Below are 72,089 nucleotides of genomic sequence, written 5' to 3'. Positions count from 1 at the left end.
ATGCAGCCTCACTGACACAGCCTTGGGAGAGAAGGGAGCAGAGACCCTTCTACAGCACCATCCAATCAGATACAAGGGTTGGCCTTGGCTGTGTGCCACCTGGGCTTTGAAAATTAAGCACCTGTGGCTGCTCTAGAAGGAAAGAGAGGTGATTGTGAGCCATCCTCTAATGCCCTACAACTTTCTCTCTGACTCTGGAATAAATAATGAAGGAGGCACCACAGACACCCCTGCATCCAGGCTGAGGAGCCTTTCAGGAGTGGGGTCTTCAGGGCAGTTTCCCCTACCCACTCCAGGACCTCTCTGTGAGATGGCCACTGGACTGGGTTTTGAGGAAGGTGATGTGTTTATCTTCTCAACTGTGTCACCTGCCTTCCTAGGAGAAGGGAGTATGTCTTGTTGACATTTACGTCCCCAACACCCAGCACAGTACCTGACATTTAAAATGGGCTCAGCACATACAGGTTCAATGAACTTAAGTAACACTGTGTTAGTAGTATGAGTAATAACTAACATTTAGGAATCAACTGATTATTTGCTTCTTCCCTGTATAAATTCCCTCTTGGAGACCAGGATCCTATAAAAATGCACTGGAAAGTGTGCTCGCTTCGGCAGCATATATATTAAAACATGCATTTGAAGGTGGCTTAAAGCATTTACAGAGCTTTTATCTCCTGGCTACTCAAAATCAACCTTGCCCCCTACCAGTATCACACAATCAGGGCCAAGGACTTGAGTGCCTGTGCTTGAGTGGCTCTTCAAAGAAGCCCCATGAAAAAAGAGCTCTTGCCCCATGTGCTGAGTGATTTTCACGGCTTACAATTTCTCAGTACTTCAGACACATAGTTAAGAAAAACTCTAATTTATTATCCTAGAAAATACTGCTTTCTCTCTATAATTCATGGGGTACATGCAGAATGATTTTTTCCGGTTCACTCACACAGCTTGCCTTTGCTCTGAAACAATAGGATAAGGGGTGGCCTGGCCTGGATCCTGGACCTTTCAAGAAGCCTTCACCTAGCCCCTGTAGCTGTCACCTGACGCTCTCCTGGGCTCCCCACCAGGTAAGAAGTCTGTCCAGAATCCTGAAGCTAGTCAGTGATGGAGCAGACATGCAAATTCTAGACAATTCCACATCTCATCTCTTATCCATTATTTCCGGTGCAAATTTTTATTAACAGAATCGGAAGAGCAAAGCATACGAGACATAAGTATCCTTCCACCCAGCCTCTCAAAATTCTCCTGTGGTGTTCCAAAGACTCCACTTGAAATTATTTGCCTCTTGCCTCGGAGCCCTGATTACAGACACTTAGTCTTTGCTTATGCAGTGGCTTAACACAAACCCCTAAGAACCCAAGGCTTTATCAACTGATTTCTTCCCAACTCTGTTTCCTTCCACGATGCCCGGCAAGAACCCTGGATCGCGGATTTCCTAGTTCAGCCGATGGCTTCATCAAACTGCCATCCCACGCCTTGATAATCTGAGTGGTCGTTTGGCGCTCTCGCTCCGCTCACAAGTCGGCTCCCCTGACTCGGGGTCAAATGACGGCTGCCTGAGCGCCCAGCACGCGCTGAAACCCGCGGAGCCCGAGCTGCCGGTCGCGTCGTCGAACTACGTTTCCCACAGTGCTCGGGGAAGCCGGGGCTGCCGACGCCCGGGGTTCGGGCTCGCGCGGAGCCTCCTGGGAGTTGTAGTCCGGTCCGCTCGCGCCGGCGTTGCTGCGGGCTCGGCGCCGGCCTTTGTCTATCTGCGGGCGCGCGCCGCTGCGGTGAGTGAGGCCGCCGGCCGGGTCAGTGCGCCCCGGCGAGGCGCGGCCCCGCTGGCGGGTCGCCGCCCCCCAACCCCCCGCGGCCCTGAGCAGGCCTGGCCAGCCTGGACCCCCAGAGCGGCCAGCCGCAAGGGCAGAGGTCTGCGGCCCGCAGAACCGGAGAGTGGGGTACTCAGGCCCAGCACGCAGGGCGGGCTCGGGGAGGGGAGTGGGGGGCGGGGTGGGTACCTGAGGCGGGAGGCGAGGCCTGTTGGGAGGAGCAGGGGCCCCTCCGCCGCAGCACAGGGCAGAGTGTGGGGGAAGGCGCCACACCTGGAGACGCGAGTTGGGGAGGCCATAGGCAGGTGTGCCCAGGGCCTGCGGTGAGGATGTCAGAAGATGGACAGGGGACAGTGCAGTCTCTCTTGGGAGAGAGAAAGGGAGAATGGACAAACGCCTCTGGGTGGAGGATGGGAGAGGGCAAAGTGGATTCAGGTGTGTGGAGAAAATAATCACCCCCTACCCAGAATCTCCTGATCCTGAAAGCATCCCCCAGGAGGTTACCGAGACAGCAAAGTTCCCCCTGTTCTAGCCCTTTCCTTCTCACGACTCTCAACTCGAGGCCTTAAATCTGTAGGTCATGTCGGAGACCCTTCACGTTTGGTTCTTTTATCCTCCCAAGACTACTTGCTATTACCGTGTTATCAACCTTGTCAGTAAGTGAGGAAACAGAGTCCAGGTTGTCTGGTTACTTGCCCAATGTCATTTGTGAAAAGGGAGGGGGTCATGAAGTTTCTCATGGCCTAAGTTGAGCTCTTCCCACCGGATACAATGGCCTTTTGTATAGGAATGGCGATATTCTCTACTCTACTATAAAGTGGCTTTCTCCAAAATCTTCAGGAAATTGATTCCTCAGACTTGTGGAATCTAGGGAGAAAAATATGACAGTTTCCATTTATCAGGAAGTTTTCCTGAGACACAGCTGAGCTGTTACTTGTTGAGTGTCTCACAGCATATGGAGAGGCACAGCTGTAAATTCTACCCACACATTCTGACCAAACTCTATTTGCTGGACTCCCCAGGAACAGAGTCCAGCCTCAGGAAGCAGGTACCATATGCTTTCCGCTGACTCTTGGTGGATGAGCCATTGTTGAGCAGTAACACCTCGTACTTACAAGGGAACATTCTGTAGTGTCCCAACCCTCGCTGACAGGGCATTGCTCTGTGGTTTGTACTCTAAACTGGAGCTGAGTCCTCCAAATAAGACTTTGAATGCCTCTCCAGTTGCCACAACATGAAGCAGGAAGTGCAGCTGCCAAGAAAACCAGGTACTTGGGTCAAAGAATTGTAGCATCACACTACTATTTCATTCAATCAGAAGCCAGCATTTTGATGGAACATAATAGAGGGAAACAAATAAACATTGAACTACTGCATAAATAAAGTATAAGAATTCAGTAATTAGGGTCCTGAAATAAGACTATTGCCCAAAAGATACAAAAATATAATATGGAGCAAGAGGATTCCTAGGATCTGACAGAGTGGTAAAGTCTGGTCTCAATCCCTGTTCCATTCTTTATCATCATATAAGAATCTTACTACGTCTTTAGTGATGAGAAAGTAGACAACTGTCTGGATATGGGCTTTGGATCCAGAAAGTTTTGGATTTGAACCTTGCTACACCTTGACTCCTTCTTGGCTCTGGGACTTGGGGCAAGGTCCCGGTTGGGGCACTTACTCACCCTAGTTGGAGTCCTCGGGCTTGGTTTTAGAGTCTGAAGTAGGTCTTCTTCCAAGAATTGACAAGTATTTATACTTCCTCAGAACTGGTATTCTCATATCTTGAAGAGTAGGAAAGGGGTGAGTCTTGAGTCTGGAGCTTCCTAAGTGCTGAAAGGTAATATGAAATCTCTTGTTCTGTCCTAATAACCTAGAGGGGGCTGGAGAGGAGATCTGGGGCCATTTCCATCAAAGAACCAATCATAAAAGCTGAAATGTTGGTTTTTTTAGATTCTGAATTTCTTTGGAGGATAAAATAGGTGGTTAGGTGGGGGAAGGAAGTGGAAGATTCCAATCATGCCAAGGCTAAGGTGCAAATAGGAATGACCATTATCATGGCACTAGCAGAAAGAGATACATGTTTGCTTTATGTCTTTTCTGCTTTCCCGCCTCCTGCCTCCTCCTGAACACGTTTGTATGTGGAAATGTTACCTTTATGCCCATTTCGCAATTAAATTATAGGTAACTGACATTACATCAAGCAATCCAAATTTCCTCCATTCACTCACACCCCAAACTGGAGCTCCTGTTGATTTTATTCTCAGTTATCAATTCTCCTGTCCTTTCCTGTTTGTTTTTGTCATCCTATATTGTTTTTGTTTGTTTTTTCCTCCCCAGGTTCTCAAGAACAGCCCATGGAAGAATCATATGAAGAAGTGGTGATTAAGGTCATTCAGCAGGAGTGGACATGTTTGGATTTCCAACAGCTACCCTGCTGGACTGTCATGGAAGATATGCTCAGAATGTAGCATTTTTCAGTGAGTCGGTTGATTGCTGGGATGCGCCCAGTTCACAATAATCGGTGTCCCTGTCCCCAGCACTGGTCAACAGGCTGAGGATATAGAGAAGACATTCCTTTGGTGGAGCTCACCCTTTTGGGGGTGTCACAGGGAAAGCCTGCAAGCTGGAGTTAGAAATAACAATAGAAACAGAGCAAGAGAACAGTCTTGGTATGGAGGTAGTCTCTGAGAGAATGAATGAGAAATTTTAAATCTCAGCACAATCACTGAATAAGAAAGGCTAAGGCAAAGCAAGGGACAAGGGGAAAGTCTCCCTAGGATAACTGCAAGAAAACTATTATTAGTGATGAATGGACCCACGTTTAAAGTGCAGTAGGAGGCTCATATGCAGGACAATATTGGAAAATATTGTCAATATCTGCATAGAAAGTGTTGAGAATAACTTCTCAAAACCAAAATTGATTTCAGTTCCACCCTAGCATAGTAGATTGAAATAATATGGCTTTTAAAGGGAAAAATTCCTTGGATCAGATTCTGTGATCGCGCTGACTCGAGCTGTGGTATCAAGACAAGTTATTTATGTTGCCTGAGCGCCAGGCTCTTTCATCTGTAGTCTGGGACAATAAGCTCTACCATGCAGGGCTGCAGGGGTTAGAATTAAGAGATGTAAAGTATAAGGACTCTGCTCCATAATTTATGACCTCATGGAGCTTACTCCACTGTTAGGAGGGCAGCCTGAAGCACAGGTAGATTTCTTATGAAGCTAATGAAACTTAAATTTCAGGATCTTTCCCCTCCACTGGTCTCTTTAAGGCCCTGGACCTACTTTGATACTTTTTCTTAATGGAAGCCCTCCAAAATTTTAAAGCTTTGGGCCCTACACACCCTGGATCCGCACCTGTTTTGGAGTCAGACAAAACTTGGGTGTGGGACTAAAGGGGATCTTGGACAGTTTTCTTAATTTTTCTCAGCCTGTTTTCTTATCTGTAAGATGGAGATAATCATGTCTGTCACACAAGACTATTTGGGAGGCTCAATTAAACTGAGTTTAGAGGCAGTACACTGCTATGGAGTGTGCCTGGGTCTGAATCCCAGCTCTACGCTTACCTAGCTGTGTCATCTTTGACAACCTCCCTATACTTTGATTTCCTTATCTGTAGCACTCTCCTAAATTGTTTTCAGGATTAAATTATTTATGCAAAGTTTATACTATAATGTCTGGCACACAATAAGCACTCAAAGCATTGTTTCTTTTTCCCCTGTTCTTCTCACTCAGCATATTGGTGCATCTTACATGACTTCCCTCTCATTTTACCAGATGTGATGACAGAAACCCACCACAAATATGATCACTCTGAGGCCACAGGATCCTCAAGCTGGGATTTCCAGAACTCTTTCAGAAGAGAGAAGCGGGAACAAAAATCCCCAGATTCTAAGACGCTACAGGAAGATACACCTGGAGTGAGACAGAGGGTCTATGAGTGCCAGGAATGTGGAAAATCCTTCAGGCAAAAGGGTAGTCTAACATTACATGAGAGAATCCACACTGGGCAAAAGCCCTTTGAGTGTACCCATTGCGGAAAAAGCTTTAGGGCCAAAGGCAATCTCGTTACACATCAGCGGATACACACAGGAGAGAAGCCTTATCAGTGCAAGGAGTGTGGGAAAAGCTTCAGTCAGCGAGGTAGTCTGGCGGTTCACGAAAGACTCCACACAGGACAGAAACCCTACGAGTGTGCTATTTGTCAGAGAAGCTTCAGGAATCAAAGTAACCTTGCTGTTCATAGAAGAGTTCACAGTGGCGAGAAGCCTTATAGATGTGATCAGTGTGGAAAAGCCTTCAGTCAGAAAGGAAGCCTAATTGTTCACATCAGAGTCCACACGGGCCTGAAACCCTATGCCTGCACACAATGCAGGAAGAGTTTCCACACCAGGGGGAATTGTATCCTGCATGGCAAAATCCACACGGGAGAGACACCCTACCTGTGTGGCCAGTGTGGGAAGAGCTTCACTCAGAGAGGGAGTCTGGCTGTGCACCAGCGAAGCTGCTCACAAAGGCTCACCCTGTAGCCACGCTCTTCAGAGGAAGTTCTTTTTATGAGTTAAGAGTATCAAATCCCCTGAGATCCAACAGCCTATCCAGCTTTATGGAATGAAAGGAGACTCTTCCAGAAAGACCATCACTGGGTAGAGCAAACTGACTTTTCTCCCTTCCCCCAAATGAGTATGAAAAATAAATGTCTTGTTTATTATCGTTACCATGTTCGGTTCATAATTTCTGTCAGTTTCTTTTGACATCGTTTCCCAAGGTACCTCCATTAATCTAGTACACAGTTGGAGTTTTATGTAGGAGATGCAGATTTTAAATTTGCAGTTGACACCACCAGTCTTTTTAAACAAATCAACCCGTGGAAGAAGAGGTTGTGTGTGGGGCGGGGTCAGCCCCTTACCAACCCTGAGATTCCTTTCTTCTCTGTGTGTTCAAATTAATCTTGTTTTGCATTCAAGACCACTAGGCAAAATTCATGGGGCAAGTCTAACTAATAATGCTCGTATTGAAGACTATTATCTGGATGATAGCCTCCAATAGCCTGTTGTAACAAATTACCTGTGTTCATAACAAAGGCCCCAGAGTTTCCTCACCAAAGTACGTTCCTTTCCAAGCCTGCATTGTGGCTTACTTCAGTCTTCCACTCCTAGCTGGGATAGAGATAACTTGCCAATAGCCAAGCAGCAGACAACTATCTACAATTTGGGGAGAGACACAATGACTTTCACTCCCTTTGGCAACAGTAGCAATATTTCAGGATTAGAGTCACCTAATAAGGGCATAAGTGTTCCCATTACCAGGCTCAGATTTGTAGTCAGTAATGAAGTCCCAGTCTTCCAACACCACCATCCTCTTCCTCCTATACACATGCATGCACACAGGAAGAAACTTGTAAGGATAATCCACTCTTAATAAGTTTTTATCTCTAGTGGATGAGATTTGAAGAACATTGGAGAAAAGTTGGTTTTAAGGCAAAATTTCCATTTTTTTAGCCTTAGTTATCTCTCTAAATTTTCATTCTGAGCATTTATGTAATTAAAATGATGAATGCTGGAGACAGAGTGGCTTTCTTGATAAGATGCCATTCCATTCTTTCTCTATCCTATAAGTTGTAGGTTTCTACAACTATAGGCTCCTTCTAATAGACCTATAAGCTGTAGGCTCCTCAATCCTATGAAGCTTGAGAGTAAATCTTTATATCAAATTTTATCAAAGAACTTTAGGCACAGAAACACTTTAGAAACATTATGGATTTGAACAGTAATACAATATTGCTCCCAAAGGTACTGTGATGATCCTTAAAGATGCCTATAAGAATGTTCATATCATCCTCATTCATAGTAGTCATAAACTGGAAATAACCCAAGTGTCCAATGACAGGCAAGGTAATCAACTGTCATATAGTCATATAATAAAATTCAACTCAGCAATAAAAAAAGAACAAACAACATGCAATAATACTGATGAATCTCAAAGGCTTGTGTTGAGTGAAAGAACCCAAACACACACACACAAATAGTATTAATTCCATTTATATGACCACAGAACAGGAAAAACTAATCTGCAGTAATAGATATCAAATAGTAGTTGCCTCTGTGGAAGTGAGGGGAGGGGACTGACTTGCAAGAGGCACAAGGCAAACTTACAGAGCAAAAAAATGTCCTATCCCTTTCTTCAGGTAGTGGGTACATGGGTCTATACAGGTGTCAAAAGTGAGTGAACTCAACACTTATAATCTAAGCATGTTATCATATGTAAAGTATACTTTATATATATTAAGTATATTATATGTAAAGTTTAAATAACAATGAGGTAGTTTTAAAATATTGCCCACAAGTTCTTTAGCACTCATCCCATGATGGGGTCTATGTCTCCTCCCCTTGAATCTAGGCAGGCTTGTGACTGCTTCAAACAATGAAACATGGTAGGAGTGATGCAACATGACTTCCAGGAATAGGTCTAAAAAGTCCTTTCAAAGTCTGCAAGGTTTCTGCCTGATTCTCAGGATACTTGATCTGGAGAAAATTAGCTACCAAGCAAAAATCCGACTATCTTAAGGCCACTCTGCTGGACAAACAGCATGTAAGTGCTCCAGTTGACAGATTCACCTGGGCTCCCAACAGACCTTCAGCATCGACTCCCAGCCATGTGAGTGAGCCATTGTAGGTGCCCAGCCCAGTGGAACCTTCAGGTGACTACAGCCCCATGTGACGTGTGATGAAAACTTTATGAGAAGCCCCCAAGTTAGAACTGCCTTCCCAAATTCCCAACACACACAAGATCACAAGAAAAATTAAAGGTTTTGTTCTATACCACTAAATTTTCAAGTTATTTGCTATACAGCAATAATACTTAGAATATATCATAAAATATATATTTTTTTAAGGATGAGCTATTTTGAAAAGGAAAGGAAAAATCAGCAGGAGCAATTTGATTATCACTGTTTAAATAAAAACAGGGAATTATAATTTATGGTTCACAAGAAAGCTTAAGGTTTAAAGATAAACATTCCCTTTGACAAAACAGGTGGCAGAGTCTAGATTAGCTACCCGAGATGCAATGCAAGTTACAAAATAAAGAAGCTGCTGGTCTCCAGCAGCCCTGGACTACAAGAAATGTATACATATGTGTTTGTCTGTGTGTGTGTGTGTGTGTCTTAGAATCCTAGTTCTGCAGAAAAACATGAGTAAACAGTACATCGGTCAGAAATATAAAGTATCTTTAAAAATATTATTCCTATTTTCTATATGTATATTATTAATTTTCTTTACAGAAAGCTCACAGCTTATATTAATATAATAACAAGAGAGAGTTCTGGTTCCAGATGGCAAAGTAGGAAGACCCTGAACTTCCTCCCATGAACAAACAGAATCTCCATCTACATATAGAACAATTTCCTCTGGTGGGGATGAGGGTACTAAAAACTAGCTGAGCAACTCCAACACATCAGGCAAATGAGAAAAAAAAAAACTTACTCTGAAGCAGGTAGGAGAGGCTAAGAAACAATCCATAAACCCACCATCAGCACTGTAACCCACTATTGGAAATAAACACAAAACCCAGAGCTTCTCTCTGAGGAGTAAAGCATCTGAACCCCACATCAGGTGCCCCAAACTTAAGACCTGCACCTGAGAGATGATCTTTCCCCAAAACACCTAGCTTTGAAAATCAACAGAGTTTGTGTCCATGAGACCAACAAGGCTATAAAGAAATGAGAAATGGCTCTTAACGGGCTGAAATACTTAGATTCACACCACAGACCAGCTCAGAAGCAGCCAATTGAGAGGCGCCCAGATTTTATGTGAAAGGGGCAAATTTGCTTATGGTAAAGCGTTGACCTGAGGAGCAGGCATCTAATTTAATACACACAGAGTGCACTGCAAAGCTGTTCCTCATCTTTCTGATTAAGACGTGGCAAAGCACAAGACATCTGTTAACTGATTTACATTTTACATAAAGAGAAACCATATTGTTAATGGGGCATGAAGACTTCCCACCCTGGAAGTCTAAAACAGTTCCGTTTTTGCACTCTGTATGGATAATGAAGGGTACAGCCTTCTAATAGCCTCCCTAAAAGACATGCAGCCTCATTGTAGAGCAGTTCTTCAATCAAAACAAAGGACTCCAGAGCTAAGGGAGAGCACGGTGATTAGAGGTCGTCAGAGAATCGAAATATTGTGGTCCAGTATTATAAGGTGCCTAGTACAGTAACTACTAGCATATGTGACTATTTAGTTTAAAACAGTTAAAATGTAGATCATGAGTCACATATCAACATTTTAAGTGCTTAGTTGCCACATGTGATTAGTAGCTACCAAATCGGACAGTGCTGCTCTGGACCATTTTCTGCTGATTCTGCTTGACTCAGGGATAATATGTGGAGTGTCTGTACGAAGTAATTGAGTGTATTTCCATTACTGAGTATTTCAATAAATGATTTTTCCACATTAGGCTGTATTTGTCGAGTGGCATAGACAGCTCAGTTATACTCTTTGCACTTATGTCCATAATTCTGTCTTACATTTCACGCCGTTCTTGCTTCTTCCTTTCCACTTGCCTTAATACCCTTTGGTAAAGGACACAGTGAACTAATTATAATCAAACAATGACTGTCTTCTGTGCTGCTTTCTCACGGTCACTGTTGACCATTCTCTCAGATCTCGTCTGCTCTGTGCTTGTAGCTGGGGAGCACCTGTGGAACCCCAGAGTCTGTCCGTCCTGTGCACCTCACTGCTGGTCCCCTGTGTGTAACCTGTCCAAAAATATATCAACACAACAGATCCAAAATGGGAGTACTCGTGTTCCTTTCTTCTCTATCAAATGTGAACACTGCTTAGCCAGTCATCCAGCTGATAACCAGCAGGTCCAAACCACTCCTTGTCTTAGTCTCCTGTCCATCCAGTTAGTCATCCCATTCTTGTTTCTTTTAAACTCTTAATATTTCTTGAATCTGTCTTTTCTGGTTCATCCTTGATGTCCGCTATAGCTTAATTTTCTCTTTTTTGTTCCAGTGTGTATGGTCCTGTTTTCTAGAATCTCAACATTATTTTCAATAATGTCTAAAGTGTTCAGCTAATGTTTCCTCCAATTCATTGACTTCCATCTGAGGACAGGGTAGAGTCCAAGATCCTGTGACACTCAGGGCTGCTGCTGATGCAGTGATGTCCTGTTTCCCATCCTTAAATACCTACCATGGATGGTCTGCTATTTACCAGTGTATTACTGAGCAGTTGTGATATGTTTTTCCTGTGGATTGCCTTGTTTATATTTTTCCCCTTTTTCCCCATTTTTTATGACCTTATAAGAATCTATCATGTAATTTAGATAGAATCTGTTATCTCTTCTTTATGTTGTAAATACATTTGCCACCATGACCCTTGTTTTTAAAAAAGGATATTCTTTCTCTAATAATAAAATTTTAAATTGTGATGTACTGAGTGGATTTTTAAAACTTCTTTATAAGAAGCCGTTTGCCTTGACAAGAGTAAGATGATGAGTCCTTGACATATTAATCACAGTTATTTAAAATGCCAACGTCTGTGTCATAGCAGAGTCTGCTTCTGATTCCTTTTTCCTTCTGGGTGTATTTTTCCTTGCTCATTGGCATATCTTGTAGTTTTTTGTTGAAAGCTGGAAAGATACCTGGTAATAGAGGTCAACAGCCTTCAATGCGAGGATTTACATTATTCTGACGTAGGAGCTGGGCTTTGCTTACTGTTCGTTGCAGCTGTAGGCTCCAGAAACTTCAGTTTCTTCTGGTGTTTAATTTTGTCTCCCCTCTTGCCTTAAGAACCCGCCTCAGTGAGAGCCTGCCTTGCAGCTCCTTCAGCTGAGATGCACTGTCACTACGCAGGGTCCTGTGGGTGTGGGCATGAAGTGTGGAGGAGGGAAAGCATTCTAGAACCGCATGATTAAGCCTCAGTTTTCTAGTGGGCTGAGATCCGTGGGGCTACAATTGTCACAAGCGTTTCTTCAGTGGTATAGCTTTTCCCCCGCCTCCTACTCCCTTCCCTGGCTGAGAGTTCCCACTCTCTTTCATTGAACTCTAAGTCTTCTGAACTTATTTCATGATTGATTCTCTTCTGTCTGTCCCTTTGGTTTACCGGAACCCTTACTACGTACATGTTACGGCTTCTGGACCCGTCAGCCAGGACCTTTGTCTTTGAGTACTAAGTACTTGGCTTGGGCTTCTTGCCTCAGGACTCTGGTGCCTCCTAAAGGGAGGCAGTCGTTGTGCTTTTCATGGTCTAGGCTGTGCGTTTCCTGAGCGCTCTGACAGACAGACTGGTAGGGTCCCTTGGCAGGTGTCTCCCAAGCAGATAGTGGAGGCCAAGTGAGTTTCCACCTTCGTGGCGGCTAATAAGCTGGAAGCCTGCTACTTTTTTATGTGCTCAGGAAGGAAGGCTGGACTTCCACGTGCACGTGGGTGTCTAATTTTATGTTCTAGGAGATTTGCAAAGTACTTCACTTGTGTTCATTCTATTTCCTATTTCAAGTCTTCAGTAAATAGTCTTGAATTTGGTTTTTACAATTCACTAGTCAAGTTTTTGTTTGTTAATATGTTTAATTAAATTAAATGTTGCTAGCAGTACGACTATTTTAGGTTTATATTGATATGCTTATTCATTTTCCAGTTGGGTTAAATTTCAGAAGGGTTGCTATTCTTTTTTCTCCTTAGTTTTATTGAGAAAAATTCACATGCATCATTGTATAATTTTAAGGTGTACAGCATGGTGGTTTGATTTACATATATTGTGAAATAATTATCAGAATAGGTTCAGGTAACATCCATCATCTCATATAGCTACAAGGATACGGAAAGAAAGAAGAAAAGAAAAAAAGAAAACAAAATATTCTCCTTTGATGAGAACTCTTAGGATTTACTTCCTTAACAACTTCTTTGTATATCACACAGCAGTGTTAACTATAGTCATCATGCTGTGCATTACATCCCCAGTACTGATGTACCTTTTGACAACCTTCCCCCAGTTCCCTCTCCCTCCACCCCCTGTCTCAGGTAATCACAAATCTGATCTCTTTTCCGTGAGTTTCATCTTTTTTTTCCTTAGATTCCACATGTAAGTGAGATCATACAGTATCCTTCTCTGTCTGACTTATTTCGCTTTGCATAATGCCTTCAAAATCCATTCATGTTGTTGCTGCAAATGGTAGGATTTCCCCATCTTCTGTTGTTGAATATTCCACGGTATATATGTGCCACAACTTCTTTATCCATTCATCCATTGATGGACATGTAGGTTGTTTCCATGTCTCTCTTATTGTTAATAATGCTGCTATAAACATGAGGTGCAGATATCTTTTCGAGTTAGTATCTTCCTTTCCCTTAGATATATTCTCAGAAGTAAAATTGCTGGATCATATGGTAGTTCTATTTTTAATTTTTTCAGGATCCTTTATACTATTTTCCATAGTGGCTGTACAAATGTACATTCCTACCAACAGTACACAGGGTTCCCCTTTCTCCACATCCATGCCAGCATTTATCATCTCTTGTCTTTTTGATGATGGCCATTCTAACAGACATGAGGTGATATCTCATTGTGGTTTTAATTTGCATTTCCCTAATGACCAGTGATGTAGAGCATCTTTTCATTTACCCGTTGGTCTTTCATACATCTTCTTTGGAGAAATGTCTGGTCAAGTCCTTTGCCCATTTCAGAGTTGAACTTTTGGGTTTTTTGGTTGTTACTGTTTTGTTTTGTTTTGTTTTGTTTTGTTTTGTTTTGTTTTGTTTTGCTATTGAATTCTTTGAGTACTTTATATATTTTGGATATTAACCCCTTATCTGATATGGTTTGCAAATGGTTTTCCCATTCCATAGGTTATCTTTTCATTTTATTGATGTTTCTCTTTTTGTACAGAAACTTTTTAGTTTGAGGGAGTCCCACTTGTTTATTTTTTATTTTGTTCCTTGTGCTTTACGTGTCATATTCAAAAAATCAATACCAAGACCCATGTCAAGGAGCTTTATTTCTGTGTTTTCTTCTAGGGCTTTCGCAGTTTTATGAACAGTCAAGTTTTTGTAATTTTGAGAATTATTTCTTGTTCTCTGATGGCCCCTGTGATTGATATCACTTCTTAGGCAGTTTTCTTTCAACTATGTTAAGAGTTATATGTTACATGTTAATTTGGAATTAAAACCAGATTTCCTTCAACTTCTTGCTGTGATTTTGTTTTATCCATGTTCAGTTGTTTTGATTATTCTGGTTCTTACATTGTACCCTTGGTTTTTCTAAAAAATATCTCTGCTTCTTCATTTTCTATTCATTTTCCATAGGTGAAGAGCTATATATTTAATGTAGATTCCTAATTTTATTTTTCCTTTTGGATAATATTTTCCTCATTTTTCAAGGCCTATTCTTCTGGGCTCCAGTGTGGGGTACCCTTACATCCTGTACTTGTAGTTTGACCTCCTCAGTCTCTTTCCTTGTGAGCCATCTGATTCATTGCTTGTTTCACTTCTCACCAAAATGCCAATGACTCCTCAGTCCTCATCTTCATTCTGGCCTTCCCTTCTTAGATTCAGAGCCACACATCCTGTTGCCTCCCAGAGATCTCCATCTGCCTGTTCCACAGATACTTCAAGCAGAACATACCCAGGACCTCTTTAGGTCTTATTTCTGTCCAAGGTCTTTCTCTCTGCTTCCTAGTATTTGCACATAGCACGAGGATTTACTTCAATGCTCATAAAGATAACTTGGGTGGCAATTTTCCCATTTTCTTTTTGCACCTTGAATGTGGGACCAAACTATCTCAATGTCTTATTATGTAGGGTCACTTATTTCAGGAGTTGGCAAAACTATAAGAAGCTACATAGCAAATATTTTAGGCTTTGTGGCGAAGAGATAAAATCTAGAATGCTACATAGATACTTATCGAACAAGAGGGAAAACAAATTTCCACCAATTTTCTGTTGATAAAATTTGAAATATTAAAATGTTGAGTGTAGTGTTTCATAATACAGGTCCAGTAATAAGAAGAATGAAGTTCTTTGTGGGTGGATAATACTTTGCTTAATTGTGATTCTTTGTTATTGTTTCATATCATAAAAATCTATTACAGGAGCGGTTGCACCAGGATGGTGGAATACGGAGACTCACAGCTCACCCTCTCCCACAAATACAGCAAGAATTACATATACAAATCCATTGAATCACACAGAATTCCTACTGAACTCTGGCAGAGTGTCTCTCCCTTCAAAATACAGGAGGATACTCACAAAATCTGGTAAAAAAAAAAAAAAGAAACAAGAAAAAAATTGGTGAAGGACCAGTCCTGCAGGGAGGGAGCGGCATAGAAAGAAAGGTACCCTCACACTGGGATATCCCCTCTCCAGCTGGAAGTTCAGCGGGAGCTGAAGTGGAGTTTCTGAGGCTGCAATGAGAAAGTGGCAACCCACTGTCAGACAGAACTAAGGGAAACTGACGCAGAGGGTCTCTGTGATCTCTGGCCCTGGATACGAGCTGGCAGGGATGAGCCAGGACTGACTGCTGGAGATCAGTGAGGAGCCCAGGCAGAGGGCTGGGGCCCACGGCATAGAGGCAGACTCAGGGGACTAGAGAGAGGAGTGAGCTCTGGCTGGCAGTGTGTGCAGAACAGAACAGCCTGGGACCCCCTATAAAAAAAGCACCATTGGTGGTGTGGGTGGGGTGGGGCACAACACAGCCACACCATAGCTGCTTTCTCCACTTGGCTCCATTGTTAGTGTTTTCTCACAAGAAGAGAAATAAGGCTTGGTCATCACCATTACTGCTGAACAGAGGTGGGGCTGAAAGCTGAATCCATACCCAGCAGCCCTGCAACTTCACAGATGGGACTGAGATTTGTTTACAGCCACAGGCAGAGAGGGTGAATTTGCTGTCTCTGGACCCTTTGTGGACCCACGCCTCTGGGATGAACAGGCAGTGAGCTAAGTTCTGACTCACAGTGGGGGTGCTTATGGGTATTTACAAGAGGCCTACTTACTGTAACTGTATGCAGAGGCAGGTCTGGGGTCTGCACTGACAATGCGGCATATCACAGATTCATGTGTGATGGCAAACTTGCTATGGCAGGTCCTAACACCTGACATTGGCAGATCTGCACTGGTGGTTCCTGGGGCTCAGAGGCTGGGGGACACCAGAGTAGGTCGCCAACATTCCTGCAGCTAAGGCAGGGACAAAGGCAGTGTCAACATAGAATACTCTGCAAGCCTACATAACAAATGAAAACACCACAGAGGGCATTTCCCAGCGGACATCTCCTGCCTACTCTTCTTCCCAGCTGAAGCGTTCCAACCCAGCCTACTACGTACCACAGCTCAGAAACAGGTCTAGAAGCCTCTATTCCAGAAACAGTGGAGCAGACCAGGCCCCTGTCAAGGCTGTGACAACTACAGAACAAAAAAGGAGGCCCAGCACAACAACAAAAACCAGGGCAGGCTCTGAGCACCACAACACCAACCACACTCCTAATTAAAAGGATACCAGACAATACTTACAGAAGAAAGACATGGCAACCATCCATACTAAGGACAGCCATAGCAACTAAAGTATCAGATGCGCACAGTCTACACAGGAATGTTCCCACTTTAAATAAGAGCAAACAAACAAAAAATAAAATAGCACTTCAAGACCACAGTAGATAACTGATACTCCAAATTACATAGTCCCAGAGCTATATAAGTAAAATGAAGAAGCAGAGGAGCCACCCCCAATTAAAAGAACAAGAGAAATCCCCTGATAGAATGATCAATGTAATAAATCTCGATAGTCTACTACATCATGACTTCAAAATGGGAATGATAAAAGCAGTGAAGGAACTAAAAGAGACTATCAAAAGAAACAGAGAATACTTTAAAAAGGAAATTGAAACTATAAAGAAGAGCCAATTAAAAACTGAAAACTCAATTGCTGAGATAAGAGCTGAGTGAAAGGTAGTCAAAAGCAGACTAGATAACAAAGAGGAATGAATAAATGACTTAGAAGACAGGAGTCTAAGACTAACAGAAGACTAACCCAATCAGAACAGCAGACAGAAAATCAAGTAAAAACCAATGTAAGCAATATAAGGGGCCTATGGGATAACATAAAGCATGCCAACCTATGCATAATAGGGGTCCCAGAAAGAGAAGAAAGAGAAAAGGGGATTGAAAAGGTATTTGAAGAAATCGTGACAGAAAACTTTCCAAACATCAAGAAGGAATCAGATATCTAAGTACAGGAGGCACAGAGAGGCCCAAACAAGAAGAATCCACAGACCTATACCAAGACATATTATAATTAAGATGGCCAAAGTTAAAGGTAAAAAAAATGACTCTAAATGCAGCAAGAGAAAGCCAGTTACTTACAAAGGAACCCCCATAAGGCTTTCAGCTGATTTCTGTACAGAAACACTGCTAGCCAGAAGGGAGTGGCAAGGTATATTCAAAGTCCTAAATGAGAAAAAGCTACAAACTAGAATACTCTAACCAGCAAGATTATTCTTTAGAGTAGAAGGAGAGATAAAGAATTTCAGAGACAAGAAAAAATTAAGAATTCAGCTATACTAAACCTATGCTAAAAAAATATTGAAAGGTATACTCTAAATAGGAAAGAGACACGAGGCTATACAAATGAGAAAACCATAACTGCAAATATGATAACTACAATGAGTTGCAAGAGAATAAACATGAAGATGTAAAAAAATTAATAAATAAAAATAAATATCAAAATCATAAAAGGTGGGAGAGGGAGTAAGAAAATACAGATTTTTTTCTCTCTCTCTCCTTTTTTTTTGTTCTTTTTAGGATGTGTTTGAGTCTACCTTATGATCAGTCTAAAGCAAACAGATATAGTAAAGGGTTAACATACCTGGAAAGCAGGGTAACCACAAATCAAAAGCATACAGTAGAGTCACAAAAACCAAAAAGAAATCAAGCAAAAACAAAAGAAAATAATCAAACCGCAAAAAGAAAAAGAAAAGGGAAATAAAGGAACAAAGAAGGAATATCAAATCAAAAGGAAAACAAAGTTCAAAATGGCTATAAACACACATCTATCAATAATTATTGACATATAAATGTCAATGGATTCAATGCTCCAATCAAAGACATAAAGTGGCAGACTGGATAATAAAACAAAAGCCTGCCTATAAGACACCAACTTTAGAGTGAGGGAAACACATAGATTGAAAGTGAGAGGATGGAAAAAGATATTTCATGCTAATGGAAATGACAAGAAAGCGGGAGTAGCAATACTCATATCAGACAAAACAGATTTTAAAACAAAGGCCACAAAGAGAGACAAAGAAGGACACTATATAATGATTAAAGGAGCAATAAAGATGAAGATATTACATTCATTAACATATATGCACCCAAAACAGGAGCATCTAAATATATAAAACAAATGCTAACAGACATAAACAGAGAAGTTGATGGGAATACAATAATAGTAGGAAATTTTAACACCCCACAAACATCATTGGACTGCTCTTCCTGACAGAAAATCAAAATGGCAATGGACAGACTAAATGACATAATAGAACACTTGGACTTGGTTGATATTTTTAGGATATTACATCCCTCAAAAAACAGAATATACATTCTTTTCAAGTGCGCATGGAACATTCTCTAGAAGGGACAACATATTCAGGCACAAAAGAAGCCTCAAAAACTTAAGAGGATAGAAATTATTCCAAGTGTCTTCTCTACCCACGATGGCATGAAACTAGAAGTCAATCACAGAAAAACAAATTTAAAAATGACAACATGGAGACTAAATGGCATGCTACTGAAAAGTGAATGGTTCAACAATGAAATCAAAAAAGAAATCAAAAAATACCTTGAGAAAAACAACAATGAAAATACAACTACACAAAATCTATGGGATGCAGCAAAAGCAGTCCTAAGAGGGAAGTACATAGCAATACAAGTCTTCCTCAAAAAAAGAACAACCTCAAATAACCAACCTAGCCTACCACCTAACAGAGTTATAAAAAGAAGAACAAACAAAACCTAAAGTCAGCAGAAGGAAAGAAATAATAAAGATCAGAGAGGAAATAAATAAAATTTAGATTAAAAAAATAGAAAAAAATCAATCAAACCAAGAGCTGGTTTTTTTGAAAGAGGAAACAAAATCAACAAACTTCTGGCCAGGCTCACCAAGAAGTAAAGAGAGAACAGACAAATAAACAAAACAAGAAATGAAAATGGAAAAATTACAATCAACACCACAGAAATACAAAAAATCGTAAGAGAATACTATGAACAACTACATGGCAATAAATTGGACAAGTTAGAATAAATGGACAAGTTTCTAGAAACATACAGTCCATCAAGACTGAGTCAAGAAGAAACAGGCTTGAACAGACCAATCACTAGAAGTGAAATAAAATCAGCAATAAAAAACCTCCCTGAAAACAAAAGTCCAGGACCAGATGGCTTCACTGGAGAATTCTATCAAACATTCAAAGAAGAGCTCATACTAATCCTTCTCAAATTCTTCCAAATGATTGAAGAGAAGGGAATATTCCCAAACTCATTCTATGAGGCCACCATCACCCTGATATCAAAGCCAGACAAAGACACTACCAAAAAAGAAAGCTACAGGCTAATATCACTGATGAAAATAGATGCAAAAAATTCTCAACAAAATATTAGCAAACAGAATTCAACAACACATAAAAAAGATCATACATCATCATCAAGTTGGCTTCATCCTAGTGACACAAGGATGGTTCAACATTTGCAATCTATCAATGTGATACACCACATCAACAAGAGAAAGGGCAAAAATCACATGATCATCTCAATAGATTCAGAAAAAGCATTTGATAAAATTCAACACGTGCTTATGATAAAAACTCTTACCAAATGGGAATAGAGGGAACATATCTTAAAATAATAAAAGCTATGTATGACAAACCTACAGCCAGCATAATACTCAATGGTGAAAAGCTGCAAGCCTTTCCACTAAAATCTGAAACAAGACAAGGATGCCCACTCTCAGCACTTCTATTCAATATAGTATTGGAAGTCCCAGCCATATCAATTAGACAAGAATAAGAAATAAAGGGGATCCAAATTGGAAGAGAAGATGTAAAATTGTCAATATATGTGGATAACATTGTATTGTATATAGAAAACCCTTAAGGCTCCACACAAAAAGTACTAGAGCTGATAAAAGAATTCAGCAAGGCAGCAGGATACTAGATCAGCATACAAAAATCAGTGGCATTTCTTAACATTAACAATGAAATATCAGAAAAGGAAAGTAAAGAAATAATCCCTTTAAAATTGCATCCAAAAAAACTAAAATACTTAGAAATAAATCTGAACAAGGAAATCAAAGACTTATGTGTGGAGAATTAAAAAATGCTGACTAAGGAAATTAAAGATGACTTAAAGAAATGGAAAGATAGCCCATGTTCTTGGACAGTAAGAATTAACATTGTTAAAATGGCCATACTACCCAAAGCTATCTACAGATTTAATGCAATCTCTATCAAATTACCCAGGACTTTTTTTTACAGAACTAGAACAAATCATACTAAAATTTATATGGAATCACAAAAGACCCAGAATTGCCAAAGCATTACTGAAGAAAAAAAATGAGGCTGTAGGAATAACCCTTCCAGACTTCAGACACTGCTACAGAGCTACAATCATTGAAACAGCATGGTATTGGTACAAAAACAGACATATGGATCAATGGAACAGATTAGAGAGCCCAGAAATGAATCCACAAATTTTTGGTCAATTAATCTTTGACAAAGGAGGCAGAGAACATACGATGGAATAAAGACAATCTCTTCAGCAAATGGTGTTTGGGAAACTGAACAGCTGCATGTAAATCAATAAAGTAGAGTATTCCCTCACATTATACACAAAAATAAACTTAAAATGACTTAAATGTTTAAACATAAGACAAGACACAATAAACCTCCTAGAAGAAAACATAGGCAAAACATTATCTGACATACATCTCAGCAATGTTTTCCTAGGGGAGTCTACCCAAGCAATAGAAATAAAAGCAAAAATGAACAAATGGGACCTAATTAAACTTACAAGCTTTTGCACAGCAAAGGAAACCATAAGCAAAACAAAATGACAACCTGCAGAATGGGAGAAAATAATTGCAAAAGATGAGCCTGACAAGGGCTTAATTTCCAGAATATATAAACAGATTATACAATTTAATTAAAAAAAAACAATCCAAAAATGGGCAGAAGACCTAAATAAGCAATTCTTCAATGAAGACAAACAGCCAATAGGCACATTAAAAAATGCACAATATCGCTAATTATCAGAGAAATGCAAATCAAAACAACAATGAGGTATATCACCTCACACCAGTAAGAATGGCCATCATTCAAAAGTCCACAAAGGATAAATGTTGAAGAGGGTGTGGAGAAAAGGGAACTCTCCTACACTGTTGGAGCAAATGTAGTTTGGTGCAGCCACTGTGGAAAACAGTATGGAGATTCCTCAAAAAACTAAAAATAAACTCACCATATGATCCAGGAATCCCACTCCTGGGCATATATCCAGAGGGAACTTTAATTTTAAAATATACATGCACCCCAGTGTTCGTAGCAGCACTATTTACAATAGCCAAGACATGGAAACAACCTAAATGTCCATCAACAGATGACTAGATAAAGCAGCTGTGGTATATTTACACAATGAAATACTAATCAGCCATAAAAAAGAATAAAATAATGCCATTTGCAGCAATATGGATGGAGCTGGAGAATGTCATTCTAAGTGAAGTACGCTGGAAAGAGAGAAAAATTCCGTATGATATCACTTATATGTGGAATCTTAAAAAAAAAGACAAATTAACTTATGTACAAAGCAGAAACAGACTCACAGACATAGAAAACAAGCTTATGGTTACCAGGGAAAGAGGGTGGGAAGGGATAAATTGAGAGTTCAAAATTTGTAGATATTAACTAATGTATATAAAATAGATTAAAAAAACAAGTTTATACTGTTCAATTCTTATAGTAACTTACAGTGAAAAATATGAAAGCAAATATATGTAATAAATAAATAAATATATAACTGAAGCATTGTGCTGTACACCAGAAATTGACAAAACATTGTAAACTGACTATACTTCAATAAAAATATATTTTAAAAATCTATTGCAGATCTTCATCTGTTAATGGTGTCTTTCACAGATAGGTACTGTCAATTACTGATATTTGTCCACAATATATTATTTTAATTTATCAGCAAATTCATCAATTGTAATCCAGATGAAGAATCCTTCTGGATTCTTCTCTTGGTATCTCCCTTTTAGCTTGTCACTGCATTGCCGATTAGTCACTTCCAACTGAGGGTTAGTTGGAATCTCCAGTTAAATTTTGAAATATGGAAGTGTCATATTACTTGCACTGAGGTCCAAAAAATGTCACTGAAAGTTCAGTTTGAGCTAGAAAATATATTCATTGCAGATCTGGAAATGGAGATCTCAATTTTTGCTTTAACTTTTGACAGCACAGAATGTGCTGCATGACATTACTAGTGATTCTAATAATGTTGAAATGCCTACTGCAGTATAAGATTTGCATAAGTATTACTTTACTTTGTAATTTTAGGTAGAATTCAGTAGGAGACATTATCATGCCTTCAGGAAGAGCTAATTTCCAAAGCTATTTAGTGTCTGATATAATGGATGTTGAGAAAGGTCTCCTTACTGAAAAGCATTTCAATTTCAGTTTTGAGCTAATATATATATTTTATATATGTCTTTATATATTTTATTTTATATAGACATAGATATATTTACCATGACTAAGCCATTAGAATACTGTGTGGAAAGGCAATCAAGATATTAATCTATTTCTTTTTTTATTGAACTATAGTTGATTTACACTATTGTATTAGTTTCAGGTACACAGCAAAGTGATTCAGTAATGTGTATATGCATATACTTTTACAGATTCTTTTCCATTTATAGGCTGTTACAAGATATTGAATGTAGTTCCCTGTGCTAAACAGTAAATCCTTGTTATTCATCTATTTTATATACAGTGGTGTTTATCTGTTAATACCATACTCCTAATTTATCTCTCCCCCCCCCCCAATTTCCCCTTTGGTAACCATAAGTTTGTTTCCTGTGTCTGTGAGTCTGTTTCTGACTATAGTTCATGGAAATGATGATGGCTAAATCTGAGAGTGAGTGAAGTTCACCATTGCTATTGGTAGTTCAATTACATATGATAGGTTCAAACTTTTATAGAAAATTTTTTTCTGTAAAATTCTAATGACGATAATGCAATGAATAACCCACAGGCTTTAGAAATCTTACATCTTCATAGACGTTATAAATTTGCCCCACTAAGCCTTTTTCTGCTCCACATTTATTTTAATTATCACCAGTTGTAACCCATTCTAGTAGCGTTTTCCACTTCAGGCTGTACTGAATTAGTGTCTTCTTAACTAGTTTGAAAATATTCTCTCCTACTTTTCTACTCAGGTTATTTTTAGGAACTAATTCTCTAATCACTTTAAAATTAATATTGACATTCTAAATAATTAAGAACAACTGAGCAGTATTGGTAATATGTTTGGATTCATCAAGAGAAAGGAAAATCACTTGATCATTTGCCTTGTTTTTTAATTGACTATTAATGTTGCTTCCAGTGTCCTCAATTCTGTGAACATCTCTTCTCACCAGAGACTAATAGTCATAAAAAAAGTTTATTTTCTCTGGATACATTTCTTTAGCTAGTTTTATCAAATACAGTTTAATTAACTCATCAATGGCTTCCTTGCTTAGCTAAGAAATGAGCCACTCAGAAATTTTTTTTGGTTGCACTCATTTTCTTTATAACTTTTGTGAAGAAATTCTGCTGTTATGAGATATTGTTTTAAATTATCAATCTTTTTTTTTACTGAAGTATAGTTGATTTACAATGTTGTGTTAGTTTCAGGTGTACAGCAAAGTGATTCAATTATATATATTCTTTTTCAGATTCTTTTCCATAATAGAAGGGATTGGATTGTTTGTTTTTTACATTAAGTTGTATGAGTTGTTTGTGTATTTTGGAAATTACTCCTTTGTTGGTCTCATCGTTTGTAAATATTCCTCTCTTTCTGTAGGTATCTTTTTGTTTTGTTGATGGTTTCCTTTGCTGTGCAAAAGTTTTTAAGTGTAATTGGGCCCCATTTGCTTATATTTGTGTTTATTTCCATTACTGTAGGAGATGGATCCAAAAAAATATTGCTGAAATTATGTCAAAAAGTGTCCTGCCTATGTTTTCCTCTAGGACTTTTATAGCATCTGGTTTTACATTTAGGTCTTTAATCCATTTTGAGTTTATTTTTGTATATAATGTTATAGAATATTCTAATTTCAGTCTTTTACAGATAAGTGTCCAGTTTTCCCAGCACTACTTATTGAAGAGACTGTCTTTTTTCCATTGTATATTCTTACCTCCTTGGTCATAGATTAGTTGACCAAAGTGAGTGGGTTTATTTCTGAACATTCTATCCTGTTCCATTGATCTATGTGTCCTTTTTTGTGCCAGTACCATACCGTTTTGATTACTCTAGCTTTGAAGTATAGTCTGAAGTCAGAGACTGTGATCTCTCCTGCTCCATTCTTCCTCAAGATTGTTTTGGCTATTTAGGGTCTTCTGTCTTTCCATACAAATTTAAACATTTTTTGTTCCAGTTCTGTGAAAAAAAAAGTCATTGGTAATTTGATAGGGATTGCCTTGAATCTATATATTGCCTTGGGTAGTATGGCCATTTTAACCATATTGATTCTTCCAATCCAATAACATGGTATATCTTTCCATCTGTGTCATCTTCAGTTTCTTTCATCAATGTCATTGTTTTTAATAGAGTACACGACTTTTGCCTCCTTGAGTAGGTTTATTCCTAGGTATTATATTCTTTTTGATGCAATGGTAAATGGGATTTTTTCCTTAGTTTTTCTTTCTGATATTTCTTTGTTAGTGTATAGAAATGCAACATATTTCTACATATTTTTGTATCCTGCAAATTTACCTAATTCATTGATGAGATATGATAGTTTTCTAGTGGTGTCTTTAGGATTTTCTATGTATAGTATCATGTTATCTGAAAACAGTGACAGTTTTATTTCTTTTTTAATTTGGATTTTTTTATTTCTTTTTCTTCTGATTGCTGTGGCTAGCACTTCCAAAACTATGTTGAAAAAAGTGGTGAGGGTGGACATCCTTGTCTTGTTCCTGATCTTAGAGGAAACGCTTTCAGCTTTTTTCATTGAGAATAATGCTAGCTGTGGGTTTGTCATATATGTCCTTTATTATGTTAAGGTATGTTCCATCTATGCCCACTTTCTGGAGAGTTTTTAATCATAAATCATTGTTGAATTTTATCAAAAGCTTTTTCTGCATCTGTTGAGATGATCGTATGGTTTCTATTCTTCAATTTGTTAATGTGGTGTCTCACATTGATTGATTTGTTGGTATGGAAAAATCCTTTCAACCCTGGAAGAAATCTCACTTGATCATGGTGCATGATCCTTTTAACGCATTGTTGGAGCCCATTTGCTAATATTATGTTGAGGATTTCTGCATTTATGTTCATAAATGATACTAGCCTGTCATTTTGTCTCTGATATCTTCTTCTGGCTTTGGTATCAAGGTGATGATGGCCTCATAGGATGAGTTTGGAAGTGTTCCTTCCTCTGCAATTTTCTGGAATGGTTTCAGAAAGATATGCATTAACTCTTCTCTAAATGTTTGGTAGAGTTCCCCTGTGAAGCCTGGACTTTTTTGTTGTTGTTGGCAGTTTTTTTAATTAATGATTCATTTTCAGTATTGGTAACAAGATTTCATATTTTGTATTTCTTTCTGGTTCAGTGTTAGGAGATTGTACCTTTGTAAGAAATTGTCCATTTGTTCTAGGTTGTCCATTTTACTGGCCTAAAGTTACTTATAGTAGCCTCTTATGATCCTTTGTATTTCTGTAGTATTGGTTGTAACTTCCCTTTTTCATTTCTGATTTTATTGATTTGGGCCCTCTCCCTTTTTTTCTTGATGAGTCTGACCAAAGGTTTATCAATTATGTTTATCAATTAGGGTTATCTTTTCAAAGAATCTGCTTTTAGTTTCATTTATCTGTTTTTTAGTCTCTATTTCATTTATTTCTTCTTGGAATTTTATGATTTCTTTCCTTCTACTAACTTTGGGTTTTGTTTGTTCTTCTTTTCTAGTTGCTTTAGGTGTAAGGTTAGGTTGTTTATTTGAGATTTTTTGTTTCCTGAGGTAAGCTTGTATAAATACAAACTCCCCTCTTACAACTGCTTTTGCTGCATCCCATAGATTTTGAATCATCATATTTTCATTTTGGTTTATCTCTAGGATTTTTTCTTCTTCTTTGATTTCTTCAATGATCCATTGGTTGTTGAGTAGCATACTGTTTTGCCTCCACGTGTTTGTGGTTTTTGCAGTTTTTCTCTTATAGTTGATGTCTAATCTTACAGTGTTGTGATCAGAAAATGTGCTTGCTATGATTTCAGTTTTCTTAAATTTATCAAGGCTTGTTTTGTGGTCCAGCATGTGATCTAGCCTGAAAAATGTTCCATGTATACTTGAAAAGAATGTGTATTCTACTGCTTTTGTATGGAATGTTCTATAAATATCAATTAAATCCATCTGATCTAATGCATCACTTAAGATGCATTAAGGCATCTTAATGTTTCCTTATTATAGATCGTGGGTTTTTTAACTCCAGTCGATCAATTTCTTTTTGATTGGAGTAATTAACCCATTCTTACCTAATGCTATTATTGATATGGTTGGAATTACACTTCTTGTGTTGCTATTTGTTTCCTAATTGTCTTGCCTCTTTTTTGATCTTCTGCTTTTCATTTATCATCTTCTTTTATATTAAGTAGATATTTCCCAAGGCACCATTTAAAGTCTTTTAATTTTTTATAATACCAACAAGCTGTTTTCTTTCTTTTTTTGAAATACAGTTGATTTACAATATTATATTAGCTTCAGGTATACAGCAGGGATTCAGTGTTTTTACAGATTACACTCCATTTAAAGTTATTATAAAATATTGGCTATATCCTTATAGGTTTTTTATTTTATACATAGTGGTTTATGCCTCTTAATCCTCTAACCCTATCTTGCCCCTCCCTCTTCCCTTCCCCCTCTGGTAACCACTAATTTGATCTCTACGTCTGTGAGTTTGTTTTTGTATTGTTTACAATCAACCTTTTCCAAAGACAACTCTATTTCTCTCATTCTGTTGATCCCACTTCGATTAAAATTTTGTCTCTACTACTACATCAAAACTGCTCTTCTCAAGGTCATTTGTGTTTTCCCTGTGGCAAAAGCCACTTGTCACTGCTCAACTGTCATCTTACTTGATCTATCAGCAGCATTTGATTATTCCTTTCCCCTTTATATACTTTCTTCCCTTGGGCTCAAGGACAATAAACTCTCCTGGCTTTTCTCCTACCTCAATGACTGCTCCTTGTCAGTCTCCTTTGCTGATTCCTCATTTTTCAACATTCTCTTAACATAAGAGCGTCCATGGCTATATCCTAGAACTTCAGTTCTAAACTCTGGTCTCTTCTGTTTGCCTTTAACTCTCTTGGCAATCTAATCTTATGGCTTTAAAATATCAACATATAATGAAGTCTCTCAAGATTACATTTCTAATCAGGACATTTCCACTGAATTCTCATTACATTCACCTCCTCTCTCCACCAATAATCTCTGGAAACTGCTCATCTGTTCTTCACTCCTATAGTATGCCTTTTTGAGAATGTCATAAATGGAATCATGCAGTATATAACCTTTCAGAAGTGGCTTCTTTCATGCAATATAATGCCTTTGAGAATCTTCTAAGTTGATGTGTATCTCAATAGTTCACTCTTTTTTAGTGTAGTATTATAAAGCATGGATTAACTAGTTTATAATTCACCTGTTGTAGGACATTTGGAGTGTTCCCAGGGTTGTTGTTTTTTTAACTACTATAAATAAGGCTGTTATTAACATTGTTGTATAGGTTTTTATGTAAATATAAATTTTATTTTTTTTAAGGTAGATACATAGGACTGGGATTGCTGAGTCATACATAAATGTGTTTAACTTTATAAGAAACTGATGAACCATTTTCCAGAGTCACCATATAATTCTGCATTCCCACTAGTACTGTAAGAGAGTATCAGTTGCTATGTATTCTCATCAGCGCTTGGTATTGTTAGTATACTTTTTTATTTTAGTTATTCTCATAGATGTATAGTGTTTTCTCATTAATTTTCATTTCCCTGATGGCTAATAACATTGAACAACTTTTCATATACATGTTTACCATCTTCCTATCCTCTTCGGTGAAAATCCTCTTGTATGAAGGTATTTTACCCATTTTTTAAATAGGGTTGCTTGGGTTTGATTTTGCTCAGTTTTAAGATTCATTTTATATTCTGCATATAAGCCCCTTGCCAGATGAGACTTTTCTCCCATCTATAGCTTGTCTTCACATTTTCTTAACAATGTCTTGTACAGAGTAAAAGTTAATTTGAAGTCCATTTTATAAAGCTTTTTTCTTACATGGTGTCATGGTGCTTTTGGTGTCATGTCTGAGAACTCTTTACCTAACCCAAAGTCATGAAGATTTTCTCCTACATTTACTTCTAAAAGCTTTGTACTTTTGTGCTGTACATTCAGATCTATAATCCTTTTTGAATTAATTTATGTTTAAGGTGTGAGGTTTAGGCCAAGGATTTTTTTTAATGAAATGTCCAACTGCTCTGTTATCAGCTGTTGAAATGGCTATGCTTTCTCTATTGAATTGCTTTTGCACCTTTGTAAAAAGAAATTAGTTGGCCATATTTGTGTGAATCTATTTCTAGATTCTCTACTCTGTTCCACTGATCTGTTTCTGTACCTTCAACAGTCTTGATTACTGCATGTTTAGAGTAACATTGTGTAATATGAGTACTCGAAGTTTCTTGTTTTTGAAAACTGTTTTAGCTATTCTTAGTTCCTTTGTCCTTTCATGCAAATTTTAGAACTAGCTTATTTACATCTATGAAACAAGTCAGCTAGGATTTTTATTGTATTTTGTTAAATCTACAGATCAATTTGTGAAGAACTGACATCTTGACTATGTTGACTCTTGCCATCCATGAACATGATATGTCTCTCCATTTATTTAGGTTTTCTTTCTCTTTCATCAGCATTTTGTACTTCTCAGAATACAGGTCTGGAAATCTTTGTTAAGTTTATACTTAAGAATTTTTTTGAGATATTGTAAATTGTATTTCAAGTTCAGCCTTCAATTGTATATTGCTACTGTATAGAAAAAGTTGATCTTTGTGTGTTGACTTTGTATCCTATAACCTTGCTAAATTCACTTATTAGTTCTAGCATTTGTTTGGGGTTTTTTTCTTTTGTTTTTATATATTTCTTAACATTTTCTACAGTCAATCATACCATCTACAAATAGGGGCAGTTACATTCCTTCCTGTCAAAACTGTATGCCTTTTACTTCCTTTTCTTTCCTTGTTGCACTAAAATTGCCAGTACTATGTTGAATAAGAGTGGTAAGAGCAGACATCCTTTCCTTATTTTGATCTTAGAAGCAAAGAATTCTTTCACCATTAAGTATGATGCCAGTTCTAGGGGTTTTGTAGTTGTCCTTTATTAGGTTGAGGGAGTTCCCTTCTCTGCCTAGTTTGCTGAAAACTTTTATTATGAATGAATGCTGTATTTTGTCAAGTGTCTTTTTTTTTTCTTTTTTGGTATCAATTGGTATGATCATGTGGTTTTTCTTCTGTAACATTTAATCTTCTTTGATGTAGATTACACAGATTGACATTCAAATATTGAACCAGCCTTAAATTCTTCAGATAAACCCCATTTGTTCATGGTGTATTCCTCTTTCTATCTATTTCTGGATTTGACTTACTAATATTCTGTTGGGAACATTTTGCTTCTATACTCACAAGTAATTTTTTTTCTATAATTGATTTTTAATCATCCAATTTTATGGACATCTAAACACTGAACAGACACAGAAGACCAATTTGTAAAACTAGGCCATTTTAATGTTTGTTTATTTTATAACAATAAAATAGTTTTCTTGATGACTACAGACACATAAGGCTGATTGGTAGTACTCAGAAACATCACAGTAATAGTTTCCTGATTGAGGTGTAATTTTCAATAATCATAAGGAGTCAGCTATTTGTGTGTAACTGCTATCAAACCAGTAAGACCGCATTTATGCACCCATCATTTTCAGGACTGTTGGTAACCTGGGCATATTTCCCCCAAATGACCTTGCCTCCTTGTGTCACAAGGCCCAACTTGCTCACGTTCACTTCAGTGACAGCACCTTTGGTGATAGCACCCAAATTTGTATATAGTGGGGATGAGGGATTCTTCTTGACACCAAGCACTGGCAGGCAGAAGGTAGCTTTCAGTTCAGGGCGTGTTACGTGGGCCTTCTTGAAATGTAAGCCCATTGGCCTAATGAATCTTTCATATTTAGGTGCTTTTCAAGTAAAGCCATCTCCAACAAAGCAGACTTTAGTAACCATCCTCTTCCAGGTTCTTCTTCCTCTTTCCTGTTCAGATAACTTTTAATACTTCTGTTTCTCCCTGGGCACGAACTTTGGGCAGTGGGACTTCCCATTTTCCCGCTTTCTCTTTTCATTTCTGTTTAATCATACTGGAAAGTACTTTAGCTCGGGACTGTCCCTCTCTGTCCAGTAGATATGCAGGTACTGCTCCTTGTGGAGTCTTTTCATCATTCTTCTTTTTGGTGTTTCTCTTTTCGTGCATCTTGATAGTCTTTTTCATTTGTATTTTCTCAGCATGGTGCTTTTTATGGTAGAGCTTAGCTTTCAGACCAATCATCTTTTTTGCCTTCTTTGAACGTTCATGAGACTCTCGGCCTTCCTTCTTTCTCTTTTTCTTGTAGTAATCCAAATTGTATCCATAGCGCTTACAGTGTAACTCAATATATTCCTTTTTGTGGCATGGTGACGGCCACCGAGCCGCCAAGTACAGCAGCCGGGGCACAAAGAACCTCTCAATTTTCGGGTCTCAGAGACCCACGAGTCGACTACATGCCACCAGCAACAGGAAAGGTACTCACAAGTTATAGTGATCCACTTTACTTTATTGTCCTGTCTTGTCTCATTTTGGATAAATAGCACACTCTTTTAAAATGGAGAATCTTTCTTTTTGGAAAAATACATTATTATTTTAAAATATAATGATTACTATTACCATTTTGTAAGATTTTATTATTTTTCACATGCTAAATTAGGTTACCTCAAGAAGATAAGCCAATATGCAGGCTATGTTCATGGTGCTTGACCACTTGCTTCTCTTGAATTCTGTACATAATGTAGCTAATGGTGGACCATGTTCTTTTGAGACATTTAATTAATTCAGTAGGAGACTTCATATATTTACACACACACACACACGTTATATACATATACCAAAAAAAAAAAAGAACGATTATGCTTAACATGGCACCAGATAACATTTACCTTATGTTTACTATCCACCTGGCATTCAGCTAAGCATTTTAAGTTTCTCCTTTAAACTAAGCCAAGAAAAGGTGTTTTTTAATCTGCACAGGTAGATGCTTTGACAGACTACATAACCTGAAGTGGTCTTAACGAAGTAAACAGAGTTGAGCCACATCTTGCACCCTGACTTCAAAGCTTATGTTCCTGATTGCTGTCATACACCTTTAAATACCATTCTGTAATCTACTTTTTTGACTCAACATGTCTACTCCATGCTTTTTGTTGGCTGAATCATATTCCAGTGGTAAACTGTACTCTCCAAAGTGGTCAGAACAATGTCTCTCTTCTAACATGCTCTTCCTGCTATGTGATTCTGCAACTCTTGCCATGACAAAGTAGTTTGTGTTCCCTCCCCCTTTGAATTTGGGTCAGTTTGACTACAAAGGAAGTAACACTGTTCTTTCTGAGGTTACATCACACAGGTAATATTGGTTTTCTGCCTGATTCCCTTGGAACACTCACTCTTGGAATCTTGGTCATCATACTGTGAAGAAGCTCAAGCAGCCGCATGAAAAGACCACATGCATGAATTCCCATCAACAGTCCTAGCTGAGATCCCAGGCAACAGCATCAACAACCAAATTTTTGAAAGAGCCTTCATATCAGTACCAATCAATAAAAATAATATGTGAACTTCAAATGTGGGTCACATATGTAACTCGAAAATTTCCAGCAGCTACATTAGAGTCAATTTAAATATATTTAATTTAACCCAACATATCCAAAATACCATTTTCACATGTAATCAATCATTTAAAAATTGAGATATTTTAGTTTCTCTTTGTCATACTAAGTCTTCGAAATCCAATATATGTTTCACACTTTACAGCACATCTCAATTCAGATTAGCCTCTTTTCAACTGCTCAATAACCACTGAGGCTACTGTACTGTGGCAACTTCAGATTATTCCACCATCCAAATGTCAAGTCAATTCCAGCCTTGAGTTTTCCCAGCAGAGACAGACATACAGTTATAAAATTCCTGCTATACAGTTTCTGAATTCTTTACCTACAAAATCTGTGGGCTTAACAAAATGGTAACTAAGTTTGGGATTATTTATTATGCATCAATTGTAACTGGGATACCAGCCTATGAAAATTCTATAATTTAAACATTTCCCTACTTGGATGTTTTTCTCATCTCTTTCCAGGATTTTATTATAAACAATGCAGCAATACGATCTCTTTAAGCTAGTCTAATTATTCCCTTAAACAGTTTGAGAGTGGTTTTTTTGGGTCAATGGGAACATATAATTAGTAGATTTACATTCATATTGTCAAACTGCTATTCAAAAAGCTTAACCAGTTTTCACTAACAATAATGTGTACCCAACTATGATTCTTATTAATTCTGGCCCATTTCTAGGTCCCTGAGTTGAATGCTTAGTTCCTTTCTTTTCTATTCTATAACATTCCTCTATAATGTTGCTTTATTATATATATATTTAAAACTAGCTATGATGTATTTTCATTATAAAACATTCAAGTACTGCATAAACTATATAAAATATGTACCATTATTGTACAATTTGGCTTTTTTACCCCCATTTAGGGTCCTAAGACATCTTTCCCTGTCAATTCATGAAAGTTTAACTCATTAAATGTTAACTGATTAATTAAATGACTGCTTTCTAATTGTTAAATGTTAAATGATTGCATGGTAGCACAAATAATGCATGTATCTTAATTTAAACATTGCTCTGGTGAAAGATACTATTGTGACTCCAATTTTTCATTACTATAATGATCTTGAGACCATTTTTACTCATTATTCTATTTTAATAGAAATGTTAGGTCAAAGAGTAGAAGCTTTTTAAAAGTTGGTAAATATAGTCAAATTATGCTTCTCACCATCACACTGTTAACTCAGAATTCCTTCAACACCACATTAAGTGTGCCTATTTTTCTTGTACCCTTAAAAGCACCAAACAGCTTATTAATCTTTGCCAAATTGGCCAAAAGAATTTGATCATTTTAATTCACACTTCTCTTAAACCTGTCATCTTTTTTTAAGTTTGACCATTTGGGGTTTTTTTGGCTTTTGTTTGTTTTTAACAACTGTACATTCATATCCCAGACCACTTCTCCACTGAACTTTTTATATTTTTCTTATGTATTTTTAAGAACTCTTTAGATAGTCTAAGTATTATCTGCTATATACAATGGTAGTAATATTCTCTCCAAGTCTGATTCTTTATATTTTAATATTGTGCAGTCACTTGTACAAAATTTTTTTATTTTTGTGTTTTTATAGCTTCTGAGTTTTCTAATTCAAAAAGACAACTATATTAAATGATAGAAGATACATGAATGTATGCTCGATTAAATATTTAAAAAAAAAACACAGCCGAAGTCAAAATTTCACTTCATCATATCAATAGCACATTCTTCTCAAAGATATTCAACAGCTCTGTCCTTTATTTTTCCAGATCTCTTTGAATATATACATATATATTCAAATACATATACACACAAAAAAAGCTTCATTTTTTAAATATAAATAAGACCATTGTATATAGGTTTTCTGCAACCTACTTTTTTATTGAAATATAGTTGATTTACAATGTTGTGTTAGTTTCAGGAGTATAATGAAGTAATATATACACTTATTCAAATTTTTTCCATTATTCCATCCCATAATATATCCTATTATAGGTTATTACAAGATATTGAATGGTACCCTGTGCTATCAATTTTATATGTAGTAGTGTGTATCTGTTAATCCCAAATTCCTCATTTATCCCTCCCATCTCCTTTTCCCTTCAGTCACCATGAGTTTGTTTTCTATGTCTGTGAGTCTGTTTTTGTCTTGTACATAAGTTCATTTGCATCATTTTTTTTAGATTCCATATATAAGGTATACCATACAACATTTGTCTCTCTCTGACTTACTTCGCTTAGTATGATCATCTCTAGGTCCATCCATGTTAATGCAAATGTCATTATTCCATTCTCTTTTATGGCTAAGTAATAGTCCATTGTATTTATGTGTGTGTATGGATATGTGTATATACATATATATATATACACACACATACACGCACACCCCTTATCTTTATTCATTCTTCTGTTGATGACATTGGGGTTGCTTCCATGCCTTGGAAAGCCCCACTATGAACACTGAGGTGCATGTGTCTTTTTGAATTAGTTTTTGTCTCTTCTGGATATATGCCCAAGTGTGGGATGGCTGGATCATATGACAACTCTATATTTAGTTTTATAAGAAACCTCCGTATAGTTCTCCATAGCGGCTGCACCAATACACATTCCCACCAACAGTGCAGGAGTGTTCCCTTTTCTCCACACTCTCTCCAGCATTTACTATTTGCAGCCTATTTGATGAATGCCATTCTGAATGGTGTGAGGTGATACCTCATTGTAGATTTGGCAATTAAGCCCTTGTTATTGTAGTTTCAGCAATTAAGCCCTTGTCAGTCGCATCATTTGCAATATTTTCTCCCATTCCATAGGTTGAATTTACATTTGTTTATGGTTTCCTTTCCTGTGCAAAAGCTTGTAAGTTTGATTAGGTCCCATTTATTTATTTTTGCTTTTATTTCTACTGCATTGAGAGACTGACCTAAGAAAACATTGTTACAATTTATGTCAGAGAATGTTTTGCCTAATTCTCTTCTAGCAGTTTTATGGTGTCATGTCCTATATTTATCTTTAAGCCATTTTTAGTTAATTTTTGTATAGGGTGTGAGGGAGTGTTCCAACTTCATGGATTTACATGAGGCTGCCCAGCTTTCTCAATGCCACTTGTTGAAGAGACTGTCTTCATTGTATATTCTTACTTCTTTTGTCAAAGGTAATTGACTGCAGGTGTGTGGGTTTAGTTCTGGGCTCTCTGATTCAGTTCCGTTGATCCATATGTCTGTTTTTGTGCCAATAGCATTCTGTTTTGATTGCTGTCGCTTTGCAGTACTGTCTGAAGTCTGAAAAGTTATGCCTCCAGTTTCGTTCTTTTTCCTCAGAATTACTCTGGCAATTCTAGGTCTTCTGTGGTTCCATATAAATTTTGGGATTATTTGTTCTAGTTCTGTGCAAAATGTCCTGGGTAATTTAATAGGAATCGCATTAAATATGTAAACAGCTTTGGGAAGGATAGGCATTTTAACAATATTAATTCTTTGCAATTTGCTTTTTTGACGTAACACAGTATCATGGAGATATTTCTATGGTTGTATATAGATCTCTACCTTATTCTTTTCATTTGCTACATACTATTCTATACCAACAATTTTCATACAGACATTTAGGGTCTTCAAATATTTCACTAGTACAAACCATACTACAGTGAACATCCTCACAAGTGAGAAGTTCTTTAAGATAGAGGTTCACAGAATATTTTTGTTAGGTGAGTAATTTATTGACCTCTTCAATGTTCAAAAGGAATAAACTATTTCTGCATGACTTACCAAACTAACTACACTTGATGGCTCTTTCTTTGTTACGAGTTTTCTTATGTTGTTTGAGGTCTGAACTCTGAGGAAGAGCCTTCCCACATTCATCACATTCATCAGGTTTTTCTCCAGTATGGATTCTCCGATGTAAAACAAGGCCAGAGCTATGCCTAAAGGACTTCCCACATCTCTTACAATGATGAGGCTTTTCCCCAGTATGACTTCTCTGGTATAAAACAAGCCCAAAGCTACGCCTGCAGCATTTCCCACATTCCTTACAGTGACAGGGCTTATCGCCAGTATGAATTCTCTGATGTTCAATAAGGTGTGAGTGCTTCATAAAGGCTTTTCCATAGTCATTACATAGATAGGGTTTATTTCCACTATGAGTTTTCTGGTGTCCAGCAAAGGACAAGCTATACCTGAAAGATTTTCCACATTTACTACAGTGATAAGGTTTCTCTCCTGTATGCATTCTTTAATGACTAATAAAGAGTTGAGCTTCTAGTAAAGGTTTTTCCACATCCATTACACCGATATGGTTTCTCACCAGTATGCATTCTCTGATGTTCCAACATAGCTGAATTATCCCTGAAAGGTTTCCCACATTGATTACATTTAAAAGGCTTCTCTCCACTATGTATCTTCACAAGACGAGCAAGGCCTAACTTCCTAGCAAAGGCTTTCCCACAGTAATTACATTTGTAGGATTTCTGACCAGCATGATTCTCTGGTGACTTAAAAGGGTAGAATTCTTTCTGAAAGCTTTTCCACATTCATCGCATTTATGGGGTTTCTCTTCAAATGAATTTTCTGATGCTTAACAAATGTTGAGTACTTTTTGAGGAATTTCCCACATTTAAAACATCTATAAAGTGTCTTACCCATGTGAATTTTATGATTTAAAAGGGATGAGCTGCTTACAAAGGCTATCCCACATTCTTTACTTTATGGGATTTCTCACCAGTATGATTTCTCTGATGGCTAATAAAGAAGGAATTATATTTAAAGACTTTCCTGCATTCCTCACATTTATACTGTGTCTTCTCTGTGCAACTTCTGCCTTCCAAGCACAGGCCACTTTCCATCATGACAATTTTTGTTTGCTCTCCCAAATCAGATCTCTTGGAAGTATTTTGCTTTAGGGCTGACATCTTTGTTTCAAATGTGTACTCCTGTACTGAAAGAAAATTTTTAAAATTCAAATGTTCTCTATACTGAAATACTGAAAATGAGAGCTGCACACAGATAAGAATAATGTTCTGTTCTATATCACTAAAGGTTATGTAAAATTAATTCATCCCACTTGTGATTCTTGCTAAGAAAAGATGGCAAGACTAAAGACAGGAGAAATAAGTAAGATCTAAGGAAATGGAAGGAAGTTATATTATAAATATTGTATTTAAAGAATGCAAGGAACATCTAAAAAGTTGGCAAGTTAGGAAGGTAACACAGGAAACTCCAAGAAATTAAAAAAAAAAAGATGGGAATGTGACTAAAGACAATTTTGGAGAGAAAATCAAGTATCACAAAGCAAGCCAGGATTACTAGCACAGATTCCTATAGGGTGATGCATTTCAGAACACTGTAATGTAACACTGCACTATATCCAAGAACTTGAGAATAACATTTCTCTGTGAGAATTTAGCAGAGAACCAACATTTAATAGCTCTGAGGGAAAAAAATAGACAAAATGTTTAACGAATCAAAACAGATCTCAGGCCAACAAGACTGTACTGTAATCTAAGGTTTTAACATATCTGAAAAAGAATATACAGATGAAAAAGGTGAATTGTGTAATTTTTCTCTAGCCATTTACAAAAGTTATACAAGGAGATTCTGAAAAACTAATGGAGTTAAATTTGTGATAACTCAGCAATCACTGATCAATTCTTTTACTGAATGACTTTTTTCTTTTAAAAAGAAGTTATATCTACAGATATAGATATATACACATGTATACTTATATTTTTATTTTTAAATGTTTATATTTATTAACATGAGGAGATATTCCATACATCAGATACTAGAACTAAGTTTTTTTTAAGGAAATGTAAGTTGGAGGTGAAGTCTGGTAATAAACAGCCCAGATAGTTCAAATGGCTTTTGATGGGATATATATTTTATGTAATGATTAAGCTAGAGAAAATTTCAAGATACTGATTGTATAGGTAGGTGGAGGCAAATTAGTCGTATGAAGAAAGGCAGTCTTCTGGACACATGTTCTATGACAAAGGTAGCCTAGCAGAGCAGTGATGAAAAGGAGATTATATTGGCATATTCGGGGGCTGAGGGGTGGGGAAAACATGAACTCTACCTCATACCATGCACAAAAATCAATTCTAAGAGGATGGTAAATCTAAATGTAAAAGACAAGCAATAAAGCTTCTAAAAGTTTACACAGAAGACTATCTTCATGAACTTGGGGGAAGGAGGGATTTACTGAACAGTACACAAAAAACAATGACAAGAAAGGAAAAGATTAATAAAATAGAGCTCATTAAAGTTAAAAACTTCTATTCATCAAAAGACCACTATTAGTGAAAAGCAAATTACAGAGGGAAGGGCAGTACAACATACATAATCAACAAAGGGTCTTTTGAGTAGATACTTCAAAAAAGATGACACATAATGGCCAATAAACTTGTGAAATACCCTCAACCTCATTAGATATCAGGGATATGGGTATTAAGACCACAATGAGATACAAGATACAGCCAAAGAATGACGAACTTCAAAAGACTGACTATATCAAGTGTTGGCAAGGATATGGAGCAATGAGTACTCTCACACACTGATGGTGGAAATATAAGTTGGTACAAACATTGAAAAACTATTTGGCATTATATACTAAAGTTAAATATGTGTATATCCTATAAAATAGAAATTCCACTCCTAGGTATATGCCCAACAGAAATGTATCCACATCTGAACCAAGCAACAACATATAATAATGTTCATAGCATTTGTAATTCTCAAAAGCTGGAAATATCCCCAATATCCATCCAAATACATGGGATAATGAAATACTCTATAGCAACAGATTTAAAAGCATGGTCCCCAGATCAACGGCATCAGTATCACCGAAGAACTTGTAAAAACTTTCAGTACACACTTGAAGCCTTAGGGTGGGGCCAAGCAGTTATGCTTAAACATGCATTCTAATACATGCTAGAGTTTTAAGAACCACTGACCCACTGCAAGGACAATACACGAAAATGGAAAAGTCTCACAAAATGTTATGCATAAAAGACTATGCCAAAAATATATACTATATAGTTCCATTCATATAAAGGTTAAAAAAAGGCCAAAATAAATTATAGTGTTACTTGACGGGGAGCAGGAGAGTGTGGCTGATGACTGGGAGGGATCAAGATGTGATTTAGTGAAGTACTGCCAGTGTTCCGTTTCTTGACCTGAGTGCTGGTTATATGAATATTCACTTAAAAAATACTAATTTAGATCATATATTAAAAAATCAACTCTTCCATATATGTGTTAAATTTTTTAAAAGGTTTTAAGAAAAAAGGAAGGCTAGGTTATGACTCTCTTAATACTCTGATCAGAGAAATCAAAATGCCAATTGCAAAATATCTAAAAACTAATGATAATAAAAACTACATATCAGAACCCATTGAATACAACCAAAACCCTGTACAAACAAAAGTTTAAGGCTTTAAATGTTTATATTACATAAAGAAGAAGGAAAATCAATGAATTAATTGATTAATGAATCAACTAAAGCAAAGTTAGAGAAAGTAAATAAACCTAAGGAAAGAAAAAATAAAAAGGAATTAAAAGATTAAAAAAAAAGAAAAACACAGAAAATAGTAACACTAGTAAATACATCTAAGAGCACTCTAAGAAATAACGTAAAGCTAACAAAGGGGAAAAATGGGAAAAAAACAAATAATGTAAGAAATCATAAGAAAGTAACCATGAATATACAGGCTAAAAGTAATTATAAACATTAAGGATAAACGTTGAATCATAAAAGGCTATTTTGTTCAATACTGTGAAGATAAATTTGAGAACTTTAATTACTGAATATTTTTAGGAAACTGTAAATTACCAAAACTGTTTTGAGAGAGCAAAAATCTGGTTGGCCAAGTTACTATATAAGACAGAATACTGTTAAATACCTACCCCCCAAATTTCTCTCCCCTGTTCCCTACCACAAAAAAATAAACTTAAAAAAAGAAAAAGCACCCAAACCTTCAGGAAACCAGCTATCATGTGAATTAACAAAGAATGAAAATAGGAAGGGTCCAAAATTTATACAAAAATTATTACAAAACTTAAATCAAAACTCAATGAAAACAGCCCAATGAGAAAGAAAAATGTAAATAAATTTCTTGTAAGTATCAATGCAAAAACTTAACACAAGATTAGCAAATAAAATCATCTACTGACATGTCAAAAGAATAATATAATATGCCATGACCAAGTGGGGTTGTACAAAGAATGCAAAGTCATTACAATAATTAAGAATAAATTTTACCATATTAACAGATCAAAAAGGAAAAGACAAGATATCATCTCCACATGTGCTGAGAAGTCATTAGATACAATTCAATATCCATGTTTAATTTAAAAGAACAAAACTTTCTTAATAAAAGAGGCGGATTAAATATTTTCTTTGTATAATAACATACATTTATCCCAACCAATACCAAAATTAAAACAGAAAGAATAGAGAAGAAAAAGACTGAGTCATCACTATACTCTATAAAGAATCTGCATAAGCATTTGGTGGAGAAATGTTCAAAATAGTAAGAATAAAGGGAATTACTAAAAAGCATTAAAAAACACACACACCCTCCCCCAAAATTTCAGTTATAAAATAAGCCATGCAGATATTACATACAGTATGGTGACTCTAGTTAATGTTACTATATTGCATATCTGTAAATTGCTAAGAGAGTAAATCTTAAAACTTCTTATAAGAAAAAATAAATTTTGTAACTATGTATGGTGACAGCATTATGTTGTACACCTGAAACTAATATAAGGTTATATGTCCATTATACTTCAATTTAAAAAAAAAGAATAAAGTTTAGAGGTCTAAGGGGAAAAAAAACCCAGCTTAAGCAGGATTATGTATCGCTGGTATTTTCCATGAAATACAGTTATAAAAGTTTCCCTGATGATGACAAACGTAAAATGACAGTTCACGTTTTACAAGAAGGAACACTGGTAGGATAAATATTTTAGAGGAGACAAATAAATATCCATGTTTACAAAGATTTAGAAATGATTTCTCCAGTTAACAACACGGAGAAAGTGGCAGACATAAATTCATGCAAAGTATACACAGAAAAAAATGAGAGCCAAGAGCAAATGATGGCAGGTGAGGGTACAGCTCAGGGGTAGAGTGCATGCTTAGCATGCACGAGGTTCTAGGTTCAATCTCCAGTTCTCCATTAAAATAAATAAGTAAATAAATAAACCTAATCCCTCCCAAAACAAAAACAAAAAATAAACAAAAGATAATTAAAATATTTTTTTAAAGAGCAAATGATATCAGAGTAAAGAAATAAAAGACTCAGGAGAAAAGGGAAGAAAATGCTTCCCCATCAGTTTCTTTGCCAAAAATAGTAATTACGTGATAGTCAGGAGTCCTATGCTTATAACTGGAATCTGCCACTGACCTACTATATGGTCAATGATATGGGTATTAAAACAGAAAGAGTTAAACAGCCATCCATCAAGCTAACCTTGAGAGAATTTGGAAGGCACTGAGAATGGACAGAAGGTAGAAACACAGTGCAGTCCATCAAGTGTCTGCAAATGGGGAAGGATAAAAACACATAAAGAGACTGATTGCAGGACAAGAAGCCCTCGTGAAGGGAGCAGGAGTAGAAAGAATGAGAAAAACACCAAGTCATTTGACATGAGGATGACATGAAAAAGAGGAAATTTGTGTCACGTGCCACAGCCCTTCTGCACAGACAGGGGCTCTGCAAGGTGAGCTTCACCAAGAACCCCCTCCGCACTGTTCTGTGTGCTGAGCTCCTGCTTGAAATGGCTCCTGTCTCGCTCACCTGCAGGCATACCTGATGGAACTTCTTGTACTTCCATCCACGGCTCTGCCTCTTGCTCCAACTGGGTGATTAGCTTGGGTTTGGAAGAGAGAAGCCCTGTTCACAGAGAAGGAAAAGAAATGTGACTGTGGCTATAAGCAGAAGGAGTTATCCCAAACCTCCATCTCAACTTCAGGGTCTGCAAGGAGCATGGTTGTCAGGAAGGCCTAGAGGGTGGTATCAAAAACGTTCAAACCACAGTTTTAGAAATGTAGGGTGGAAAGTCAGTTAGAAAACCAGGCCTCCTTGAGGACAGGAAACTCCTATTGTTGGCAGCAGACGAATCCTGACATGCAAAATTCAGAGAACTGGGCTAGACTGCACACAAAGCTGACCATCTCTGACTCTGTATGGTTCTGATCTTTCTGAGGGGTGGGAGGAACATAAGTTTCAGTCTCTAAGCCCATGCTGAAAACAAACAAACAAAAACCTCCCATTTAAGAGTGTAAACACCCCATGGATGGGCCTGGAGATCATTATTCTAAGTGAAGTAAGCCAGAAAGAGAAAGAAAAATACCATATGAAATCACTTATATGTGGAATCTTAAAAAAAAAAAAGACACAAATGAACTCATTTACAAAGCAGAAACAGACTCACAGACAGAGAAAACAAGCTTATAGTTAAAGGAGGGTCAAGTGAGAGGTGGAGGGATAAATTGGGAGTTTGAGATTTGCAGATACTAACTACTATATATAAAATAGGTAAACAGCAAGGTCCTACTGTTATAACACAGGAACTATATTCAATACTTTGTAGTAACCTATGCTGAAAAGGAATATATGTATGTATATGTATGACTGAAACATTATGCTGTACACCAGAAATTGACACAACATTGTAAGCCGGTGATACTTCAATTAAAAAAACAAAGAGTTAGCGGGGAGGATATAGCTCATTGGTAGACTGTGTGCTTAGCATGCAAGAGGTCCTGGGTTCAATCCCCAGTACCTCCAGTGAAAAATAAATAAAACCTAATTAAACCAACTTAAAAAAAAAAGAGCTTAAATACCCAAAATCATTTACCTTGTGAAAATGCACAGTTGCCCAGCAGATCAATTTTGAGTCAAAGAGAAAGAAATCCTTACCCACAGACACCAGATTCCCATAGTTTTCCAGCATCACATCCCTGTACAAGTCCCGCTGAGTGGCATCCAGGTGTCTCCTTTCAATCTGGGTAAAGGCCACAGCCACATCCCCAAATGTCAGTGATCCCTGCAAAATCAAAACCAATTCCGCTCATCCAGGAACCATTTACTCCCTTGGCCCCCTCCTGAAGTAGGGAGCGAGAAAGGCCTCAGTGGAGGATGAGGGCCTCAGTGGTGAAGGAAGGCAAAACATTCAAAGTCAGCTTCTGATAGTTCAAATCATTCACGAGGAGGTAAGTGGAATACAGTTAATGAAAGGACCAATGCGGAAAACACATGACATGCTCAGAGAGCTGACTTGCTTCACAGGTATGAAAAATTAAGATGAGAAGTTAGAGAGTGGAGGTGTGACCCCTCACTTTCACAACACTGCCCTCCTCCTGTTAGTCCAACTTGCCTGTCATGCTCCCTCCTCTGGGCCTGGTGTTTGCTCACCCCTCACTTAGCAAGTCTTTGCATAAATGTCACCTCATCAGAAAGATCATCTTTTCTCTTCTCCCATCCTCTAGTACTTCCTCTCCCATGACCCACTTCATTTTTTTCCACAGGATTTCTCACTACCTGATAGGCGAGGTTGAGATCTGCGAATAAGTGTCCTCTATAATGTGAGCTCCAGAAGGGCAGGGACCACTTGGGTCACTGCTATCTCCCTAGTCTGAAACTCTGCCTGACACATGGGCATGTTCAAGGATTCAACAAATGAATAAACTCTGAAAGACATGCAAAATAATAGTGGCTTTATCCTAGAACTTACAGAGATAAATATATATTTGTTAATTACCATTCATAGCAGTAACAACTTACAATGTGCCAGGTAAAGTGCTGAGCCCTAAGATACACATTATCTCTCTGAATTTCCACCACAATTCTATAAAGTAAATCTATTTTACAGCTAAGTATACTAAGGCTCAGAGAGCTGAAAGAACTTGCTCAAGGTCGCAGGATGGCTGAGTGCACAATACAAAAAGGAGCTCCAAAAAGGGTCAGTGAGACTACTGAGCAAACTGGAAGAAATGCCTATGACATATTAAAAAGAAAAAATGGGAAAGCCTAAAAAATACATATGCAAATATGTTTCAAGTAAAATAATTTGAAAATAAAATAATTAAAATAAATTGATAGGAATATGGGTAATTAATTTTTTTAAATTTCTGTTACTCTTAGTTTGTGTAATACTCAAATATTGATTACTTTCTTTCAAAATGCTGATTACTTCCGGTCAACTTCTCAAAGTCCTCCAAAACCCAGTTTTCTCCAGGGTAAAGGCAAATTCCAACCTGGTAATCTAGACTCTGAACATTTCCAACTTAGGGTCCAGCTGGTTCATGGTTCAAATGTAATGGCTTCACTCATGTTGCAGTGCCTTCCCCAAGTCACCCCAAGCTCTGCAGTTATGCAAATTTCACTTATTCTTCAGTAAGAACTGGAGTGACCACCACCACTACCACCATCCCCTACTAGAGGCTCCTCTCACCCCTGAAGGTCCACAGAGCACTACCACGGCTGCGTTATGCGTATCAATCACAGTTACTGTAGCCTGTTATGTCTCTATAAGCTGTGTGTCTGTTTTTCATCTTCTCTGAGTTGGCAAGGTCTTTGAGCCAACAGCTATATCTTAGGTACAAAGTATGTTTTAGCTTCTAGCACTCTAGAAAGCATAGGTGGCAATCATCTATTTGGTCAATGATCCTGTAATGGGTAGAGAGAAGGACATGGAGGGATGACAGTGGGGAGAGGGAGCCCGTCCCTGTAGAGCTACACCACTCCAGGACTGGCTCAGGCAGCTTGGTCCATACACTGGGCAGAGCATCTTTCAGGCAAGAAGCATAAACCCAACTTCACTTTGAAACGACGGCAATTTCTCAGGAAATGTGCCGCGCTGGATTCAAACGGAGGAGGGCGAAGCCGGAAGCGGAAGTGGCCGCTGAGGCCTCTGGGAAATGTAGTCTGTGCTACAGATCGGTGTCTTAGGGTCTACAAACGCACGTTAGCATCATTCGGACAGCTTGGAAAAGTAATTGTGCTTTGGTCCCAGCCCCAGAGATTTTGATATTCTGGGTGTGGACCTAGCATCGAGATTTTTTAAAGCTCCCAAATGATACGAATATTCCGCCAAGATTAGCACCAATTGCTAGAAACTGATTTGGATCTGCAAAATATGTTTTATGTTACTTTGGAGGAGCTTTTTATGGTCTGTCCATTTGTTTGTTTCCAAGTAATCTTGTTTTGACTTCAAACAAAGAAAAAGCACGTTAGCAAAGTATACCAGAACACTAAATATTATTTTTTCACCATTAACTCACGTAGAAGATGGAATAAGGCTGAATCAGTTTTAAGAAATGTATAATTTTCTAGGGGAAAAAAATCTATCTATAAAATCCAGCAATTTGACATCTTAGGGGGGAAAATATATCTTTTTCATTCAATTCGGACTTTTTATGTAAAAAAAAATTTCTCGGAATGGGGCATTCATCCACCAATCTAACTATGACTAACCAATGTCTCACTATGTGCCACTCACTGTTCTACATGCTAAGGATAAAGCACTTATCAAGGACCCCCTCCTTGACCAAACTTTAGTCAAGATCCTGTGAGTCTTCTCATCTAGGCCTTGCCTTTGGCCTACTGAGCCCAATTTTGCCAAAGAATAATGCTAAGCCAATTCATTAAGAATTCCCCCACCCTTGGGGGAAGGGTATAGCTCAAGTGATAGAGCACATGCTCAGAATGCCAGGAGGTCCTAGGTTCAATCCCCAGTACCCCCTCCAAGCAGAAATAAATGGATAAACCTAATTACCTCCCCCTCATAAAAACAAACAAGAATTCTCCCACCCTTGATAACTAATCAAGTTCCTCTCCATGCACTCCACCCTACACTTGGTATCTAACCAATTTCTTCTTGGTAATTTTCCATTTATGCTTTCACCCTGTCAGTCAGCCATAAATCCCCACTTGTATTGGGAGTTAAGTTCAAGTTCTCTCCCTATTGCAATTGTCTTGAATAAAGTCTTCTCTGCAGGTTTCAACAAGTGTCAGAATAATTTCTCTTTAACACAGTGAACAAAATAAATAGTGGTCCTCCCCGCAAAGATCTTACATTCAAATAGAGGGGTAGGAAGAGTAAGATTAAACAAAAGCAAGGTAAAGAGGTAGAAGGAGGATTCTTATTCAATATAGAGCTGTAAGAACTGCCCTCTTTGATAAGAGATCATATGAGCAGAGTCTGAAGGAAGTGGGATTAACAAGAGGGAGTATATCTGTGGGAAGTCTGTTCCAAGCAGATGAAACAGCAGATGTAAAGCCACTACAGAGAGTGTGCTTGGTTTATTTGAGGAACAGCAAAAGGTCAGTGAGGTGGAATACTAAAGACACAAGAAAAGGTCAGCTCACGTTTGTGAAGACTAATTTTATGTGTCACCTTGACTGAGACAAGGGATGACCAGACAGCTTATAAAATATTATTTCTGGGCCCATCCGTGAGAGTGTTTCCAGAAGAGATTAACATTTAAATTGGTGAACTAAGTATAACAGATTGCCTTCCCCAATGTGGGTGGGCAACATCCAGCCTATTGAGGGTCTGAACAGAATTTTAAAAGTGGAGGAAGGGAGAATTTGCTCTCTCCACTTGAGTTAAGACTTCCATCTTCTCATGCCTTCTGACATCAGAGCTTCTAGTTCTTAAACCTTTGGATGCTGGGACTTACAGCAGCACCCCAATCCTCCCTTCTCAGGCCTTTGGCTTGCAACTGGAGATTACATCATTGGCTCCCCTAGTTCTCACACCTTCAGATACAGACTGAATTACACCACTGGCATTCCTGTTTCTCCAGCTAGCAGATGACAAGTAATTGGACTTCTCAGCCTCCAGAACCACATGAGCCAATTAATTAATTAAATACACACACTATTGATTCTGTTTCTCTGGAAAACTCTGACTAACACAATTTTGGTCCTTTGAGTCCACTGTAAAGACACTGGTTCTCATTTCAACTGAGATAAGAAGCCATCAGAATGTGGAGAAATCAGAATCGTCATTTGTTATTGGTAGGATCATAAAATAGTGTAAGGAAGGAGGGTATAGCTCAGTGGTAGAGTGCATGCTTAGCAATGCATGAGGTCTGGGGTTCAATCACCAGTACCGCCATTTAATTAATAAATAAATAAATGACCCCCCTCCAAAAAAACAAAACAAAACAGAACAAACAAAAAAGACAAAATAGTGCAGCCACTTTGGAGAAAGTCTAGCAGTTCCTCAAAATGATAAATATAGAGTCACCATATCATTCTGTGATTCCATTTCTAGACACCTAGCAAAGAGCAATAAAAATATACATCCACACAAAAATTTGTATACGAGTGTTCATAGCAGTGTTATTCATAAGAGCCAAAAGTGGAAACAACACAAATGTCCATCAGCTGGTGAATGCAGAAACAAAACATACTATATTCAAACAATAGACTAATATTTGACGGTAAAATGAATGAAGTACTGATACATGTTGCATCATCAATGAACTTTGAAAACATAAGAGTAAATGAAAGAAGACAGTCACAAAATACAATATGTTTTATGACTCCATTTATATGAAGTCTAAAATGTCAAATTCCATGGAGACAAAAATAGATAAATGGTTGCCAGGGGATGGAGGGCAGGAGGAATGCAGAGAGACTATTGATAGGTTTGGAGTTTCTTTTGTGGGTAATGAAATGTTGTAAAATTAGACAGTAATTTTATTTGTTTCCTTGGGCTGCCCTAATAAAGTACCACAAACTTTAGAAATTAATTCTCCCACAGTCCTGGAGGCTGTAACTGTAAAACCAAGGTGTCAGCAGGGTTGGTTCCTCCTGAAACTTTGGATAGAATCCTTCCTTGACTCTTCCTAGGTTCTGGCGGTTGCCATGAATCCTTGGCTTGCACTCTCCCTGTGTGTCTCTGTCTTCGTGTGGTATTTCCTCTTATAACGACAGCTCGTTGTACTGAGTGAGAACCCAATCTAACAACCTCATCTTAGCTTGACTACATCTGCAACAACCTTGTTTCCAAATAAGGTCACCTTTGGAGTCCTGGGGGTTAAGACTTCAGCATGTGAAGAGGATGGGGACACAATTCATCTCATAACATTTAGCTTTGTGTTTTATGTCTTGTTCCTTAATATTTTGCCTTTTAATACTCTGTAATTTATTTTTCACAGTTCACATCTTGTCAGAGACAAGTTCTAAGTTTGTATCAAATGCATAGATAAGTTTCCAGCACCATTCACTGAAAAGTCTAGTCTTTCCACCATTAAATTGAAATGTCATCATTATTTTATGCCACATTATAGTGTCTCCCAAACAAAAGTTGGGGGGATTTCTTAACCTGTGCTGTTTTCTAGAAGCACAGGGCTCAGGAAAAGCTCAACACCCTCACTATTAATAAAGAATGGTTAAACAAATTATAGTAAATCCATATGACAGAAAACTGGGCAACCATTAAAAATATCAACATAGATATAGGCAGATATTGCCTAAATGTGCTGACAAAATATTGCTGAGTGAAAAAAAATCCATTTCCAAAACAGTCTGTAGTTTAATCCCACATATCTCACATCATAGTGAGAAATGCCAGAAAAGGACCTCAGCAAAGGCCTCCTGCAGGTATGACTCAACTTATGAAAAGTTCTATGTTAAACCTCCCGCTTGAATTATCTTTTAATCTTCAAAGCAACCCTATGAGGCAGGTCCTATTACCATCCTCAGTAGCAAAAACTTTCGTTATAAGAATTTCAAAATACACACAACATCGAACAATACAATAAGCCTCCAAGTATCCATAACCCAGATTCAACAAACATCAAGATGGGTCCTATTTTCTTGTATCTATCAATCTCCTGTTCACTTCAGCTTTTCTAGACAGTTAGTTAGTTAGTTAGTTAGTTAAATTGTGTTTGTTTGGGGTAAGATAATTGTTCATTTGTTTGTTTATTCATTTATTTTTCAGTGGAGGTACTGGGGACTGAACCCAGGACCTCATGCATGCTAAGCACACAGTCTACCACTGAGCTATACCCTCCCCTGGGATTATTTAGTAATCAGGTATATACATGACTCAGGGCATTTTATTTTATTTTTTACATTGTACCACTGTCACACTTAAAAAATTAATAATAATTTGAGAGACTGAATATGCAAATGGACAATGGCAAAACCGCAAACAACCTGCAATAACCAGCCCAGCAAACTGACCTATTACCTACATTAATCAGCCTGGGAAACCAACTCACAATTTACAGTAACTAGCCCAGGGTGCCAGCCTGCTACCAATCAGACTTGTAAGAAGTCAGACCACTGTCTTTGCAATCAGCCTGGGAAGCCAAACTATCAATCACCCCCAAAATTTCTGGCCTTGATTAAAAACTAGCAGTATCCTTAATTTTTGTCCCCACTTCCAACTTAAGACCAACCAGAGGACACCACATATACTCTCCCAACCAATCACAGAAGATGCCCTCTTCCAGTCAGCCACCTCTGGTTTCCCTTTAACGACCTGCAAACAGGGTGTGCCTGGGGCCATTTCCTCGTTTTCCACTCTGAAGCTTCCCCCCTTGGCTGCCAGCCTTTGCGTCTCTTGCAAAAGGCCAGTGATGGTAGCTGACTCCCTTGCAATTAGGAAGCTCTGAATAAATAGCCTTTGTTTATTCTCCTTTGGTGGGTCTTCATTTTTCCCATAAATTCTTTAATATCTAACTTCCAGTCCATATTCAAATCTCCCTAAGTGCCTCACAGATCTCTTTTATACCTAGTTTGTTTGAATCAGATAGGGGAGCTCTTCGGGTTGGCCCTGAGTCCCTATGACATGATGGCAGTCGTCTTTGGCACGGCCTTGCTTTCTGGTAGACAATTTGTCCCAGCCTAGCACTGTGCTTTGTCATGAACCAGTTGTTTCTTCAGGGAACCCTGACTTCTTCAGTTTCCTGCAGTCTTGTGGACTCATCTGCAAACTGGAGCCCGTGGAGGAGTCTGAGGAACGTTAGCCCAGTCTCAACGGTGCTCTCAGCTTCTTGCTGATGATTTCACGTAGAGTGGCGGCTACACTATTTGTTGGAAGTTTCAAGGTTCTGGGTTCCATGACCCTCACTACTTGGCACAGCTGCAGAAGCCTGGTGGCGGTCTGACCCAACCACCAGGGTCAAACCACCCTGCATAAGATAATGATGGCATCTCCATTTAGTGGCGGAAAGAGTAGACTTTTCTGATATTTGAGGGGAGAACCTGACTCTGTTTTTCTGGATGATATTGTCCAGTGGGATGTTTGTCTGCTAGCCTAGTGATTCATTTTCATTTGTTTGCTTTGTTTTGTTCTGTTTTGCATCCCTGGGGAGATGTGAAGACAGCCCATTTTTAGGAGTGATTTGAGGAGATTCAAAAACTCTGCTGCCATAAGGATTTTTCCCTACTCCCTGTTTTTTGTTGTTTTGTTTGGTTGGTTGTTTGTTTTAGCAGATGAGAAAGGTTTAGAGAGACTAAATAACATAGCCTCAGTTTGTTCATGTGCAAAACAATTAATAATCTCTGCTTGCCTACTTTCCACGAATGTTGTGAGAATTAACTGAGATAAAAGAAATGATAAGTCAGAGATTCAAGGAGAGGCACAGCACAGAGCAGGCGCAAGGGCAGATACACCAGGAGCAGGTGCAAAGCCTCCTCCGTGGTGGCCCCATCTCCAAGAGCGTGTCCCTAGTGACTGCTGCCGCTTGAAGGTTAATAGTGAGGATGGTACCGCTGTTACTGCCCAGCATGGTGATCACTACCTTCCACACATTGTTTCATGCCGTCCTCACGACAGCCCAAAATGGGCAAGTATTGTGAGCCTCATTTACAGAGGAGGACGTTAGGGCTAGTGACACTGATAAACTTGCTCATGATGGTGCAGCTTTCTGTTGACAGAGCCTGTATTTGAACCCAGGCCAAATCACTCCACAGCCTCTGTTTTCATCTGCTCTGCTTTGGCTCCTGAAATGGAGAAGGTGTGGGTTTTCACTGAAGATGCGGAAAAGACAGAAGACGGAGGCCGGGGTGAGCCAGGAGGGGCTGGTTAGGACTCCCCCTGTTGAGGGGGTTTGGGCAGCCAGTCTCAGATCCTCTTTCTCTGAGCTAGTGACTAAATGGAAAGCAGGGCTTAGCACATCTTTCGGGTTAGCCTACAAGGCAGCAATTACCCACTTAGAGTCTTTCAAGGAGTTCTTGGAAGCATACCTGTCCTCTAGGGTGGGCAGATAAAAATACAGAATGCCCAGTAACATTTGAATTTCAGACAAACATTGCAGGGGACACACATTTTCTTTAGAAATTATTCATTGTTTATCTGAAATTCAAATGAAGCTGGGCATACTGTATTTTCAGTTGCTAAACCTGGCAACCCAACCTTCCTTATTCCATATAGATCTTTTTTTTCCCCCAAATATCTCTATTATCCTAATACAACATCTATTTTTTTAAACATTTTTTATTAAGTTATAGTCATTTTACAATGTTGTGTCAAATTCCAGTGTAGAGCACAATTTTTCAGTTACACATGAACATACATACATTCATTGTCAATTTTTTTTTTTGCTATGAGCTATCACAAGATCTTGTATATATTTCCCTGTGCTACACAATATAATCTTATTTATCTATTCTACATATGCCTGTCAGTATCTACAAAATTTGAACTCCCAGTCTAACCCTTCCCATCCCCCTCCCCCTTGGCAACCACAAGTTTGTATTCTATGTCTATGAGTCTATTTCTGTTTTGCCTAATACAACATCTAAAAGCCACAAATGTTTGGTTTAAAGAGTTCTAGATCTTAAGGGATAGCCTGTGATACATTTAACCTTGGATTGAGGGGCTCCCTGGAAGTTGTTATCTACTCGTTAGTGTCCTTAGTGGGCTGTGCCCAACATCTTTGAGGAAGTCGACATGCGGAGTGTGAATAAAGTGAGAAATGCAACAACAACCAAGAAGAAAAGGCTGATGTGGGAGGAGAGACAATTGTGCTGAAAATTCTTGAAACTCTCCTTGTCCCAGTGCTGGTGGAGCCCTGTGGAGAAACAGCATTTTGTGTGACAAGGTACACAGAATATACTCACTGCGTGCTTGGGAATGAATAAGGGCAGGAATGAAGCCGAGTTGCATCCAGCAGCACGTGCACTAGGATGATGAGTTTCTATAGCCCTGAGGCCATCTTCTCTGGACCCCCTTGTGGGACAACACCAAGAGCCCTTCATTAATGTGGAGGACTAACTTCTCTCCTCCCTCCCCTCCTGCTTGCCTGGGTGCACTTGAATAATTCTCTCCCTTTCTCTGGGCCTCAATTCTCAGTCTGAAAAGTAAAGAGGTCTGGATGAGACCCTCCTTATCATGCTCTCCATTTCCATGGCTTTTGAGGACACCCTGGCAACCGTTTGGGTAATAGAGCTGGAAACATTCTTAGAACTCACAGAGTTCTGGAGGGAGGGAGCTCTGTGTGACCCTGCTCCAGCCAGGAGCCAGCCCGGTTGGGGAAAGGGCTCTAATCTACATAGGAGCCTCAGACTCCCTTTTCCAGCTCCAGCTGTGGTGTCTCCAGCTTTTCTAGGAGTCCAGTGGGGCCAGACCTGCATGTGTCACCACCCAGCTTGGTCTGGTGTGTTTCCGTGTTGGAGTGATTGCCCAGCTGGCTGGACTTGGAGGCTGGGCCTAAGAGGTCCAAACAGAAACTCCTTTATTCATCTCTAACCTGTTTCATATGTGATGTCCTGAAAAGATGAGGTGACAGATGGATGTGCTATAGTGAAAGTGACCTCAATTCAATACGCAAGGTGCTGAGTTTGGATCCTGGCTCCAACCACCAGAAGCAGGATCCTGGGGGTGGTTATAGTTCAGTGGTAGAGCACATGTTTAGCATGCACAAGGTCCTGGGTACAATCCCCAGTACCTCCATTAAAAAAAAAGAAAATGCTATAATATTAAATTTTTTAAAAAGAAGAAGAAACAGGATCCTGGGCAAGTCACTGCCTCTCTCTCATCTTCTGTTCCTTCATTCTAAGAAAAGTGAGGAAGAAACCCTACTTCACAGTGCTCTTAATAGGCAAAGATGAGCATTGGGCCGGGATCCCAGGGCAGGTCACCCAGGAGGAAAGGAAAGTGCCTCCACCTTTCTTTCTATGTGTCTCCCAAAGGCTCCCCAGATAGGCCTAAAGACTCAGGTGCTTCCTGACTCGTGCTCCTCCAGGTTCCAAGACCTTAACACGCAGAAGATGTAGGCCAAATGAAGACCCCCCAAGTTGTTATAGAATGAAAACTGGTAATACAGAAGAGAGAGGGGAACGCCCTCGTGTATGAGAAAGGGGATAAGATTCAGGGTACAAATGGAGAGTTTTCTTAAATAGAAACTGGGGCTGTTCATTCCAAATGGAAAGTAAAGCATGCAGGTTCCAGTGAAGAGAGGTGGGCAGGTGTGCTTGCAAGAGGGTACAGAAGTTCTCTTTTCTCGTAGAAAGCGACAGTCATCAGCTGTGTGTGAAGTGGCAGGAGGAGATGTCAGAGACCTAAAGAAAGAGGAGAAACCATAAGATAGTCATTCAGGAGAATGAATGGACTAAGGAAATGTAACAGGATAGTGGGGCAGCATTAAGAGCCCACTTGACCTCAGTGGTCATAAATGCAAAGTGAGACCAATCATCAGAGCCATGTATTTTTCTCAGGCCACATCTGCTCCACAGGTACAGGTATGGAATAGGCAGGCAGTTGGGTTCAACTAGATTTGGTGTTCTATCAGGAGAATAAAACCAAGTAAGATAGGGGCAAGAGACTGACCATAATGAAGAGCTATCACCTCTAAACTGGATGAGGAGGAGCGTGAGAACATGAAAGGGTGAGAGAGCAGAGCGATAGAATGAATGAATGGGGAAGTTTAGGAAAGCAGTAGATCCTAGGGCTTTCAAGGAATACAGGCTGTGAATGCACCTTGAAAAAGGCAAGGAAACAGATCCTCCTCTAGAGCCTCCAGAAGAAACCAGCTGTGCTGACACCTTGACTTTAGCCTAGTGAAAATGATTTCAGACTTCTGACCTTCAAAACTGTAAGAGAATAAATCAGTTTGTTGTATGTTACTAAGTTTGTGGTAAGTTATTACAGCAGCAATTGGAAACTAATACACCAAGAAGGGGAAAGATACAGAGGAGAGATCCAGGCAACAGCTCTCTTACCCTCAGGATAAATCCAAAAGGAAAGTATTCTGGAGATGCCAAGTGGCCCTGCATCACTCAGTGAGGGGTGAAGGTGGTGGACATGTGACAGGAAGAATTTTGGTGGCATTCCCTTGAAGGCATTAACAACCAAAAGGGCCTCAGGGGCAAGGCTTGCTTCTATGTAAATTTATGATACCTAGTACCACCCAACTTTAAAGAGCAAACTGCAGGCCTATATATACAGCATGACCCCATTTTTGTCTACAAAGAAAACCTGTATGTGTAAATAGTTATGTCTGTGTACGTTTAGGAAAGAGTTCTGACTGCTGAGTGTCACCTGACTGATTATCTCATCCCCTCAGTCTTTGTTCCAGTATCCCATATTTAAAATTGCAAAGCACGTCCCACCCCACAAACCCCAACACCAGCACCCTCAGTCCCCTGACTCAACTCCATTTTTCCAGTAACACATAAAATAACCGTGTAATACACTATACTTTTTATCGTAATTATGTATTGCTCTAGGCAGAAATCCCACTAGAATTGAACATTCACAGTGATTTTTAAAACGTCGTGAACAGTTTCTGGAACTTAGGATGCCCTCAAATAATGTTTGCTAAATGAATGAACTTCAGAGGTGAGGTGGAGATACTTATTTCAAAATATTTTTAAAGGTAAAGACAAAGTCACACGTGATATTTAAATTCTTTTCTCCCAGTAGCACTTTAACAAAATGAAAAACACTTTAATGGGTATTCCTGAAATAATTCTTACGCATCTGTAATAAAGAACCAGAGGGAAAACTTGAAGGAACTAATCGCACACCTCAAAGAACAGCGGAAAGCATTCCGCTGCAGAGGGGAGCCTGCCCTGGGCGCGGCGCCCTGTGCAGCCCGGGGGCCGGCGCCGGAAGTGGGCGTGTCCCGCCCGAGGTTTTCTGGGACTTGTAGTTCGGGGCCCTGACGCAGGTCAGTATCGCGACTTCTGCGCTCCCAGGTTTCGGATTCCTCGTGGAGGGTGAGAGCGGTTCGCGAGGCCAGCGCAGTCCCCAGAGAGGCGGCCGGCGGTCGGGTGGTGAGAGCACGGCGGGGGCGGGGGCGGGGGCAGGGGCGGTGCTGGGCCGCAGGGACCCGGAAGCCTGCCGGGCGGCCGTAGGAGGGCGCGCGTCCTGGCGGAGGTGCGATCCCGGCCGCACGTGTGTCCGGGCGCCCCGGGACCCGGCTGCCGTCACCTGAGACCAGGCGGTCCCTAGCGCTGAGCCGGCCGCGGCTGCGAGGGGCCCTCCACTCGCCTGCCTGATCTCCGGCCTTGGCCGGCCTGGTAGCTTCGTAGTTGGCCACACTGGCCTTTTCCGCGCTGGCGACTGCCCTTATTCGAGGGAGGTTTTCGGTGGACGTTAGGGGACCGACAGGGGCTTCTGTGAGGGACCGAGGTTTACGTGCCCACAGCCCTGTCCTCGCTGAAAAGAGATTGCATCAGAACCCCTGCACCCCAGAAATGAGTCAGGCCTCGGAAGGCGTCTCGGGCAGCCGAAATCTCTCCCCAGGGGCGACACATCCAACCGGAGAGCGCCTACTGCCCTAACTAGAACTTCAGGGCGAAAACCGCAAAGCTGGGGAAATGGACACTTCTTAGAGCTGCTGGAGGCGGTGGGATTTTCCTACCCTCGTGGGTTTGTTGGGGAGGCTTGGTCTGTTTGATCCAAAGCCCAGTGGAGAGAGGTGAGGGAGGGGCAGCGGGGAGAGACAGGAAAGGCACCTCAGGAGAGGGTGTGCGAAGGTAGCAGGAGCTGAGCAGCTTTTCTCCTACAATCTTGCTGGACTGGTTAGTCAGTATCCTGAAAAGTGGACTTGATTTTCCCGTGGCTTTTTCGCTTTCCCTAACTCAACTTTTCCAGGAGTCTGTCCTTCCTAAGAGGTGGAAATAACCACGTTCCAGGTGAGTTGGGGTGTCTCTTCTCTAAGAATGAAAATAACCTTTCTTTCTTGGGAAGGACATCGGCGTTAACTGAGTGCCTATTTGGTGTCAGGTCCTGTCTTTGTTCTGTGTGGTTTGTTTGGTTTTTTTTTTCCTCATTATTGTCAGACTTCATTGTGAGGCATACAGTATTTTACAAGTGTGGGTACAGGAACATTAAGATACTAACAGCATATAGCTATCAAATGATGTCACCAGGGTCTGCACAGATAATCTGCTGACTTTAAATGTCATATCAGTTTTCACTGAACCACCATGCCTCCATCAATTGGCCCATTCCCCAGAGCATGGGGTTATGCTATTTTATTGAAAGACACCACACAGCATCTTTGTCTGGTGCTGTCTCTCAAAGCATGCCTTTTCTTGCCAGACATTTCACTCACACTGAAGTCCTTCAAAGCTATTACATGCTCAATTCAGTGCTAAGTGATCTCGGGACAAAGAAATAGAATTACAAACTACAGTGCTCTTCTTCATAAGCACATGGTACATATGAAAAAAAGTACACATATTAACAGTAATCATTTATTAACATGAAAGAGTTAAAAACTGGAGAAAATTTGTTAAATAGCAGTACAGTAATTACCACATCACGCTCAGAAACGCTCCTCAACCAGGCTGTGCATCAGAATTACCTATGGTGTTCTTTAAGAATTAAAGTTCCAGAGGGAAGGTATAGCTTAGTGTAGAACACATGCTTAACGTGCACAAGGTCCTGGGTTCAATCCTCAGTACCTCCATTAAATAAATAAATAAATAATAAACCTAATTACCTCCCCCCTAAAAAAATGAATTAAAAAAAATTAATGTTCCTAGGCACCATTCCCCCAAAAGGAGAATTTCATTCCTTTTTTATCCCTTTGATCTTTGTACGTGCAAAGATTTATTGCATTTTTTGTGAAATATTTCTCTATATACGTGATGTGAGAGCATCACTCAGGTAGGTAAGATGGGTTATTTATCTTGTATGCTCTGGTGGTTTTGTTCCCTTTACCGACCTATCTACATGTTTAATTGGTCCAGTAAATTGTTGAATTATCAAGTAGCACTTTTTAAAAAACCAGTTTCTCATCTGTCTCCATAAAACCGTTTCTAGAAAGTTATCTCAAGGTTGACACTTACAATTATAGTTTGAAGAGGAAGGGGTCAGCCTCTCTGCCTTGGTGCCGGCATTTTAAGAGGAGGGCTCTCAGTCTGAAGGTGCTGAAGGGAAGCACCGTGTCTTTCATTGCAGAGAGCAGCAGAGTCAGAAGTAAACCCCCTGTTTCTAACTCCATGCTGTCCCTTTTCCATAACTAAACAGATCATCACACCAGAAGTTATTCGAATAAAATATATAATATATAAATATCAGCAAAAATAGTAATTATCACATATTATTATAGTTTAAATATATTATATAAAAATATTATAAATATGATACAAGTATACTATAAAATTATTATATATTATAATAGATTATTATAACAATATATGTTAAAATAATACCGTATATAATATATATTTTACATATCATGTAAATATGATTTATTATATATTTATATAATGCATAAAGTAACCTATTAAAATAGGTAAACATAATATATATAATAATTTATTTTATTTTATAATTTTTTATTATTATTATTATTATTATTATTATTAAACTAATTAGTTCTTAACACCACCAGCAAGACCATCTTTTTGCTTGGCAAATGCAGCCCTCACACTGAGTTCTTATAGAAATCGTTTTCTTTAGAGGACAGGAAGCTGCGGCAAGGTGCTGACAGTGTGACACCTCTGGGCCTTGAAAGTCACAGAGAACTTCAGCAAAGATGAGCACAAGTAAGAGCCTGTGCTCTTTTATTTTCCTTCTCTTCTGTCTGTTGCCTTAAGATTATTCATTGTGGTGAAGTTGGGGACTGTTGGTATAGTGAAATTTTGAGATTCTGGCACGTGTTAATAACTTGTTGAATTTAAAGAAAGGACTTCATTCCACCAGTAGTTACTGTTTTCTGCATACCAGGCATTGTCCATGAGTCTGCTGAAGGGCAGGAGTCCCCTTTAACCCCTGTCTCCCTCTGTGACCTCGGCTAAGTCATTTCACCATTTTGAACCAGAGAGTTCTCTTCTGTAAAACCAGAGTGCTGAGTTTGATGATCTCAAGGTTTCTCTTTTATTTGTATCATCTAATTATTCTTTTGAAATTGAACATGACTTTATAGATGTTTATCATTTAGATTTTGAGGGAGTTGTGCTAGTTGCTGAGAATTTCAAGATTACTTGAGCGTGGCTCCCATCCTAGAGAACCTTATAGCCAGTTTGGTAGACAAATCTAATAGCTGTAGTAGAGGCATGTGAAAGATACTGGGAGATCTTTAAGGAGGAGACATTTAGCGTATCCTCATGCTTCAGAAAGGAGTTTGTTGATTGTCGTGAAACTGGAAGGAGCCCCAAAGCGGATGGGAGAAATATAAGTCTGGGCAGAATCAGTGTGTAAAGGGCTCTTCTAAGACCACCAGCGCATAATCGTATAACTTCCCGGGGTGACAACAGCTGCCTGTCCCCTGCTTTCTGCAAGATTGTTTCCTGCCCCTAGGTAAATTGTTGGATCTAGCAAGACTGAGCTCCAGAAAGGAAGTGGTAAGCTACATGATGTATGTAGTTTTGAGGAGTTTTTTTTTTTTTTTTTTTTTACATTTTTATTGATTCATAATCATTTTACAGTGTTGTGTCAAATTCCAGTGTTCAGTACAATTTTTCAGTCATACATGGACATATACACACTCATTGTCACATTTTTTTCTCTGTGATTTATCATAACATTTTGTGTATATTTCCCTGTGCTATACAGTGTAATCTTGTTTATCTGTTCTCCTCTGAGTGTTCAGGTTGTCTGGTTAATGGTAGGAATGGAGCGGAAAGGACAGCTCAGAAATGACCATGACAGTGACAAGGAGAGATTCTGTAGTTGGAGAGCGTGAGCTTGGGCGAGTTGCGGGCAGGAGGGGAAGGATTTGGAAGGAAGTAGCAGCAAAGGAGAGGAGAAAGGAAAGATTTTCCACCAAAACTTGACTTAGGTCACCCAGTACCCTTGCATCTGCACACTCCCTCTCTCACCGCTTCCAGTGCTCCCAGCTTCAGCTTCCTTCCAGAGCATTTGTGCAGATGGTTGTCAGTTGAGAAGGAATGCGCTTCATGTTTTAGGAACAGTAACATTCAAGGATGCCTCTGTGGACTTCACCAAGGAGGAGCGAGGTCGCTGGACCCTGCTCAGAGGAAGCTCCACAGACCTGTGATGCCAGAAAACTACAGCCACGTGATCTCAGTGAGTAAGACGGTGGACCCAGACACCTGCACACTGGGTCTCTCTCCAAATTTAACTAGTGATGGGGCCTCAGGACTTGTGGTTCAGAAATCAGAGTTTCCTCATTTCTTTCTGACCCAAAAGGATGTTTCTGATTATTCTAAGCAGCTAAAGAACTTCACTCGGTACGAATTGGAGAATGGGAGCCTTCCCGAGTTGCGTGCCTGGTCTGTCCCTTACAAGCCAGAGTTGGGGACTGAATTTGCTTTCTGCACAGTTACCCAGTCCCCATGTGTTTCCCAGGTGTGCTCTCTCGTTGGAGCAGTGGAGAATTCTCCGTGCTCATCAGATTTAGTTGCTGGTGTAGAGCCTCAAAAATCCCCACCTGGTTTTCGAGGCCCTTCTTGCCCTGCCTTTGCCCACAGAGCATTGTTCTCAGCTGCCCCCAGGTCACCCTCCTTTCCAAGCCTGTTTTCCTGAGGTCCTCCATGCTTCCTTGCTCTGGAACGCTGATTACCATGCCCAGGGTTCTGATTAATTTTGTCCTTTTAAGATTTTATTTGAAGTCCATTACCTGCGTGAAATCTTCTGACCACCCCTCCCACTCGACTCCCTTCTTTTCTCAGGACTTGCAATTTATATCTCACAGGCTGAGACCTATTACGTATTCTTCTGTATGCTTTTATTTTAACCATTGGATCTGCAAGTCTGGTTTATTTTCCTTGTTTCCAGCCCGGTTTCTGGAGGGAAAGCAGTATATCTAATACTTTCAGCGCTGTATGTAGATAGTTAAGATTAAAAAACTGACTGCTGTGGAGTTTAGCAGAGAAGAAACATTTCTTACAGTCCTGTGAAACAGACATTATAGTAAACACATCGTGTTACTATAAATTCAGTAAGTCCTATGAAGGACAGAGAAGTGTGCTCTGAGAGCAGGAGGACATGGGATGGGACAGGGGTGATGTACATGTTGTTGAAAGTTTCAAGGGAAGCCTCTGAAGTGACATTTACACTGAGAGCTAAAAGAGTGATGGGCCTTAAACAGGTGACTGGGTAGGGGAAGATTATTCCAGGCAAGAGAACAGTGCAAGGGGAGACCTGAAGATGTGGAAGGAGTGTGGCTAGAATGCAGGGAGCATCTGGGAAGACCAGGGTGGGCCTGGCTCATTTGTGGCATTGAAGGCACCAGTAAAAAGTGTGGATTCACGCTGAGTTCAGTGGGAAGCTGCTGAAACAGTGAAACGGTATGATCTGAGGCACCCAGTATCCCCAGCACTGCTTTGTAGAGAGATTTGCAGAGACGTCGGATCTGTGCTTACAGTTTCACACTCTCCTCCACGTTTCCTTTTGTAACTGATACAAAATTGACCGTTGTTGTCCAACCTTTTTTTTTATCTTTTTGGCAAGTAAGATATAAAAATCTCAAAAATTCAGAGAACACAGGTGAAGATGATGGAATGAAATGAAATCACTAATAATAGCTTGTATATCCTGTTTTTTTGTGTTCACATGTTATGTATATTACAAATATGTGTTAAAATTTTCTGAGGTTATACTGTGTGTATTTTTCAACCGGCTGTTTTATGTAGTGTGTCTTTGAGATCTATGTTATGTCCTATTAACTCCCTGTAAAAGGACCCCTTTTCTCATTACAACAGCATTTTCTTCTATGACATCCTCAACCTTCCTAATATTTTAAATATTTTAAAAAAAAGTCACAAGATTTCATTACTTCTTATAAAACATACCCTTAATACAATTCCTCCCCCATTGATTGTCCTAGACCTGTCATTTCTATGGCTGTTCCCAAGTAATGTACAGCAAGGATGTTGGAGCAGTGTCCTTTGACCATTTAATAACTTCGACCCACCTCATGACTTCACTGCTCCAAACTACAGTTTTTCTCTGTTATTTTTTCCTCTTTCCTTTTGCCACTGCTTTTAAACTTTGCACACAAAGTAATACATTCACCTCAGTAAAGAAAATTATATCCAAAGGCTTGAAATACAAACCCGTCTCCCTGGTCTGCTGCTCCTCATGCCCTAGCATGGCTTCTGTAAGGCACTCGGTTTTAATCCGTTCACCTGTTTGCCTAATGGTGTTTGCCTTCATATTTCCAAATAACACTCATGCAGCTACTTCTTTGCTTTTTTTTTTCTGAGAATAAATGCATTCACATCATTAAGAAAAGAAGCATTAAAAGATGCACAATGTTACTTATCAATTACACCTAAAAAAGCCGGGGAAAAAAATGTTCCCTGAGGATTTTGGACAAGCTGGAGAAAAGCAGGAAACAGATTATAAGTAGCAAAGAAAAGGTTTCCAAACGTTCTATATGTTGTTGTTTATTTGTTTTTTATTGAAGTATAGTCAGTTACGATGTGTCAATTTTTGGTGTACAGCATAGTGCCCCAGTCATGCATACACATAAATAGGTTCGTTTTTATATTCTAATGAAAAGATGATTACAAGATACTGAATATAGTTCCCTATGCTGTACAGAATAATCTATTTTTAGATTTTAAATTAAATTTCAAATTAATCAAGTTTTTAAATTAAATTTTAAATTTAAAAATCTATTTTTATATGTAGTGGTTAACATTTACAAATCTCAAACTCCCAAGTTTATCCCTTCCCACCCGCTTTCCCCCAGTAACCGTAAGATTGTTTGCTATGTCTGCGAGTCTGTTTCTGTTTTGTAGATGAGTTCATTAGTGTCTTTTTCCTTTTTTTTTTCCCTTTTTAGATTCCACATATGAGTGATATATGGTATTTTTCTTTCTCCTTCTGGCTTAGTTCACCAGGTCCATCTGTGTTGCTGCCTATATGTTTTTTAATGATTAAAGTTTTACTATAAAAATAAAAACAAATAAAAAGGTACACGATGAAAACTTTCTTTCATGTCCCTCCCTCCGCTCTACCCAGGTTCTGGTCATTTTCTATCACAAGCCATCTGTGATGAGTAAATCTTGAACAAATATCATTTCACAACTATGCCAGGAAATCCAAAGAATAAAACCCCCAGGCTGCAATGCTGAGTGCACACATTTGTGATTTTGATACATAATTGTCAAAATGTCCTTTCAGGGGAGAGGGTGATACCAGTTTATACTCACTAGTCATGTATGTTGCCAGGCTTTGGGTTTTTGCCAGTGTAACAGGTAGAAAATGGTACCTTAGTCTAGTTTTAATTTGAATTTATTGTATTATGATACACTGTTATTTTTTAGTTTATCAATATTTGACAGCTTCTGCTGACTTCTTTATATCGCAGTTTAGGATCTAGCACTTTTATGTTATTTCCCCCAACATGCCCGTCTTCCTGAGAATTTACGTCGGTCACATCCGTGATTAATGCTTGTGCTGCTCTGACTTCATAATTCTCATTCCTGCAGAGTCAAGCAGTATACTATGATTGCAGTCCCTCTGTTTGTTCTTTTTCTTTTCTAAAACTGAACGCTTGCTTTTAAAATATATTTCATTTGGTTTTTTTTTCCTTTCCATTCTCTTTTATAGAGTTTTGGTTGATTTGGTTAATTACTGTTTTCTTTTATGTTTGAGCAGTTGATTCAGCTTAATTGTTTGACTTCTTTGCTCACTGCTGATTCTTGTATATCATCTTTTTCTTGAAGTAATTTTAGAAGTTTTCTACAATACCTTGCTGAATAATTGTTTCAGTAATTGTTTAAATCCATTCTTATCTACAATAGTATCTGTTCCCCCCACTGAAATGGTTGATTGGCTGGGTATAGACTAGAATGCTAATTTCGCAATCACTTTACCTCCAAAATTAGAAGATACTGCTCAGTTATCTTCAGGTATACGATATTGCTGTTTGGTAGTTCAGTGTCAATATATTCTCTTGTATTTGCACATAACCTGGCTTTTCTGTCTGGTTGCTTTTACCATTTTCTAGGGTTTTTTTTTTTTTTCCCTTGACTTCCTAAGGTTTTATATACAATTTTTAGCATTCAGTGAGCCCTGAATCTTGAATCCTAGGAAGCATTTTTTTTCTTCTGGTAGCTCTCTGATCATTTCTTTCCATTCATTCTACCTCTGCTGTATTCATAGAACTCCTAAAGATGGGCTTTTACGTTTATCTTCCCATCTGTCTATCCTTTTACTCTGCATTTCGAGAGAAGCCCTCAATCTTCCATCTTAGTGGTATCTTCATTTTGCTATTCAGCCCACCTAGATTGCAGCCCTTAGAATCAGACTGCCTGACACTTAGTAGCTACGACACAAGTTACTTAATCATTTAGCCTTGGTTTCCTCCAGTGTGGAATGGGTGTCCTCATAGTTCTCCTCACACAGGATTGTGCAGCCAGTGCCTGAGTGCTTCAGAAGGGCACAGTAGGCCTTAATTTGTATGATTATCATCTTTTCAATCCTTTTATTAATTTAGAAGAATTCTGATTATGCTTCATAGCAATGTATTTTATATTTTATTATTAGATTGCACTGTTTTTTAGATGTAACAGCCTCTCAGACTTCTCTGGGATTTTCATTATGAACCTTTTAAATTCTGTTTCCTCTGCTTACTGTTTCTTGAGTTTGTGCCTCTCTTTATTGCTCTTAGTTTTCTACCTTTTTTTTTTTTGCACCTTATTTTTTTTAATCATCGCATTTTTTTTGAAAGTCTTATTTTCATAGTATGATACTGGAGTGTGCATCCTCAGCTGATGCTCAGCCCTCTTTGCTGCACAGGTGTTCTGCTCACAGGGGAAAACCTCAGCTGACTGGGCTTGGACGGATCTAAAAAGAATCTAGATGGTGAGTGATGTACACGCCTTTTTTGAGGTTGTCTCTTCGGGCCAGTAAGTTATCTGGGGCACCCTACTTCCATCTCCAGCTCTGGGGTACCTCCCCCCAATTCCCAGGCTGCCTTGAGGCTTTATCCTGGGTGCATGTGGAGCCAGTTGTTTCTTTTTGTACCTCAGTCACATCGTTGTGCAAGTACAGGATTACCTCAACTTCTTCTCTCTTCAGCCCAAATAATACTATTAAGAGTCCTTCTTTGGAAGACTGTTTATTTTGTTCTTGAAGCTTTATGTGGGGCCACTACTCAGCCACCCCTTATTTCGTGGAGAAGAGGGTGGTTGGGAGAGTAGTGTCGCTAACAGCAACAACTGGTCCAGCCATTGGAAATGCCTGGCAGGATTCAGTAAGCCTGTATACAGGATCAACCTCTCTTACTTTACAATTATTGGTTCGCAGTTTGGAATGTGACTAAGACTTCTCGAGGAGTTCTCTTACTCCTTCAGGAGCCTTCTGTACATGATCTGAGCTGTGCATTTGTTTGGTTGGTTTTTTTTCCTGTTTTCTCCATCAGGTCTTATCACCTGGGAGTTCCTCAGCATTTTTATTCTGGTAACAGCTACCTTTCTTTTTTTTCCAAGACTATGGTGAATTTTTTTTGTCACTTCAGTGTAATAAAAGGATCTTCACCCTAATTGTTTTGAGCCACAGACGTATTATAGATCTTCCTTAACTAATAGTGGGGTTACACCCCTATAAATCCATAGGCAATTGAAAATATCATTAAGTCAAAATGCATGTAATACACCTAACCTACCAAACGTCATAGCTCAGCCTCACCTTCCTTAAACATGCTCAGGGCACTTACATCAGCCGACCATTGGGCAGACTCATCTAACACAAAACCTGTTTTATAATAGTGTTGAATATCTCATGCCGTTCACTGACTACTGCACTGGAAGTGAAGAGCAGGATGGCTGTAAGCGTATTGCCTGTGCACCTTTGTGGCTGCGGGGCTGACTTGGAGCACTGCTCGCTGCCATCACCCCACATCATGAGGGAGTATCCTGTAGCAAATCGCCAGCCCAGGAAAGATCAGAATCCAAAGTACTGCTTCTACTGAATGTATATCGCTTCCACACCACCATCAAGTCGAAATACCATAAGTCAAACCATCGTAAGTCAGGGACCAGCTGCAGTAAGTCTGCAATCTGTATTCCTAGCTCATATCTTGCTCAGGAGTTCCAGACCCATGTATCTCACTGCTTACTGAACAATGCAGGAATATTCCACCAGCCCCAGAAATTAAACAGGTCAGATTCTGACTTTGTTATCTGAGCCCTTTCCCAGTCCAGCCTTGGAGGTTAGGATTCCCTGTCTCATGATCCAGCACCCCCTTACCTACTCCCTCAGACAGGGAACTTGAGGACCAAGCTTAGAGCCTCTTTTCCTTTCTAAGTCTAATCAGTCATCGTGTGATTTAGAATGACCCTCTCCTTTTCTCTCCATAACCATCCTCCTGATCACTTTCCTTCTGATTTGCTACAGTCGTTCTCTCTCTACCGTAATGTATTGCTCACATGTGATGATGTTTATAATCATGAAGTCAGTCATCTCACTCCCAACTGTCATCCTTTAATAGCTTTAAGTCTCTGCGGGCATCTCTGAGTAGACTCCAGGCCCTCTGTTCTGTCTCCTGTCTTCCTCCCCAAGCATAGTCTTCACCACTGTTACCTGTTTTATTCCCTCACAAGAAACTGCATCTAGTTTTCCTGAGCATGTCATATCTCCTCTCCATATTCCACATTCTTCCCCTTACATCTGCTCCCAGAAATCTTCACTTACTCTGTTCTCCCAGGACTGGCTGTGCATGCGTCCGTTGTAGCACTTAGATGGTATCATTGCCGACCTATCCGTCTTCTTGATAGACTCAAGCTTGTCAAGCACAAGGATTTCTGTTTTCTTCCTTGCATCCCCAGCACTTATTAGATTACCAGTTAAATGCAAATTTAATTAAAATAAAATAAAGTGAAACAAAATGTTATTTGTGCAAGGAGGTGGGATTCACAGCCTTCTGCAGGGTTAGGGCAGGAATACTCTTATTGGCCATGCTTAAAAGCAGAGACATGAGGGGAGAGTATAGCTCAAGTGGTAGAGCGCATGCTTAGCATACACAAGGCCCTGGGTTCAATCCCCAGTACCTCTAAAAATAAATAAATAAGTAACCTGAATTGCCTTCCTGCCTAAAATAAATAAATAGATAAAAAGTGCAACACATTTGAAAAAAAAATTTTGGGAAAAAGGCAGAGACAAGACTTCTGTCTTGTGTACCCCCAAGCCCTCTCCCTTCCTGACATTCACTCAAAGAACATGACTATAAGGACAAGACTGAACTTTCCTCCTAGTTACCTTAGGCACTCCAGTTTTGAAAAATCTTAGAAATCTACCTTTTGTTTGTTATCACTGAATTCTCTTTGTTCCCTAGGAGACTTGAGTGAAAATTCTGTGGAGAATCTTCAAGGGAAAGGACTTAGGTATCTATTACATGAAGAGCTTCCCTGCTGGCCAGTTTTGGAAGAGATGGCCAGTACAGTAACTGGGAGTCAGGATTAAATTGTGACTCTTCAAGGGGAGGTGTACAGGAACCCTGAACTAGATCTTTCCACCCATCAAAAGTGGGGAGAAGCATCTCCTTATATTTCTAGAAACAAGAGCAATGTGGTAATCCCTCAAAGTGATGATTTATGAAACATGGAAAGGAGAGAATATTTGTCTTTGAAAGTACCAAACCCAATGGCCACACCAGACTCCTCAGTGACGTCCTGTAAGAATGAGCCCCAGGACCCTCAGGAAAGCAAAAGTCTGTTTGAAGGAAGCACCAAGAGAAAGGTGACAGGCAGAAAGAGTCCTCCCATCGACCACTATTCAGAGAATCTTCAAACCAAACCGGTGTCTGATGTAACAGAAGAGGTCTCGCCGTTGTGCAAAAGTGAGGCAGTTTGCCAGAATGGCCAGTTGAAAGAATCTTCGGATGCCTTGGATGGTAACCGCAAAGACGCTTACGGTTGGAAGTCCCGGGTGGTCGGCCTTAGTCATCAGAGAGCTTGTTCGGAGGAGAAGCCCATCATTACCCAGCATGACTGTGGGAAAATACGCACCACCAGCCCAGATGGTCACCCCAGTGAGAAAATCCACACGGCAGAGAAACTGTACAGGTGTAGTCAGTGTGGTAAGGACTTCAGTGAGCGGTCCGAACTCATCTTTCATCAGAGAGGCCACACAGAAGAAAAGCCCTACAGATGTGATCAGTGCGGGAAGGGCTTCACCCGGAGCTCGAGTCTCCTCATCCATCGCGAAGTCCACGCAGACGAGAAACCTTATAAGTGTGACAAGTGTGGGAAGGGCTTCACAAGGAGTTCAAGTCTACTCATCCACCACTCGGTCCACACAGGCGAGAAGCCTTACAAATGCGACAAGTGCGGGAAGGGCTTCAGCCAGAGCTCCAAGCTGCACATCCACCAGCGAGTGCACACGGGTGAGAAGCCCTATGAGTGCGGGGAGTGCGGTATGAGCTTCAGCCAGCGCTCTAACCTGCACATCCACCAGCGCATCCACACCGGGGAGAGGCCCTACAAATGTGGAGAGTGTGGGAAGGGCTTCAGTCAGAGTTCAAACCTGCACATTCACCGGTGCATACACACGGGGGAGAAGCCTTACCAGTGCTATGAGTGTGGCAAGGGCTTCAGCCAGAGCTCGGACCTCCGCATCCATCTCAGAGTCCACACCGGAGAGAAGCCGTATCACTGCGGCAAGTGCGGGAAGGGATTCAGCCAGAGCTCCAAGCTCCTCATCCACCAGAGAGTCCACACCGGAGAGAAGCCCTACGAGTGCAGCAAGTGTGGGAAGGGCTTCAGCCAGAGCTCCAACCTCCACATCCACCAGCGGGTTCACAGGAAGGATCCCCATTAAATGAGGTCTTCAGTCACATGCTCGTGCTCTGAAGACTTAAATGTTTTTAACATCACTCTTACTTTCATATTCTCAGGAGTAGTAAGAGTTGTTCAGATATGTTCTCTCTCTGAAAAGCATTCATTTAAAGTATTTAAGCATAAGTACCAAGCACTTTGTTATTCTGTACAGTGAATTGATTGTTCTTTTTCCTCATTTGGGTGGAGTGAAAACGTCTGTACTTTGCTGTTCAGCCAGTGTTACCAGAACTCCGTATCCTACCCAGTATTTTCAAGTGCAAGAACCTTATATTTGTCCAAGCAGAACACGTTTTCCTTTGTTCACATTCTCTGAGAAACTGGAACTTTGCTTTCTCTTCAAATCATGTGCCTTGTGTTTTTCATATTTCCTTCCAGCCCTGAGGAGCCCTCTCTAAACTGATGGTACAGTATGTTAGTGTTGGATCCAGTGGGTGGTTGGAGATATAATTGGTATGGAAATCTCTTGTGTTTATCGCACACACGTACTGCAGTCTGTGGCCTCAAAAGAAGGTGGAGAAGAGCTATTCGTGCAGTGCACCCCACACACTTCAGGATGTGGAATACCCCTCCCACTCTCCCCACAAGGCAGCTGCTAAGGACATAGTAGTTCTTTTTCCTGGGTGCAGCTTGTCTCCTGGCGTTCTTCCACCTCAGCTGACTCCTGCCCCCTAAACAAACTAAAGCCAGGTAGGGTATATACACCATGTTGAAACATGTCAAATGAAGTTGAAATATATTTAAATATATTTAATTTCTCTCTCAGCACTTACCTCTCTTATTTCCTTAATTTTCTTCACCTCTCATGTTCCATACTAAACAAAACAAAGGAGTCAGGAGCAAAAGTGATCATATTTTTCTCTTTGGGCTTATCTCCTGTTTTAATATTTGATAGACCCAAAAACAGTCATTTGTTTTTGCGGCGTTGTTACCGAGTTGAACTGGGGTCCCCTCGCCTGTGCACACTAAAGGCCATCTACCGACACCAGGTTGCAGTGAAGGAAAGTGCAGTGTCTATTGCAGGGCCCCAGGCACGGAGCCCAGGTAGCCAGTGCTCAAAAGGCCTGAATTCCCTGATGGACTTCAGGGAAAGGTTTTTAAAGACAGAGTGACGGAGGAGGGTTGTGGGGTGTGTGATCAGCTCGTGGACAGTGCTCTGATTGGTTGGTGGTGAGGTAATCGGGAGTCAACGTCACCAACCTTCTGGCTCCAAGCAGTCTAGGGTCTCTGTGCTTGTGAGCAGCATGCAGTTAGCTTCTTCCACCTGGTGGGGGTTTGGGTATCTGCAAAACAGCTCAAAGAATATGGCTTAGAATATTATCTATAGCCCTTGAGGAGGAACTAAAGGTCCTCGACTTTGTTCAGTGGCTAAACTATTATTTTTTTGTCTTGCTGGGCTGGTTTCCATTCTTTCTGCATTTTCTCACTTTGTAACTCGGGGAAGGCCTAGGAGAGTAAAGTTTTTCTACAGACAAGAAGTAGGCAGAGGACATGGTGAGGGTCGGGGGTCTGTTCCGGGAAGGCCCTGTGGGGTCCTGCCTGATTTCAGCATCCCTTTAGACCTATAGACATCTGATGCATATTTATAAAACCTTTTAAATACTTGTCTAAAAGTACTTAAAATAAAAATAGCTATCTAAAAAAAAATTTTTAATCATATTTGGGAAGTATTTGGGGGATGACCAGGCTTAAAATATGCACTGTATCATGTATAATTCACTTGGGGTATAAAGCTAGGACACCTCAAAGAATTAGGTGTTCATCCCCTAGAAGTTAAGAAGCTGGTGCAACAGTTGAGAGAAAAATGAGTGCAAATACATAACTAAAGTGAAAGTTACTATACAGTGAGCTCCTAATTGCAGCCTTGATCCCCCATGCAGTGCTCAGGGGGCTCCAATGATTAGTATCCATTCATGAAAAATGGTAGGGGAAATATGGATGCTTTATTTATTAGCTTGAGAAGGTGGGGTTGTAGCTGGCACATCCTAATCAAAGGTACCCTGAAGCAGTTAACTGGACCTAGATAACAGGGAAGGTACACATTAACTTAGAGGAAACATAGTTAATCTCTAATAAGGAGTGAAGGTGTGTGACAGATTAAGACTTGCCTTCCTTCAAGAGGTAGCCCCAGAACATTTGACTCCAACCACAAGCAGTCCCCATGGAATGATTAGGGTGGTGACTGAGCACCTGTCCTTTGACATTACAGAATACCCTCGCTTGTTAGGATGCTGTAAGATGGTGTCACAGGTGGTACGATTCTTCAGTGATCTCTAGAATGATGAATGCCTCCAAGTTCCTCCTGCCCTCACAGAATTGTATCTGAGCCTCTGTTCTGGATTTGGCTTTTTTCTGTTTGTCACATATGTCTTCTGTTTCCCTGATGGATATACTCTGGGATTTGGAGCCAAATAAAACACAAGAACCCATGTGCAGTGAGGCCAGAGGGTAGATCTGAAGTCCAAGTTTCAAATGGGTATAAATTAGACAATTTTTCCAAGTCTCCTTTGACAGATATCTTAAGTTACAAGTATTTTTACTTACGTTTAGCTTTTACTGTTCTCTTTTAAGCTTTACCTTCTTTTATACAATTGAAATGTGATCAGAGTCCTTGGAAAGCATTGCACTGGTTATAGGAAGGGGACAAAAATAGAAGAAGGACTTGTGCATAAAAGTGCAGGGAGAACAATGGGACATGTCACGTTTCATCAGATCCTAAAATGCCACAGATTGAGAAAAAGAAAACAATTAATTAACTTTTAAGACATACCTCAATTTCAGAGATGTTGAGGGGAAAAAAAAAAAGGTGCGTTGCAAAATGGACCCTTTTCAGACTTTAAGGGTTGCCCTAGGCTTGATCCTTTACCAGTCCTTGACCAAAGACCTTTGGAAATTCTCAGTAATTGTCAATTGTATTCAGTTGATAATTCTGTCACTCATTTAGCAACAACTTTGGGTTACAGATTATTTGTTGAGTACTTGAGATTTTACAATTCTTAAAATTCTCACCTATTCCATGGGTGCTATATAATTTCTATATGGATTGTTTAAGATCTTAAGATCAAAATACTGGTGAATATGTGGTCACTACTTGTAGTCACACTTCCAAATTATAATCTTTTGTTCCTTCCTCATCCCCCATCCTAACAGCCAGAGTTAGAGGATAAAGAAAAATACGGAAGTTCACCTTTACACTCCATGACCTTCCATCTCATTGTACTTTCACTGGGGAGAAAGGGTCATAACTGAGCACGGAGTGCAAGTCTGACCCAAGTAATGAGAGCCAGGGAAAGTCCAAAGCAACATGCCCGAACTAGTTGCAAGAGTAAAACTGGCTTTGGGTTGGTACCTGAGAGCAGGTGATACCAACAAGAAGGTTCAAGAGGTAGAGCTGGGAAAAGCTAATACTTAGGGAACATGTGGCAACTGATCAGCAGAAATCATCTCAGGGTTTGGACAGCTAATCAAAATGGCTAGTAGAGAAAGGTTTAAGAACGTGCTTTTGTTAAGCATCTCTCTGGACAACATTAAAATGCTAGAAAGGATTTTTTTTTACATATATAAAACCACAGTAATAAAGGGAACAAGAGAAAAACCATCAGTAAACAGGCAGTCTCAACAAAAATTTGGAAGGCAGAAAGAGGATAGCTGTTGTATCAGAGCAGAAGCAGGCACTAAACATACTGGGGCGTTGAGGAGAAGGACAAGACAGAACCAGTTTGGCTTCAGGCTCAGAAATGCGTAATACTGTGAAGGACAGGAGACACATAAAGCAAAAGCAGTGTGATTAATGGCCAGTTGAATATGAGACATTCCCCTCATTCCATACGCATGTGCTCTCCTACCAACCCCTGTGCACTGTAAACTGGGGAGTTATCCTCCAGC

At 39.4% G+C, this 72,089-nt stretch overlaps 3 protein-coding genes and 1 pseudogene across 6 annotated transcripts; 2 read left to right on the top strand and 2 right to left on the bottom strand.

Moving 5' to 3' along the window:
* Positions 1 to 1,691: 1,691 nt before the first annotated feature.
* ZNF32 (zinc finger protein 32) lies at positions 1,692 to 6,525 on the top strand. Of its 4 annotated transcripts, XM_072971114.1 has the most exons (4): positions 3,060 to 3,076; positions 3,573 to 3,645; positions 4,146 to 4,285; positions 5,544 to 6,525. In XM_072971114.1, exons 3-4 carry the CDS (start codon positions 4,216 to 4,218, stop codon positions 6,335 to 6,337), a joined length of 864 nt encoding a protein of 287 aa, XP_072827215.1. In that variant the 5' UTR covers positions 3,060 to 3,076; positions 3,573 to 3,645; positions 4,146 to 4,215; the 3' UTR covers positions 6,338 to 6,525. The 4 variants fall into 4 exon arrangements, with proteins under 4 accessions (XP_072827217.1, XP_072827213.1, XP_072827216.1 ...); XM_072971116.1 differs by lacking the exons at positions 3,060 to 3,076; positions 3,573 to 3,645 and adding an exon at positions 1,692 to 1,769 and having other exon boundaries at positions 5,586 to 6,525; XM_072971112.1 differs by lacking the exons at positions 3,060 to 3,076; positions 3,573 to 3,645 and adding an exon at positions 1,692 to 1,769.
* A 23,500-nt stretch (positions 6,526 to 30,025) lies between these two features.
* LOC140699904 (ribosome biogenesis protein NSA2 homolog pseudogene) lies at positions 30,026 to 31,662 on the bottom strand (annotated as a pseudogene).
* Positions 31,663 to 35,794: 4,132 nt separating this feature from the next.
* On the bottom strand, positions 35,795 to 52,407 carry ZNF485 (zinc finger protein 485). Its single transcript, XM_072971111.1, is given in 10 exon segments — positions 35,795 to 35,976; positions 36,061 to 36,265; positions 36,267 to 36,502; positions 36,505 to 36,579; positions 36,582 to 36,722; positions 36,725 to 36,955; positions 41,820 to 41,915; positions 42,945 to 43,071; positions 52,116 to 52,224; positions 52,298 to 52,407. Coding segments are annotated over 8 exon segments (1,200 nt in total). The 5' UTR covers positions 42,979 to 43,071; positions 52,116 to 52,224; positions 52,298 to 52,407.
* A 2,750-nt stretch (positions 52,408 to 55,157) lies between these two features.
* On the top strand, positions 55,158 to 68,972 carry ZNF239 (zinc finger protein 239). Its single transcript, XM_072971110.1, is given in 3 exon segments — positions 55,158 to 55,271; positions 59,361 to 59,481; positions 66,704 to 68,972. Coding segments are annotated over 2 exon segments (1,587 nt in total). The 5' UTR covers positions 55,158 to 55,271; positions 59,361 to 59,378; the 3' UTR covers positions 68,188 to 68,972.
* Positions 68,973 to 72,089: the final 3,117 nt, after the last annotated feature.

The sequence above is a fragment of the Vicugna pacos genome, chromosome 11 (genome assembly GCF_048564905.1).
Source record: "Vicugna pacos chromosome 11, VicPac4, whole genome shotgun sequence".
NCBI classification, from domain to species: domain Eukaryota; kingdom Metazoa; phylum Chordata; class Mammalia; order Artiodactyla; family Camelidae; genus Vicugna; species Vicugna pacos.
Note: the sequence above shows the minus strand (reverse complement) of the source record. Positions and strands in the feature narration are given on the sequence as shown.

What these genes read in the sequence shown, in the direction of transcription:
- ZNF32 (XM_072971112.1), top strand. Translation starts at nt 4,216, where the DNA reads ATGTTTGGATTTCCAACAGCTACCCTGCTGGACTGTCATGGAAGATAT. An exon ending in TCAGAATGTAGCATTTTTCA is followed by an intron (nt 4,286 to 5,543) that starts GTGAGTCGGTTG and finishes CTTCTCACTCAG; the next exon opens with CATATTGGTGCATCTTACAT.